This window comes from Phyllostomus discolor, chromosome 3, assembly GCF_004126475.2.
Source record: "Phyllostomus discolor isolate MPI-MPIP mPhyDis1 chromosome 3, mPhyDis1.pri.v3, whole genome shotgun sequence".
In the NCBI taxonomy this organism is placed as follows: Eukaryota; Metazoa; Chordata; class Mammalia; order Chiroptera; family Phyllostomidae; genus Phyllostomus; species Phyllostomus discolor.
Genome location: NC_040905.2, coordinates 146451375 through 146523463, shown reverse-complemented (window position 1 = coordinate 146523463; position 72089 = coordinate 146451375). Strand labels below are relative to the sequence as shown.

Genomic DNA, 72089 nt, shown 5'->3' with positions numbered 1-72089 from the left:
CTCTTGTGATCTTGACTCATATTTGATCTGTTTTCTCCATTCTTGCAGTGGTTTGTGCAATTGTGAAAGTAAGGGTGGACTGGCTTAATGTACGGGAGGTTTGAGTTTGAATAAGACAGATGGATCCAAGAGTCTGAGAGGCTATGCCAGTAGGAGATGTGGGTAGGGGTCATTCAGGGTACTTAATGTTTGTCTCGGGTAGACACTCTCAAATTCTGGTGTGTATCAGATTCACTTGGAGAGCTAATTGTAAAGTCAGAGGCAAGTGTCGCAGGTTCGATTCCCAGTCAGGGCACATGCCTGGGTTGCAGCCATGGCCCCCAGCAACTGCACATTGATGTTTCTCTCTCTCTCCCTCCCTTCCCTCTCTAAGAAATAAATAAATAAAATCTTAAAAAAATAAAATAAAAAGTCAGAGGCCCAGTATGGTAAGGCCTCTGTGTTTTTACAAAGTTCTCAAGAAGATTCTAATAGACTCTAATATTTGAGAAGCACTAATCTAAGCCATATTTTGAAATCTCTATCTCATCACCAATGACTAAAAAAAATCTCATGTTCTTTATTATAGTGCAGAAGAGTCCATGCTGATCTGAATTTTGAATTAAAAATATTTATTTACATTTTATGCAATTATCTGAGGCTAACATATTTACATGATGAGTCTTTTTAAGTTGCTCCATCTTGCTCCTTCTATAGAAGGTGAGGATGAGCATGTCTAGGACATCTCAAGACTCCCCTCTCAAATCTCCCAGTGAGAAACAGCTTGAGGGGAAGGAAATGAGTCATGACCCTCCCCAGAAGCAATCCTTACACTATTTTGGCATCAAGGGGCGACTGCCAGTTTCACCTGCAGGCAGGAAGTATACACCTATTAGCTACATGGTTTTAAAAATAACCTGTACTTGGCCAGATTATAAGGAACACTGTTGTTATGGCACCTAAAAAGGAAGCTGACTTACATTCAAGTAATTCTTATTAAAGGGGACTTGAGGAAAAGCAGGCAACTCTGAAAGAATATCACCTGCTTACCTTTGCAAAAGCCAATGATTATCCCCAAATTGGGTTGGGATTAGATAAGGCAATCAGTTGTAATAGAGTTGATATCTGGGAAGGAGTGGGGAGAGTGGGAATTTGAGTCATTTGGAGATAAACCTCTTATTATGGTTTCCTTTCCTTGATCATCTTTATCCTTCTACTCCACCCCTACCTTTGTGCTTAGTGGTAACTGGTGGGGTAAGGAAGGAATAACTTTGGAAGTGCTCCTTAACCAGGCTTTTGTTTGCATTGTCCAAGACTCTGGGCTTTCTCATCAGCAGGCTTTCCTACACTGTTATTAGTCCTCATGGCAAAAGAGCCTCATTCTCATGAACTGACCCATGCTGTGAGCAGGTCACCTCAGATAGAGGCTTGCTGCTTTATTCAGAAGCTTCTGAGATTCCCAGATGTTGAGGCAAGATGCAAACATGAGGACACACGTTCACTGCTCCTCAGTTCATTTTTTGACCATTGGAAGAAATGGTATTCTATCTGATGGCCAAATGCATGCTTTCCCATGGGCATGGTGGATTCTCACCTTTCACAGTTGCAATTGCAAAAAGACTCTCTTTGTGAGAGCAACAGTTAATTTTCTCTGAATGTTACTACTGTTTAGGGAGAATAAGTATTTTTCCCCCTCCTTTATATTTCCCCTTCACTTATGATTAAAAACAGGTAATTGGAGCAGGGCTTCCAAGTGTAATCTTGCCCAAAGGCTAAGCTTGCCACCTAATGACACACGTTGTTCTTCTTTATTGAGGCAGTCTTGCACTCATTATCCCTAAATTAGTTCCTTTTTCTCCTTTGCTTTATTATTCATCCACCTCCTCCTTTTTCATTTGGATTTTTGCAAGTGAACCATGACAAAGTCTGTCTTTGTGAAGTTGTGTGTCTGGGCAAGAGTGCATCTGTGTGAGTGAGTGCACCCCTCCTTTACATTAAATGTTTATTTAAGCCAAGGCAGTGGAAAACTGACAAAAAAAATCTTTGGCATTGATTGCCTCACAATGATGTCACATCAATCTGGGGAGGAAAATCTAGCTGAAAATGGAAAATGCTGAAATTCAGTTGAAGGGTCCCCTTGTCACAGACAGATGTAAGCAGCACAAACTCAGAGAAAAAAGGTGGACACTGGTGTTTTAACTGTTGAGAGTATTGTGTAAAAGTATAATCAATACTTTAACACCTTGTTCTGTCAAAAACATTTTCATACCACTCATGTGATGTTATGTCCAGTTGAACATATGACATGAGGTAAAGATAAAAGAATACCAATGTAGTCTTCTTTGTTCAGATTGTTCTGATGTAGGTATGAATCCCTACAAAACCCTTGGTAAACTAGTATTACTTAGTCTGTTGAGTCTCAGTTTTGCCACTTAAAATGAGAAGTTCACAAGTTTGTGGTAAGGATTAAAAGAGAATATTCAAATTGCTTAATACACTGCCTGTTAATTTATAAATGACTAGTTATAGTGAAAATTTGCCATTCTTCTTGATTCTTTTATAATAAACAGAAACACAACTTGGAAAAGTTTTGGCTTAACAGCCTACCAACCTGAGCTTGGATATTTTTTTCCCCTTCTAGGATAATTTCTTTTGTTAGCTTAAAAAGAGACCAAGAATTTCTGAGGCACACCAGGCATTCTGAGGTTACATACCAGGCACTCTGTTTGGCAGTGTAATCTTATCAAACAAACAAACAAGCAAAATATAACCAAAGACACTAAAATTGGGAACAGGCTGACAGTGACCAGAGGGGAGAAGGGAATTTCAGGGGAAAAGGGGAAGGGTTTGGCAGGAACAACTATAAAGGACACATTGATAATAACAAGGGGGGGGGTGGAAATGGGAGGGAGGTGGAGAGGGCTGGGGGTGGACTGGGATGGGGTTAAAAGGCAGAAAACTGTACTTGAACAACAATTAAAATAAAAAAATTAAAAAGCACTTGTACAAACTCTGCAAAGGCTTATTATCTTGCAAATGAGAAAATAGAGGCTCAAGGAGGTTCTGATGTATTGGGGGAAGTGAATATAAAACAAAGGTTGTCACATCCCAAAGACTCTGAATACAATTGAAAATTAGGGTATATTTCATCTGCCAGGTTTACCTTAAGAAGTTTATTTCCTCAGATATTATTAACAAAATCTAATTCAGAGGATTTGTAGAGTCTTTAGTCTATACAGAGGAGGGAATGTTAGCAACTGTGCCTGACTGCCTGATTCCTAGGGTAAATATGTGATATATTTATTCAATACATCATTTGCCTTTATTATTATTAAATAGAGAGTTTCTATAGATACACATCTCACAGTCCACAGCTTTTTCATGTCCTCTTCTTCATCCTAGCATGACATTCTAAAGACTGTCATATCTCCTTACCCTCACCCTATGTCAGCTCACATCACTTTTGTCTTCATCAGCAGACAGGACTCTAGGTGTTCTTCAGCCTCTCAGGCACCAATAACCCTGGGTTGTTGGTTGTGTTCTAATACTTCTTCTACAGATATCCTCTTTTTCATCCTGCAATGTCATTTCTTCCTTCTCTCCTTTTAATCTTCCTCCATGAAACCAGAATTAGCTGTGAGAGTTCAGTAGAGTGGTGTAGGGGAAGACATAAAGGTTCTAGTTCTAGAAAAAGCCTTAAAGGCAGAGAAGGACTCTTTCCTATACTTTACATCTTCTGGCCCTTCTAAATAGGTGAACAGTTTTTGTGTGGACATACATTTTTATTTCTCTTGGATGAATGCTCAGGAGTGTGACTGCTAGTTCATATGGAATCCCTGGAACATAATACTGAGCACTAAGACTGTATAAGACTTCAAAACTGACATAGTTGGTGGAGGAAGATGGCAGAGGACTGAATGAAATTCACACTAACTTTCTCCCAAGACCAATCTGGAATTACAACTAAATTGTGGAGAAATCACCCAGAACAAACAACTGAGCAATAGTGAGACAGAAGCATTATAATCTCTGACAGACAGAAGAATCAGCATCAGCATAACCTGTCTACACCCACGCAATGCACACAAGATATGGTTGCCCAAGTGACCCTCAATCAACCAGCTGGAGGGAAGGACCTACCATAGAAAGACCCAACAATAATCAAAACCCAATTATATCAGGAAAACCAACATAAATCGCATAAAGGGCATCCCAAGAGCATCAAGTTCAGGAGATCAAGGAGACTGTACCACTGAATCTCACAGGTCTCTTTCCATAGGAGTCCATGCCACAAAGTCAGGAAGTCAAAACAGATCAATTTAAGAAGCAAAAGTAAACAAGAAGAGTCTCACAAATAATGGGAAGACAAAGAAACACCCCCAATCAAAAGGAAAGGGGGAATCCTCAGAAAGAGTGCTAAATGAAATAGAAACAAGTAAATTATCAAATATTGAGTTCAAAAACAATGGCTATAAGAAAGCTCAAAGAACTCAGTGCGAATTACCAAAAACTAAAGAGAAACTATGAGGAAACTTACTGCAAAGTATATCAGCATGAAAAGAACATAGAAACTATCAACAAAGGCCAGAAGAGATGAAGAATACAATTCTGAACTGAAGAACACAGTAGAAGGAATCAAAAGCAGGCTAGATGAAGCAGAGGAATGAATCAGTGAACAAGGGAAAAAAACTCCCAGAAAGAGCAGGAAAAGGAAAAGAGTCTCGGAAAGAATTAAAGGTGGTAAGGGAACTGCAGGACAACATGGAACACACATAATATCCATATAATAGATACCAGAAGGAGAAGGAGAAGAACAAGGGATAGGAAAACCTGTTCGAAAAAGCAATGATGGAAAAATTCCCTAATTTGGTGAGAGAAAAAGTCACACAATCCAGGGAACACAGAGAGTCCTGATCAAGAGGAACCCAAAGAGACCTGCTTCAAGACACATCATCATTAAAATGGCAAAATTTAAAGACAAAGAGAGACTCTAAAAGGCAGCAAGGGAGAGAAAATAACATACTAGAGAGCCCCAATAATGCTAGCAGCTGACTTCCAAACAGAAAGAAATATTTCAAGTAATGAAAAGCAAGGGCCTGCAACCAAGACTACTCTACCTAGCAAGGCTCTCAATTAAAATGGAAAGTGAAATAAGGAACTTCCTAGACAAAAGCAGGCTAAAAGAATATATCTCCACAAAACCAGCACTGTAATGTATGCTAAAGGGACTGCTTTAAGAAGAGGAAGAAAAGTAAGACAGAGATGGACACAGGTACAAAGGGAGTAAAATGGCAATTGATAAGTACCTATCAATAATATCCTTAAATGTAAATGGATTGAGTGCTTCAATCAAAAGACACAGAATAGTTGAATGGATAAGAAAACATGACCCCCACATATGCTGCCTACAAGGAACCCACCCCAGAACAAAAGACCTACAGACTGATAGTGAAGCATTGGAAAAAATAATCCAAGCAAATGGACAAGAAAAAAAGCCAGGGTAGCAATGTTTATATCACACAAAACAGACTTCAAAACAAAGGCCATAAAAGAGACACAGAAAGACATTTCATAATACTCAAGGGAAGAATCCATCAAAAGACATAAATATTATAAACATATATGCACCGAATATAGAAGCACCCAAATATATAATGAGAAACTTGGAGGACTTCAAGAGAGATATAGACAGCAACACGGTTATATTAGGGGATTTAACTCTGTTTAACAATGGATAGATTTTCCAAACAAAGTATCAACAAGGATATTGTGGAATTGAGTGATGTGTTATATCAAGTGAATTTAACTGATTTATATAGCACTTTTCATCCCAAATGAAGCAAAATACACATTCTTTCAAATGTACATAGAACATTTCAAAGATAGACCGCATGATAGGTCACAAACAAGCCTCAACAAATTCAACAAAAATGAAATCATATCAAGCATTTTCTCAGACCTCAAGGGCTTGAAACTAGAAACCAACCTTAAGGAAAAAAATCAAAAATATTCAAACTTATGGAAATTGAATAGCATGGTATTAAACAATGAATGAGTTAATAATGAGATCAAGGAAAAAATCCTAAAGTTTCTGGAAACAAATGAAAATGAGCACGCAATGGTTGGACACAGTGAACAGTCCTGAGCAGGAAGTTCATAACGATACAGGCCTACCTAAAAAAGATAGAAACATTTCAAATAAACAATCTAACCCTTCATCTATAAGAACTGGAGGAACAACAATGAAGAAAGCCTAGAGCAAGTAGAAAGAAGGAAATAATCAAGAGCAGAACAGAATTAAATAGATACTAAAAGTGATGCAGACACTGGCCCACAGTGTCTGCAGTGTTATGGATGAGACAAGATAAATTCACATGGACTACCAAGTCCTGTGGAGGAAAAGGGATGGCACGGCTACTCTCTCAAGGGGAGAGCGCACTGACCCTTGCTTTCACAGGCTTTTATTGACTTTCTAATAGCATCCATCAAAGAAGGTTTTCATTCATTATACTTAGGTTTGCTTTAGGTAATTACTTTTTACAAATAGCAATGGAAGGGATATTACTGATTACTTCTTATAGATTAACAAGGAAAAAATGTTGCAAATGCAAGGGAACAATAAGTGTAATAGGTCTGGTTACACTTCAATCCTTGGCAGAATTAGCATAGACTTCAGGAAGTTACTTAAAATAATGCAGTAAACGTTTGCTGCCTGAACTCAGGGTGAGGGAGTTTTAGCAAGAGCTAGTCACAAAGCAGCCTAGTTATAATGCAGGCCTGATTTCCCAGGGGAAAACAGATCCATGGGCATGGTCCTGCATGCTGACTCACTCCCCACTGGTTTTCCATGTCGGTGCTGAGATACATTTCCACACCTTGCAAAGCAGTTCCCTATGTGCAAGAACAATTCAAAGAATCAATAAATCCAGGAGCTGGTTCTTTGAAAAGATGAACAAAATTGACAAGCTATTAAGCAGACTCATCAAGAAAAAAAGAGAGAGGGCCCAAATAAATGAAATCAGAAATTAAAGAGGACAAATTACAACTGATACCACAGGAATTCAAAAGATTGTAAGAAATTAGTATCAACAACTATATGCCAAGAAATTTGAAAACCTGGGTGAAATGAACAAATTTCTAGAAAAGTATAATCTTCCAAAACTGAATGAAGAAGAAACAGAAAGCCTGAACAGACCGATAACAGCTGGTGAAATCAAAGCAGCAATCAAAAAACTCCTGGCACACAAAAGCCCTGAACTGGATGGATTCATAGGAGAATTTTACAAAAAATTTTAGGAAGCGCTAAGCCCTATTTTCACAGACAATTCCAAAAAATCCAAGAAGATGGAAGACTCCCAAACTGTTTTTATGAAGCCAGCATCCTAATCCCAAAACCAGACAAAGGCACAACAAAGAAAGAAAACTCAGGCCAATATCGCTGATGAACATTGGCATTAAAATCCTCAACAAAACAGGGGCAAGCTGCATCCAGCAATACATCACAAAGATCATACACCATGACCAAGTGGGATTCATCACAGGGATGCAAGGATGGTACATTACTCACAAATCAGTAAATGTAATACATTACGTAAACAAAAGGAAGACAAAAATCACATGATCATATCAATAGATGTGAAAAAAGCATTTGATAAGGTACAGTACCTGTTTATGATAAAAACACTCAGCAAAGTGGGGGTAGAGGGAGCATACCTCAAGATAATAAATGACATATATGAAAAACCTACAGCCAACATCATACTTAATGGGCAAAAACTAAAAGCTTTCCCCCTAAGATCAGGAACAAGACAAGAATGTCATATAGTATTGGAGGTCCTAGCCACAGCAATCAGACAAGGAAAGGAAATAAAAGGCATCCGAATTGGAAAAGAGGAAGTAAAACTGTCATTGCAGATGACATGATAGTGTACATAGAAAACCATACAGACTCCACCAAAAACTAATTGACTTAACAAGTGAATTGGCAAAGCAGTGGGATACAAATTTAATATTTGAAATTGAACACATTTTGTGCACCAACAGTGAAATATAAGAAACAAATGAGGAAAAGAAATCATATTTGCTACAGCAACAAGAAAAATAAAGTACCCAGCAATAAACATTACCAAGGAGTAAAAGACCTATACTCAGAAAACTACACAACACTGAAGAAAGAAGTTAAGGAAAACATAAATAAATGGAAGCATATATGGTCTTCTTGGATTGGAAGAATTAATGTCATCAAAATGTCCATATACCCAAAGCAATCTATAAATTCAACACAATGCTTATTAAAATATCAATGACATATTTCACAGATACAGGACAAACATTTCAAAAATTTATATGGAACAATAAATGACCCTGAATGCCTGCAACAAATTTAAGAATGTAAAACATAGTAGGAAGGATCACCATACTGACATCAAACTATATTACAAGGCTACGGTAATCAAAAGAGTTTGGTACTGGCATAAGAATAGACACACAGACCAATGGAACAGAATAGTGAACCCAGAAATAAACCCAAGTCTCTATGGTCAATTAATATTCAATGAAGGGGGCAGAAGCATAAAATGGAGTAAAAAGAGCTGCTTCAACAAAAGGTGTTGGGAGATATGGACAGCTACATGCAAAAAAAAATGAAACTCAATCACCAACTTACACCATATATAAAAATAAATTCAAGGTGGATAAAAGATTTAAATATAAGTCATGACACTATAAAAGTCCCAGAGAAGAGCATAGGGAGAAACATCTCAGATATTCCCTGGAGCAATATTTTCACTGATATGTCACTTAGAGCAAGGGACATAAAGGAAACAAATGGGATATCATCAAAATAAAAAGCTACTCCAGAGCTAAACGGAGTAGCTCCGTTTAAAATGAAAAGGGAACTCACCATATGGGAAAATATATTTGCCAATGATATCTTGGACAAAGGTTTTATCTCCAAAATATATAAAGAACTCACACGACTCCACTCTAGGAAGACAAATAACCCAATTAAAAAATGGGCAAAGGACTTGGACAGACACTTCTCTAAGGAGAATATACAGAGGGCTCAGAGACATATGAAAGGATGCTCAGCATCACTAGCCATCAGGGAGATGCAAATTAAAACCACAATGAGATACCACTTCATATTGGTTAGCATGGCCATCATAACCAAATCAACAAACAATAAAGTGCTGATGGGGTTGTGTAGAAAAGGGAACTCTAGTACACTGTTGGGAATGCAGACTGGTGCAGCCACTGTGGAAAACAGTATGGAATTTCCTCAAAAAAACTAAAAATGAGCTGCCTTTTACTCTGCAATTTCATTGCTGGGATTATATCCTAAGAATCCTGAAACATTAATTCAAAAGAACCTAAGCACCCCAAAGTTCAGAGCAGCACAATTTATAATAGCCAAGTGCTGGAAGCAATCTAAGTGCCCATCAGTAAATGAGTGGATCAAAAACTCTGGTACATTTACACAATGGAATACTATACAGCAAAAAGAAAGAAGGAGCTCCTACCATTTGTGACAGCATGGATGTATCTGGAGAATATTATGGCAAGTGAAATGAGTCAGGCAGTGAAAGACAAATACCATATGATCTCACCTGTAAGTGGAACCTAACAAAACAAACAAGTAAGAAAAATATAACCAGAGACATTGAATAATGAACAAGCTAACAGTAACCAGAAGAAAGGGGGGAGGGAGCTAATGGGAGAAAGAAGGGAAAGTGTTGTCAAGGAGCATGTGTAAATGACTCATGTTCAAAGCCAAAGAGTGGAAGGATTGAGGGAGGAAGGTGTGGGCAGGTGGGGCAGGGGAAAGTGGTGGTAGGAAAATGTAGACAACTGTACTTGAACAACAATAAAATTTTTTTCAATTAAAAAAAAAGGTTCTAGCTCTAGTTGGGTCACATTGGTAAGTGATTTGACATCTCCCTGCCTCAATTTTGTCACCAAAATAAATATTCCAGCTGAACTGTCTTTGATTCTTCTTGACCATGGCTCCAAAGGCTGCAGATGAAGTTCTGTGCCATGGCTTCCGTTAGTGGTTCAGTCACTTACTCAAGCATGGAATTGGTAATAACATATATAGACAGTACCATGTATAAGTAAATAAATAGGTATATACAATAACAATACACAGACATCATTTTACTTGCGTCTTCCAACAAAATGACTTGGGCCAGATTACCCAGCTAATCTGTAGCGGAGCCAGGGCTTAAACATGGTCCTCTCAATCTTGAATCCCATATTCTTTGCTCTGCACCTCAGCAGAGTAAGGTAAACTGGTTGGAGGATTAGGAAAGGAAGATCAAAACTTTTTTTTGTATATATCTCTATGTGAACTGTGCTGGGGGAGTGAATGGATAGTATAGACTGAGAGTAGAAAATTAAAGAGTAGAAATTGTGGTATAAATTGTTTAAAAAGAAAAGAGATCCTCTTGACAATTATTGTTTCATGCTTTGTGGTTTCCCCCAAACATCTACAGGGTAACGTCTGAGTAAGGGAGTGTATGAGGAAATATAACTTCAATTTACAAAATCCTAAACCCAACCCTAAAGAATGTAGTATAAGCAACTACTGTGACTTCAGGGATTTTCTGCTTTCTGGAAAATTTTTTATTTTCCCTAAAATAAAAAATTCTTTATTTCTTTATTAAAATCTTTTCTATGTTTTGCTCAGATTAGTTTGTACAGTCTGGAGAGTTTGAAGGCTAAAGTCTTGTAACTTTTTTTCATGTCAAGATCAACAATTCCTTCTTAGGTTGACCCCATCCTGCTTTTGTGAGATGGATCAAATTTCAATCTGTCTATTGTGTGCTCAGTGGCCTCTTTTGTCCATGAAAGAGTTCATTCTCCATTAAAAGTCCAGTGACATATTCCAGATTCTTTGTGAAAGAATCAAACATTTCTCTCTTTGTTCAGAAGGTAATTTGTTCTTTGAGGGTGTGAAAGGGGAACAGGGAAATGATAGGTGGTTTTCGGCCTATGTTGCAGAAATCCAGTGTAATCCATTTGGGTCAACTTTCCTCATTTAAGATTTAAACCAATATTTATTTTTGAAAGGAAATTCAACCCATATGTATCTGCCTCAGTAGCCTTGTTGGCTTTTATTGATAAGAAACAGGAAGTTACTTCTTGCCAACATTACAAAAGGCCTAAAGATCAAGTGAATTTTACTCTTGGCAAATGTAGCTTCCACCCTGAAAGGTGGAACATTGGTTCCAGGTAATAACAAAAGAAAGATAAACATTATCCTTAAGTGTCTTACAAGAGAGGAAAGGCAGAGAAGGCAGAGCAAGTTCTATGAATTCCTGATAGTTTCATTTACTTCCAATGCCAATTTAAATTGTTCACAGATTCTCGTGTGCATAGGTGATGATATTGATGGTTAAATTCATCAAACAATTCCAGCTTTAGGTGCTAGAGGATTAGCATAAAAAAATTGACTGTAATAACATCTTTGACTTTGATTTATTTATCTATTCAAAACAAAAATTATGAATGCAGGCTATTTACCTCTAGGAGACTCACTATTTTGATCTGTATTTTTGATATAAAACACAAGCTTTTGTGGACAGAAGGAGATATTGTTACATCATTCTGCAAAAAAATCTGTCTTTACTACCTTATACTATCTTTTAAGTTGACTAATTAAAAAATGTTTCACAGAGCTTCTTCACTACATTTTCTGATTCACTGTAAAATTTTAACACTTTGAATTATTCTGATTTGCTGAATTTAATTCAGCCTAAGATTTGTCCATGAAAAACAGCTCTTTAGACTGACTGTCCTTTGACAAAATAAGGGTTCCTAAGGGTGGTGGGGATATTAGAAACCAAATTCCATAGACCCAGGGCCACACTGATAACTTAATGCAGAGAGACAAAATTTGGTAGCTCCCTGGAGGTGACTTGCAGCACTCAGCTGAAGCAGGAGTCCTGGCCTAGATGAGGTCAGGAGGCAAAGTTCTTGGTATCATGAGAACTGGAACACGGAGTAAATCTGATTTCTGCTTGGAACTCAGCAAGGACCTGAAAGCCCACACTTATCCCATGAAGTCCTAATTTGGCAAGGAGTCTTCAGGATAATTCCCTCCTCCAAGCAAACATCACATTGTAACAAGATTTTCTTTGGCCACTGAGGGTCCTCTAAGCAGTGTTTCTCAAAGTGTGATTCTCTAGGCCAGCAGCATCAGCATAACTTTAGAGGTTGTTAGAAATGCAAATTCTCAGGCTTTGTTCAAGAACTACTCAATCATAAACTATGGGACTTGGGCTCAAAAACTTACATTTTTAATGAGACATCCAAGTGATTACAATGCATGCTAATGTTTGCCAATCACTGCTTTCAAGTAGTCCATGCCTTTAGGCTGTTAGTGTAAAATTCTGCAATGCAATCATATTACAGCAGTTTGAAAGTATGTACAATTCTACGAATTGAAGCACTGATTCTTTGTGGGCAATTGGTTATTAGCTTCATGTTTTAAATGAATGTATAGATTGTATTTCCCTGGAAGCTTTGACCTCTCACTCCCTAGTCCACTTGGTCAGCTCAACCTTTAAACAGTGATAACCATCTATGTGTGATTAGGCTGCTTGAACCCTGCCCATCCTACCACTCTCCAAAAGAGTCAAAGTAGATTCAGGTAGCCCAGAATGGAGAGTGCCAGACAGTCTCTTTCTAGGATGTACTGAAGCAATAGGTCATGTGTTTATGCTACTTCTGCTGGACCCCTGATGGAATTTCTCATTGTCTCTGGGCCAGATGAGAAAGGACCCAGATTTCTGAAAGCCCAGAGCTCAGTTCCTTCTCCATTAACAGATTATGTTCCACCTGGTGTAATTTAAAAACTCTCATCTTTAATTTCCCTTTCAGTGAAGGGTATTTCCTTTTGTTTCTATCAAACTGAGGTAATAGCAAGTGGCTTTAATCTTCTGTTCCTGTACGTGTTCTGTGAGTACACAAAACTATTCTTTCTCCTACTCTGGCATGAAAAAGGGAGCCCTGGCTTTGATCCCTAATGAACACATATTTTTCAGAGTTTACTCCACATAAACAAATTATGTATGGTTAGCTTGCTCTTGTTTTCAAATTCTTATATGGTCATGTACCTAAGGGGCTGGGGCTTGCTACCTGTGACCCCAGGATTCCTTTGTCACTTCTAGCCTCAGCTTATCTTCTGTTCTCTGAGCCCCACCTTGGCTTCCAGTTCAACCCATAATAGGAGAGGCATCTCCTCTCAAAAATGTAATCAGAACAGTAGGTACCAAGATCACTGGTGTGAAGTAACCATCTGACAGAGGTAGGCAGCCTGTTGTAAACTTCCTGCTGGGAAAGGAGCCAAATCCTACCAGTGGCGAATTTAGGAATCTAGGCAGTGGACAAATTTGGTTGGAGATGGATATACTCAGAGAGAGAGAGACAGGTCCTTAAAGTCATTCAAATACTTAATTGGCCATTTTCCCTCTCCTCTCCTCTCCTCCCCTCCCTCTCTCCCTCTCTCTCTTTGTCTCTCTTCCTTCCTCCCTCCCTTCCTCCCTCCCTCCCTCTCTCTCTCTCTCCTTTCTTTCCCTCCTTCCCTTCCTCTCTCCTTTACTTTCTTTTTTCTTTCTCAATCTTCACCTGAGGACATTTAAATTTTTGTTGTTGTTGTTAACAGAGAGAAACATTGATGTGAGAAACAAACATTAATTGCTTGCCTCCTGAATGTGCCCAGACTGGGGATTGAAACTGCAACCTAGGCATGCACCCTGACTGTGAATTAAACCTGCAATATTTTGGTTATGGGATAACTCTCCAACCAACTGAACCATACTGGCTAGGGCTAATTGGCCATTTTCTACCATAACATATGTTCAAAGAATTGAATGCTAAAAGTGTGTCAGGCATATATATACATTACTCTAGGTAGTTAATTGAATCTTTGCATCCACCTAGTAAGATAAGGATTATTATTAGGGCTCCTAGTATGCACGATGAGCAAACCAAGGTTTACAGAGATTAGATGAATTACTGTTAAAAAGTAAGTGAATCAAGAATTACTTCCAACCTTGAGTCATTTTTTAAAATAAATTCTGTGCTATTAACCACTATACCATTGGTTCTAAGCTATCAGACCCAATCTCCTAATCTCTCTTTATAATAAATATTTAAAAGACCTCCTGTACTATACTGAAACAAAATGTATCGATAATGTAACCTGCCTACATACAAAACTTTAAAATTCATAAAATGGAATACTATTCAGCAATAAAAAGGAATAAGCTACTGGTTACACAAAGCAACATGGTTGAATCTTAAAAGCACTATGGTTGAGTAAATTTGGGCACAAAATAGTACATTCTTTGTGATTCCATTTGTATGATATTCAAGAGCAGGCAAAGCTAATTAATAAAATTAGATATCAGAACATCGGTTTCCTTTGGTGATGGAGAAGGGAGGAAATTAACAATAAAGAGGCATGAAGTGAGTAGAGTGATGGAACTGTTCTATGTCTTAATGAGGTATTCAATACATGGATTATAGATTTGTTAAACTCATTAAAATATAAATTTAAGATCTGTGTTTTTTGCTTTTTGTAATTATAAGTCAATAAAATTAAGTCAATATAAAATTCTAAGAGTAATATATAGGCAAATAAAAAGATTTTTAAATAATATATATTTCAGCATGTAAATGCTTGGGATCATCTATATTCAAAGACATAAAGAAGTAATCAGATGCGTGAATTTAATATTAATAAATTTGGATTTTCAATTTTAAATTGAATATTGTCAAAACATTTAAGCTTACATCACATTTTGAAAATATTATGTACATACATTATATACATATGTATATTCACTTAGAATGGGAAAGCTGTGAATACAGACAGTATAATGTGCTATGTTAGGTTCACCAGTATCATGAGTAGTGCTGTTTTTGATGGAATGATGAAGTAATCTTGGAAGAGTTCCAAATTTCCCCCCCAATCTCTCCTTAATTTACATGGTAGTGTTAATTCTTAAAAATTCAGTGAATAAACTATACAAAAAATTTTGTGTTTATTTATGAAACAAAATTGAGTTTAAAGTTCCAATGATTATACATTGGATTTTTTAACTTTAAGGATGTCCAAACATTAAAAAACAATATGAGTAAAAGACACTTCACTGTGCAGGAATCTCCTCTCCCAGCAAGACATTTTATATTCCTGGTCCTTGTGCATCAAACTTATGCAGGAGTGTGCCCCAACAGTGTGACAACTCGAAACTCCACATATATCTAAATCTCCTCAAGAGGAGGGACCCTGGCTGAATTGAGAGCTCCACTCTAGATAACATAGTAAACTTTAAGATCTTTCTCAAGTGATATCTCTTCTGCTAAGCCTTCTTTAACTTTTTTCCAGGTTCATCAACATGTCCTTCTTCTGTTCTCCTAGAATTCCAAGGATATTTCTATCTCAGCAATTACCTTTTTATTTTTGATAACTATTTGTATGCTTGTCTATATCACTCTTGAAATTATGTGGTCCTTGATGCTGTTTTTACCTCGAACACCCAGCAGAATTCAGGCACATGTTCCACACTGAGTATATGTTTGCTGAAAGCATGCATGACTGGATTAATGAAGTAGGGGACGCGAACATCAAATTTGCTGAGTTTAAATGATCTAAGCAATGGATGACTGATTTTATATTTTAAAAATTTGATTATTTATTACACACATATTACATTGTATGGGTGGGATTTACTAGGATTAGAACAAACTTAGATTGAGAAATAAATAATTCTTTCAATAAGATCTTTTTAAGAAAACACTCTACTGGCATTAGAAGTTAAATAAATAGATATAGTTTACATAAAGACCTCCTTCTCATTTCCTTGAACTGAAATTCAGATATGATAAGTTCTGTCAGTTTTAACCTGAATTTACCTCGCTATTGTATAATAAACAAAAAAAAAAAAAGGAAAAAGGGCAGATTGCATAATAAAATTTATATTTACTTAAACAGACAAACTGTGATTCCTACAATGCTGCTGTTTCTAATTATATAACCTAATAGGTTACAATTATGTAACCTATTATACCCACAAGGGCAGCTCTGTTACCTCTCCACTGAAAGCCTTACTGGGTTCTTACCTGATGCTGCCTATGAACAATCTCAACAGGGCCTGCATTCTTAACTACTAGGAACATGGATAGGGGGCCTTCCTAGTCATAAAGTGTGCTCCAAAATTGTGATTAGATAGACTCGTCTTATTCCCAATCCCTACCAGCTGTTAAGAATACTGGGTAACTTTTCAGATTTCTCAGCTCTATGGAAACAAAGAGGTACAGTGTAAGTATCCACCAAATCCCAGGCTAGCTACAGTGGTTTTGCTCTGCAAATATGAGAGTTGGGCTCCTTGTGTTTACTTTTCTCATAACCCAAAGAGGGTTAATAGAATTAAGATTTCCAGAAAGACCCAAGCTTGGGATGGAAAAAGGCCAGAGTTATACTTCTAAAACGTCCTTGTTGAAGATCTAGTTTTTCTTATATGTGACAGCACAGAATTAAGATTTGACTGGGGACAGCCAAAAGCAAAGGTCAGATTTTTACAATCTGTTTTATCCTTTTGTGGGGGGTGGTAGGAAATTCCTGAATATACTGCTGATGAAGTCTTGCCCGGGTGATTTTGGGGATAAGTTTAGTGGACCCTTTGGGACTTTTTTGTATCTGGCCTGAAAGCTAGGTTGTTCTAATTCATTATGTTTAGGACATTTTACTGAGAACAAACCTTTAATTGTCTTTTGACAGATTAGTTTTAAGGCCAAATGAGCATACATTATGTACATTAATATGTACTATACAATATGTACATATTGTAATGTACTTCAATATGTACATTAATATGTACTATAAAAGTCTTTTCTTTTAAAGAGTGTAAGTAGTCTTTGTTTAGGTATTTTATTTCTCTGTGCAGTTTTTCCTCACCTATAAACATTTGTAAATGTTTTTAGAAGATAAATTTGATAGTGTCTGGAAAGGATATTATTTCTTAATGAATACATATGTACAGTAAGTCCTCAGTGTTATTGATACGTTCTGTAACTTTAAGCAAAGGGAAGTATAACAAAACCAGTTTTGCCATAGGTGAATTGATATAAGCAAAAGTTAAGTTTCTAGGTGTGTAATAAAAGGATATTGAACTAAACTACATCATTTAGGTGCCTGCTGTATTCAGAATTTATATTTTGAATATATGCATTCAGAAATTAGAATGCATATATTTTGAATATATGCATTCAGAAATTAGAGAGATAGATAGATAATTAATTTCCCAGAGAGATCCCAATCCTGGTGGGATCTCAGGAGATCTATTTGGCAGCAGGGCAGTCCTGGGATGAGAAACACCTAGTGCCACCCCACCGCTGACCCCAACTCCAGTACCAGAGGCCCCTGGTTCCAGAGTCCTCCATTGGAGTCTGACTTGTGCCACTATCTAGCAAACCCCAATGCCTTATCCCAGGTGCCCCAACTCATAGTGCAGAGGCACCTTTTTCCTGGAGCCCAGTGAAGTGCAAAGACTTGCTGTGGCTCAAAGTCTGTGCAGACCTCCATAAGCCAAAATGAGGGAGTGAACTGTGTAACTTCAGTATCCAGTTTAGAGCTCTCCAGGAAACCAAGGGCAGCAACACAGACTTCTAGTGAGGAACCGGGGGCTCAACCCCATGTCTGCTAAGATCCAAGACTGAGCCAACCTGAACTAATCTACTTGGGGCTAGTTGTTTCCCCTGGCACCTGTGAGGTGTCTAGAATTCATCCCAGGGGATCATAGCTGCCTGTCTCTGGAGTTTCCACACTGAAGAACAATCGCAGGCCCATCCCAACTGCCACCAACATGCAGTGGAGGAGATGGCCCCTTCACCCAAGCCCCTTGATCAGGAAACTTCTCTTTCAAATGCAGTGGGAAATGGGAGATCTGGGGCTGAGGCCTGGGCTGGGTGGGTAGAGTGTGGGACTTTTCCAGTAGCCTGCAGGGTGTGCTGTGTGGGCTCACCCTAATAATATCTTTGTTACATAATAATTAGTAATAAAATTTTCAGGAAAAATAAAAATGATCCTATAAAATTAAATAAGACCAAGCATTGTAAATGTACAGTTATAGGTTGGAAACAAGAAAACAAAAGATATTGAAAAATAAGATTAGAAAAGATGAACCAAGACACTTCCCACATGACAAAAATAAGTGAATACAGGTTAGCTCTCCCTTTACATTATACTGCACATAGTCAAGCTTAAAAGACATAATGATACAGGGATATCTGGCCAGATCCAGGGGCAGAGGAGGGGCCAAGTGTGGCTAGGGGTCATAGGAAGCCAGAGGTGTGGAGGTGGAGCCACAATAGCATGAAGGATTTTCCTACCCCTGGGCTGAGATGCCACCAAAGGGAGATGTCACCTTGTGGAGAGTCTGCCAGGCTGACAAGCATGATGGTCAAGGGAAAAGCCCTCCTAGGTGGGCAGATGCAGACCTTCCAGTCTAGCCTGGGAAAAAAATGGGATTGACTGGGAAGGCAGGACCTTTCCAGAGAACATGGAATTTTGGGCCAGGAGATTTAAATGGAGGGTAGGGAGTTACATGGCTCTTCTTTCCCTAGCTGGCCTGACTGTTGGAGGGGGTGGAGTGCTAATGGACCAGTGGGCACTGAGCCATGTGGCCAGATAGCAGTCCCCTCTCCCCCAAGGGGGAAGTTCCTAGCATGCGTGACTGGTGCCCTGAAATACTAGAGGGACAGGTCACAGTCCTTGGGCAGGCAGGCAGGCAGCAAAAGAAGGTACTTGTGCAGAAAATAGGACTTGGGTCACATGCAGGCCCCCAAAAGGAAACTGAGGCCTGGCAGTAATGAGGAAAGAAGAAGAGTGTCTTGGAGGATGACTCCGTGGCTGCCTGCAGGTCGGTAATTTTAAGTGGGAGAAGGAACTCTGGGCATACCCTTGGACTGGTCTGGCAGAGGGAGGCAGAGTTATTTTTCTCTGGGTATTCTAAACGACCCCTTTCCTTTTACACTAAACCTCTGTCTCCAGAGTTTGCCCATGGGCACCAGGCAGTAGAATCCCATTTCTGTTTGGTAGCAAAAGTGGACAATTCCTAAGAGTCAGAAATAATAATTAAAAAACTCAAAGCCATAGCTCCCACAGTGAAAGTTCATATTGTGACAGACCAAGGGAGACCCATCATCTGCATAAATGATAAAGGCCATGAACTAGGGATTTCATACTAAGAAATGTGGTCCTTTCCTACAAGAGCTGCAGAATTGAAACTAAAATTCTAATGCAAAGCTGGAACCATAAAGGACTTCACACTCTTAAAAAAGTACCTAAAAAAATCTCAGTGGAATAGAAAATTAATGGTTTGGAACTGAGGATAAAGAGAAAATAATTTTGTGTAAGTAATAGAAACTCTAATAATTATCCACAAATGGAGCCCAGATTTACACTACTTGCACTGTAGGGCAGTTTCACACTGAAAATTCATGCTTCCTTGGATCAAACTCTTATGACTTATAGAATTAAATACAAAATGGGGTCATCTCCATAAACCAAATGTACAAGACTCACGGCCATTCAGTAAAAACACAAACAAAAAAATTAGCACTTGAAAGAACTTAAAAATGTAATAGTTTGAAAAGGTTTGTAAATCAAATTCAAGAGAGAAAGATAGGATGGAAATTACAAACAAGTAATAAGATATCTTTATCTCTGCATATAACTATCTCAACCTCTATCTATTTCTATCTATCTATCTATCCTGCCAGATTTGAAAAAGAACCACATATTACTTGTAGAATAGCTTTTTAAAAAATACTTTACTTATTTATTTTTGGAGAGAGGGGAAAGGAGGGAGAGAACATCAATGTATAGTTGCCTCTCACACACCCCAGCTAAGGACCTGGCCCAGCCATGTGCCCTGACTGGGAATCAAACCAGTGATCCTTTTGTTCACAGGCCTGTGCTCAATCCACTGAGCCACACCAGCCAGGGTATAGGAGTTGTTTTCAAATTTAATGTCAAAAACATCCTAAAAAATTACATTGTAACTCATACAAATTTAGTGCAAGAATTAAGAGAACTGAAAATAGGTTTGAGAATGTATAGGAGAAATACAAAAGATAGATTGAGATACAGAGGATACAAATAGATTGAGAAGATTTAATGGCAGAAAGAACATTTTTGAATAAATGCCTGAGAATTTTCCAGAATCAAAAGAAGTCATCGAATTAAAGTATACTCAGGCAAGGTTTCAAGATTTTATTTCTATATATAAAAATACACATAATATAAAATATTATATATATATATCTAAGAACAATAAGGGAATCTTAAACTGAACAGAGAGATTACCTACAAAACAATTATAATTAGTGTAGATCACTCATAAGCAGCAATAGAAGCCAAGAGAAAATGTAATATCTACAAATCTTTAAAATTCTATGCACAGCTGAACATAAGAAAAATGTAGAAAAAATGACAGTTTCAGACAGTCCAAAAGATTTGACTACTAAAATTTGGCTCACACTAAAACTAATCAAAAATCTGATTCAGGATAAATAGAATCCAGAAAAGGAGCAGGATATGAGAAGCATGTAAGTCAATATAAAGTTGAAAAAATAAACAAACCCCTGGATAGTGTGACTGAGTGGATTGAGTACCCGCCTGACAACCAAAGGGTCGCCAGTTCAATTCCCAGCCAGAGCACATGTCTGGGGTGTGGGTCTGGTCTCCAGCTGGGGGTGTGAGAGAGGCAACTGCACATCAATGTTTCTCTCCTTCTCTTTCTTCCTCCCTTCTCCTCTCCCTAAAAATAAATAAATAAAATAAAAAATAAAGATGATAAAAATAATGTAGGTGATGAGTAATTTTGTAGAATATTAAAATATGTTGAAATGAATGTAATAAGGTGTTTAGTGTTAAAGTTCTTAGGTTATTTAATTATTTTAGAGGAATTTGGATATAAAGGTTATGCTTAGATATTGTTAAATGAAGAATGTTTGTTGAAATTTGGGCTTAAACATTGTGAAGAAAAGACTAAAAGACAGTTTTTAAATAAAAGCAAAACAAATGCATACAGAAAATGTAGTCCCAAAAATAGAAGGTATAAAATGAGACAAAATCAAGCAAAGTTTGGTAAATTAAAAACAAAATATGTTATTTTAACTGAATGCATAATAGTAGTAATTATAACAAAAATTAAGTAGATTAAACTTACTCCTCATAAGATATTTTCCCACTGAAATCCTTTCTGAAACCTCCAAGCAGAGCTTGCACAAGAACCCTATTTGAAAAACATCATCCCAGTTACTCCAGGTGAGGGGTTTTACCTTATAAAAAGTCTAGTGAAAAAGAATTATTAGCTAATTTAAGTTGACAATCTCTCTTTTAAAACTACCTCTAATGGGTAGGGTTTACAGGAACAAATTTGGAGGACACATGGGCAAAAACTAGGGGTGGGGGTAATGGGGGGAAAGGGGGGAGGGTTGGGCGGGTGGGCTGGAATGGGAGTAGGGGGGAGAAAACTGTACTTGAACAATGATTAAAATAAAAAAAAAAGAACATGAAATGAAAAAAAAAACAACTATCTCTAAGTAAGATTGGGTTTTCCAAACCAAAATTTGTGTCTATTATTTATTCATAGAATCACAAGTAATTGATCTTTTCATCTGTTAAAGAAGAAATATCAGAAATAGACAAAAATCTATATTAACTGTGAAGATTTGGGGGCACAGATGAGGCAAGTAGTGCCTGTCATATAATGGGGCTGCATTAAGACTGTGTGTGTGTGTGTGTGTGTGTGTGTATGTGTGTTCAACTACTTCTAATACAACACTATCAGAATAATCAGTAGGATGAATTTACATGTTCTATTCCCATAATACACATTTACTTTTTCTTTTGTAAGATCTTTGAATATAAAACTTGAATTTAGAATTTTATAGGTTCAAGAATATCTCAGATTTTTTTTATTCAGGAAATTTCAAGTAGGCTGGTCTCATTTTCCATTTAAATGTTTTCTTCCTTCTTGGAATATTGAGATCTGTTCCTTTAACAAACTTTGTTACAAGCTTACTTCTTTTCTAATAGTACAACCTTCAACCAAGGTCAAATTACTGCAGTTTATTTAAACTATTATGCAAATGTAACCTTATTTTTCATTTGAAAAATTTTCCTTTTTCCCTCTGGAAACTAATATGACATCCTTAGATATAGACCCTATCGAGCTCTGGAGAATTAGGACTTTATCCATAGCCCTTTTCAGATTTCCATGACAATTATTCTCTTTTACTTTGAACTGAGATTTATAAATGTCTAAGAGAATTTTGCATGAAGTTTATTTTAACCTCCAGAACTAGTCTTATTTAGACTATTATGCATAATTTGCTTCTTATATATTGCAAAGAATGAGGCTTAGATTGAGAGAGTCTTATATTACACAATTTTCTATTTTGCTGCCATAAACGTTTTTTTCTGCTGTGATGCATATGTGGCTGTGTGTTCATAGTGAGACGGAGGTGGGGACTGATGTTTACTGGACATCAGCTGTTTGCCCTTCTGTAGCCTCCACATGTCCTAAACAACTTCATGTAGCATTTTCAACTCCATGAGTCACTTTTAATTTTTCACGTATTCTAGAGGAGCAGAAGGAGTGTTTACTAAATTCAAAATATTTATGTCTTCCACACTTTAATCTAAAAGGTATGATGTTGATTTCATTTATGGGATATTTTGAAGGAAAATATTTTTCGTTTACTACTGTAATAGTCTCTTTGCTGGTGCTTGACTTTAAAGACTATAGAGTTTATTTTTATAAAGCATTGGCAGTTAAGTACACTTTCTAATTTCCATATTCTCTTCTATTTTTATATTTAATTTTATACATATTTTCCATTTGACATAGTTTTCCCTGTAATGTCTTATTATAAAATCTTAGATGCAGCCCTTTAAAATAGTATTGTAAATAGTTACTACAATGTCTTATTTTAGAGAACATAAATTAGAATTCTTTTGAGATATATATATATATATATATATATATATGTATAATCTTTTATTCTCCTTAAAACTATGAGTAAGTACTCTAAGTTGATGAAATACTGGTATCTATTGGGCAATATATTCCAGGGTCCAGAATTAGTTTATTGAAAGGCATTTGAAGTGGAGGGTATTATCTCTTTTCTCTGGCTTTATTAGATCTGGTAGTACTCATTGAGGCAGGCTTCTGCCTCAGCGATCTGCATGCAAATCCTCTCCATCTGGGTCCCCTGTGGAAGTGCACCATTCTCCAGAATCTCTTCCAGAAACTGAACATGTTTATCAGGTCATGCTTGTTCTATTCTCTTCAGTTCAAGAAGTGAGAGTGCATTCACCAAGGAGGTGCATTTACCAATTTAGCTCCTTGTGGGAGCTTTGTGTTTTGACAATAATTGTCCCACAGTTAAGAAAATAAACACTTCTGTCTTTATTTGATTCAATCAATAAACTTCTACTGAGCACCTACTATGGGCTAAGTGATAAACATAGAGTGGTGAATGAGACAGATTTTCTGAAACAGATTGAAAGATGAAAAATGTCAAGAAAGTGTACTATAGTGAAAATAAAAGAAACTTAGGTGAGTGAGTGGCTGGGGAGCTTTTTAATAGCATAGTTTTGGAAGCCCTCTTTGAGAGGTGACACTGAAGTTACATGTTGAGTGATGCGGCTTAAGATGCTGCTTAATGCAGAGAAACAACTAAATATGGGGAAACATGTAAGGGAAGATCTAGAGGAAGAATGGCCCAGGTGGAGAACACAGACATTTTCAAAGGTGATGAGCTCACTGCAATGGAAGGGCAGAAAGAAGGTAAGAGTGACTAGTGAAAGGTCAGCTGAAGGAAAAAGATAAAGGACAGCACCTAAAAGAAATGATGATGCCACTGCAGACTCTTCTTTTTGTCCCCTTTTAGGATTTCATCTTAACTCATTTCCTGTTAACACTTCTTACCACTCTTTCTTTTGAGCTTAAATTTCTTCACATAATATTCTAGAAATCTCTGGTCTGATTATTTTTTCAGAATGTAACATTTTACATGAAGTCAAAATGAGTAATATTTTACTTTCCTGAAAGTTCCAAACTAGAATGTATTCATATAGATTTATGAAGTTGGTACCTCATTTGTATCCCTGAATCCAAAATTATCTCTGATATTTGAATGCAAAATAGTCTGTTTTAAATTATTTCTACAAGGAAGCTTTAAAAGACTTATTAAAAAAACTATGGGTTATTTTACAACACCCATAGTTTTATATACTTAATATAAAACTCCCTTGTATTTTCCCTTGTATTTTCTGTTTTATATACTTAATATCTGGGGCTTTCTTTCTACATTTTTTGTTTCTGTCTTTTGGTTTCAGTTTCTCTGAAGTTTACTTTGCTTTCACCAACAGTCAGTCTTCTCAGTAGTCAGTCCATTAAACAATTGCAGCAACTGACCCTTAACATACTCAAATGGTTCTTTGTCCAGTTATTTCCCAGGAGGAAATTAATCCTTGGGTGTGGAGGTGGGATTCCTGAGCTAAATGTATGTTTGGCCAGCCAGGTACCTAAACAGAAAGTTGTTCCACTACTGAAAATTGTCTGAGTGGAATGCCTAACCACTCATGGTGGTCTTAAAAGAAAGTAAGAGACATCTGTCAGGATCCTCTAAGCAGTTTAGCTTTCTAATCAGACTATCTGAATTCCTGAGTCAAAGATTAAAAAACCATGCCTATTCATAGGACACTCACTCAACAGTAATAAAGCAGATGTTTAAACAAAGTATATTAGCCATGTCTGTCATTCTGTCATTTAGTGAAGAGGTGGAGGTGCAGTGGAGAGCAGAAGAGAAACAGATGAGGGAGAGGAAGCAAAGAACAGACCTTTAGACCTGAGTGTGTGAGTAATTGATGTGCTTATATAGAAGCAATGGCTTAAAATAACAATGTGGCAGCCTAAAACACTGTTGCAAATCTGAAACAGAAGCTGATTTTGAAATATGTCCAGAGAGAAAGACTGGGTCATTGCTAAGTGAACCACAGCTGAGAGAGGGGACACATTTTATACTCCTTATCTTTCATATGCATTCTTTTGGTAAGGGCATTTGGCCCAGGTTTATGTGTGTTTTTGTGGTGCATATCTAGAGAATAATTTTCCTAAGGAGCTATTTTTGTTTGTTTGTTTGTTTGTTTGGCAGTGATATGATGGAAATGATGTGTTTGGTGTTTGGAACTGGGTGAATCGCTCAGTCTCTCTGAGGTCTGATTTCCTTATCCATAAGGTAGTAACAGAAATTCATACTCTGAAGAGCTGTTATAAGAACTGGAAGTTAGGATGGTGGAGCAGGTAAATTTGATACACACATCATTCCACAACCACATCAAAATTACAACTAAACTACAGTAAAACTATCTTTTAGAACTGCCAGAAATCTAGCTGCAGAGAAGTCCTGTAATTAAGAAAATGAGAAGAAGCCACATCGAGACTGGTTAGAGGGGCAGAAACATGAAATGGGCTGGTCTCACACCCATGTGTGGCAGTTAAGGATTGAGAAAGATACCTCAGCTGTGCAGGTCCTGCCTGAGGAGTGAAGGGTCCAGCTCCATAGCAGTCCTGCCAACCCACAGCCCAGAGTTTCAGGGCCAGTAAAGAAGTCCCCATAACTTCTAGCTACAAAAACCAGAAGGAATTGTGGCTGAGTGAGAAGGAGAGCTTTTGTAATCCCAGACATTCCTCTTAAAGGGCCTGCACAGACTTACTTCAACTCATTATATCCGAGCTCCAGCACTGGGGCAGCAGCTCAAGGCTCTAGGGATATATGGAGAAGAACTGAATTGTCTGAAACCAGGGCAAGGGCTGGAGGGGAGCTTTCTCCCAGGAAGAAGAGCCGGCAGAACCCATTGTTCCTTTGCTAAGCTTTGCCCCCACACAGACAGGTGAGTGCCATATCTGAGTCTCCATCAACCTGGCTAATGCCATAGCTTTGTCTTGTTGATTCTCTGAGACACTTCCACACCCAACTTTCAGTCCCACCAAAAGCCATTTCCAGTGACTTTTTCATATAAACAGCTTCACTTGGCTTATGCTTGGATTATTCTAAAATCTTTTCAATAAGCAGCATCTGGCCTCAGTGTGCCCCATGTTTATTGCTAGGTGGCCCCAGGTGTGACACTAGTGAAGCCAGCCGTGGTATGCAGCTTGACCTCTCCTGGACCACTCCATGCCCAGCATGAGGAGCAGCCATCTGAAGATCCTGTTGGGTGGCCCCAAGCAGAACACAGGCAGTGGTTGACTTTGGCCTGCACCTCCCAGGAGGCCTGAAGTCAGTGCAACTGGTGGATAGCTTCAGACCATGCTGAAGTACCACCTAACCACCTCCACAAATGACATTCAAGGAGCAGACTCATTGGGCACCAGAGCCCAGCTGAAGTGAGTCCTGTTCTGTTAAGTTTGCCCCTGCACAGCAGATCCTCCACAGTAATGGTTATGGCCAGTTATCATAGCTGATTGGACTGTGGGTAAATGGCCCCCATTGACATGCCAACAGAAATTAAGACTCAGCTACACAAGAGGGTGCACAAAGCCGACACCTGGGGCACAAATTAAATTCCCAGCTCAGGTGACTGGAAAAGCTTTGCCACTGGGCCTTATAGGACACTATTACATAAGTCCACTCTACCAAGACCAGGGGGCATAGCAGGCCTACCCAATACATATAAACAAATATAGGGAGGCAGACATAATAAGGAGACAAGAAACATGTTCCAAATAAAAGGACAGAACCAAATTTCAGAAAAAGAACAGAACAAAATTGAAACAACTAATCCACTAGAGGCAGAGTTGCAAACACTGTTTGTAAGGATGCTCAATGGTCTCAGTGAAACAAAAAGATAAAAATGGAACACAAAAAGGAGCTAGTCAGAAATGAAGAATACAGGATTCCTGGACAAGATGGAGGCATTAGTAGATACACTTTGCCTCCTTGCACAACCCAAAATAGGACAACAACACATTTAAAAACAAAAACAACCAGAACTGACAGGAAATCAAACTATATGGAAGTCCAACAAACAAGTAGTTAAAGAAGAAACATTCACCCAAGCAGGTAGGAGGGGCAGAGACAGTAACCAGCAGAGAAGACTCACTGCAAGGTAGCAGCTGGCAAACTGGATGGTCCCACATCTGTGTGCAGGGAAACCGGGAGGAACAACTGGGCAGCGAGACAGACCACTCAACTCAGGGTTCCACTGTGGTGAAATAAAGCCTCAAAATCTCTGACTGAAAAAATCTGTTACGGCAGTAGGAGAAACTCCTAGCCTCACAGGAGAGTTTGTTGGAGTGTACACAAACCCACCCACCTAGGAATCAGCATGAGAAGGGCCCCATTTTCTTGTGGGTAGAGGCAGAAGTGACTGAAAACCAGCAGAGAGCTGAACAAATGGCACTCTTCCCCCTCAGACTCCTCCCCCACAGACAGCACCACAACGCAGCCATGGGTTATGTGCCCTATTGAATACCGAAGGCTCCTCCCCTCAAATGTAACCTAAGTCAAGACAAAAAAAAAATGGCCCAAATGAAAGAACAGATCAAAGCTCCAGAAAAAAATACAGCTAAGCAATGAAGAGTTAGCTAACCTATCATATGCACAGTTTAAAACACTGGTAATCAGGATGCTTACAGAATTGGTTCATTATGGTAGCAAAATAAAGAAAAAATGAATGCTAAGAAGAGTGAAATAAAGGAAAATGTACAGGGAAATGACAGTGATGGGAAGGAAACTAGGACTCATATAAAAAGTTTGGACTAGAAGGAAGAAATAAACATTCAACCAGAACAGAACAAAGAATTCAAAAAGTGAGGAGAGGCTTAGGAATCTCCAGGACAACTTTAAACATTCCAACATCTGAATCATAAGGATGCCAGAAGGAGAAGAGGAAGAGCAAGAAATTGAAAATTTAGTTGAAAAAATAATAAGGGAGAATTTCCCCAAGCTGGTAAAGGAAATAGACTTCCAGAAAGTCCAGGAGACTCAGAGAGTCCCAAAGAAGTTGGACCCCAGGAAGAACACACCAAGGTACATCATAATTACATTAGCAAAGATTAAATAGAAGGAGAGAATTTTAAAAGCAGCAAGAGAAAAGGAGTTACTTACAGAGGAGTTCCCATGAGACTATCAGCTGATTTTTCCAAAGAAAGCTTACAGGAAAGAAGGGGCTGGAAAGAAGTATTTGAAGTCATAAAAGGCAAGGACCTACATCCAAGATTGTTCTATCCAACAAAGCTTTCATTTAGAATGGAAGGGCAGATAAAGTGCTTCCCAGAAAAGGTAAAGTTCAAGGGGTCCATCATCACCAAGCCCTTATTATATGAAATGTTATAGGGACTTCTGTAAGAAAAAGAAGACTATCAAAAATATGGACAGTAAATGACAACAAACTCACAACTATCAACAACTGAGCCTTAAAAACAAAAACAAAAATAAAAGCAAACACAAAGAAAACAAGTAGAACAATAACAGAATCATAGAAATGGAGACTATATGGAGGGTTATCAGCAGGAAAGGGGAGGGAGGAGAGTGGAGGGAAAGGTACATGAAATAAGAAGCATAAATGGTAGGTACAAAATAGGGGGAGGTGAAGAATAGTATGGGAAATGGAGAAGCCAAAAAACTTATAGGTATGACCCATGGACATGAACTAAGGGGAGGGGAATTCAGGTGGGAGGGGGTGTGCAGGGTGGAGGGAACTAAAGGGGTTAGGGTTAGGGTTAGTTCAAAATAACTAATTGGACAAGTGCAATAGCATAATCAATAAAATGTATTTTAAAATTAAGAATATAATAACTGAAATGAAGAATAATTTATAGGGAATCAACAGTATAGTAGATGAAGCAGAAGATCAAATCAGCAATCTGGAAGGTAAGGAAGCAGAAAATACCCAATCAGAACAGCAAAAAGAAAAATGAATAAAAAAATGAGGATAGTGTAGGAACCTCTGGAATGACTTCAAGTGTATCAGTATTCACATCTTTGGAGTACAAGATGGAGAAGAGAGAGAGCAAGAAATTGAAAACCTGTTTGAAAAACTAATGATGAAAAACTTCCCTAACTTGGTGAAGGAAATAGGCATACAAGTCCAGGAAGTACAGAGAGTCCTAAACAATATGAAACAAAAGAGGCCCACACCAAGAAACATTATAATTAAAATGCCAAAAGTTAAAGATAAATAGAGAATCTTAAAAGCAGCAAGAGAAAAGCTAGTTACCTATAAGGGAGCCCCCATAAAACTGTCAGATTATTTCTTAAAAGAAACTTTGCAGGCTAGAAGGGATTGGCAAGAAATATTCAAAGTGATGAAAAAAACAATGACCTATAACCAAGATTATTCTATCCAGCAAAGCTATCATTTAGAATCAAAGGACAGATAGATAAACAGTCCTTCAGACAGGTAAAAGCTAAAGTAGTTCATCACAACCAAACAAGTATTGCAAGAAATGTTGAAGGGTCTTCTATAAGGAGAAGAAGAAAAAAATATATGAGTAATAAGATGGCAATAAATACATATCTATCAATAGTTATTCAAAATACAAATGGATTATATTCTCCAATCAAAAGACATATGGTGGCTGAATGGGTAACAAAACAAATCCCTTAAATATGCTGTCTACAAGAGACTCACTTTAGATCAAAAGACACACCCAAGCTGTAAGGGATGAGAAAAGATATTTTATGAAAATGAAATAATAAAAAGTGGCCTAGCAATATTTATACCTGACAAAATTGACTTTAAAGCAAAGCCTATAACAAGAAAGACCCAAAAATTATACTTCTGGGTATTTATCTGAAGAAACCCAAAACATGAAGTCCCAAGGACACATACATACATATATTCATTGCAACATTATTTGCAACAGCCAATATATTTGTCTATTTGTCTATCAGAAAAATGGATAAAGAAGCTATATATACAATGGAATATGACTAAGTTAAAAAGCGGAATGAAATCTTGCCACCTGAAACCACATGGATGGACCTAGAGAGTATTGTGCTGAGTGAAGTGTGTCATACAGAGAGAAACAAATGCCGTATAATTTTAGCTATATGTGCAATCTGAAAAAAAAACCCAAAATAAACAAATAAGGAGAACAGAAACAGATTCATAGATACAGAGAGCAATTTCACAGTTGCCAAATGGTTGGGGAAATGAGGGGGTTGATGAAAAATTTGAAGGGATTAAGAAATACAGATTGGTAGTTACAGAATGACAGTCATGGTGATGTAAAGAACATAATGGGGAACATGGTCAATAATATTGGAATAACTATAGTTTCAGATGGATAATAGAATTATTGGAGTGGTTGCTCCATATATTATATAAATATATGACAATTAGGCTTTATATTTGAAACTAATATAATATTATACAACTGTAATTGAAAAATAAAAAAATTAAAAATGATTTGGAAGTTAGGCACGTAAAAAATAGCCATCATTAATTTTGATGGTATATTTTTGTGAAAGTTGTAGATTGTTACTGATGACCTACTTTGCAGTTAGTGTGAAAGCATGGGATGCAAAGAGGGGAATTCTTCAAAGAAATATAATAGAAATGTCTGAAAATAGGGAATGGACTCAACTCAATGTGGTTGAGATAAGAGACTGTAACTACAGCACCGCTAGAGTGTCTACTCAGAGATGTTTGCAATAAGGTGTTCAAAGTAGGAAGTCTAAGGATATTTAAGCGGTGGGCTGCCTTGCAGTCCATTCAACCAGTGGCAATGCTCAGGGTGGAGTTTGCATATAGTCTTGTGTGTGTGCCCTTATAAGTTGATGAATGAGCCTGGGGAAGCAGCTATAACTGCCTACGTGTATGCATCTGTTTCATGCAAACTACTTACTTGTCTGTGGGAAAAATGTAAATCCAAAACAAAGTAATAGGGCAACTTTCAGGTATATCATCATATTCAAAATCAAGGCTTTAAAAATCTGCTTTCAGCAAAGCCCTAGGATACATAGATGGGCTTGAGAAGTTTCTTGGAACCCATTGGCATTACATGTGAAATTTTGTATGTGTTTTTTCCTGGGTTGAATTTTCATAATTTTTATTTTCAGAAAGGTTTCTGAACATAAAAAGTTAAGTGTCTCTGTTTTATTGTGTTGAATGGGATAAGGTAAAGAAAACTGATGTTATAAGCTTTGGATACTAGATGTTTAATGGACAGGTGGTCTGTTTCAATTGGATCTATTTACATCCAATTGAATCAGCATCACCCACAAATGGGGAAAAGTAAACAGGTTGTAAAATAGTAACTTGAAATATTCCCTAGTTCCTATCTAGCATTTTTTTTTCAGACTCACTTTCTGTTTGGTTCCTTTTGAGTTTCTGAATTTTCTAAATTGAATTGTGATCAGTTTTCAGATGTTGGGAGAAACTGATGGGTATGAGTCATATAAGAGCAAACAGAGTCAAAAGATACCTTGCTAAGCTGACAAGGCCTCTAGAGACTTATGTGGAATTTATAAAAAGAAATCTGTCACATTAAGCATAAAATCATTTCAGGGCTGGTGAAATAAAGGGTGACTCACAAAAGTTCTTGCAAGGCCAATTATATGCCAGTTCATCACTCTCAAAGAATCAAAAGAAGTAATAACTATGTATCATTTGGGGGAAAATATCTCTAAGAATTCAGTCACCAAGTATAGAAACTTGCAGTTTTTTTCACTGATGGTAATAGGGAACATATATTACATTCAAGATGTTTTACATACATTATCTTATTTAATCTTCTCAAACCCCCAATGAAGAAAACACTATTTCATCCCTGTTTTAATGATGAAATAGGTAATTATATTGGGCAAATTGACAGAAGTCTCACCATAAGTGGAGTTAGGAATCAAACTTAACTTACTTATTATGATATGGACACAAAAGGGGCTCTAAATCCTCAGACTTTATAAGTAGCTAAGAGAAGTAAATAGTGTAGTTATGTTGAACATTAATATTGATAATGCCAAAATAAATATCATACTAGTTATTGGATAAAGTATTAATGCTGGAGTAGTAACACTAACTAGCAATAAGGTATTCAAAGTAGGGAGTCATTTGTGATTCTGTGCCTTTGTGCCTGTGTTTACAGTAATTCTCATAGCCCAGAGTTAATACTGTATTTATTAAACTCCTTTCATGGATTTCAATATTGTATGGTTTAATTTTAAGAAGCTCTAACACTGTTTTTGTAGGGTACATTTTAGCAATTGTACTGGCAGCATCAATACTTTGGCAAGTCATTCTAACCTTTTATTTTGTTCTAGGAGATGTGTACTCAGGAATCTACAATAGGCAATGGCAGTACAAAGCCCGAGTCATATACATAATGGAATACAAAGGTAATGAAGTGTCACATTGCTTTATTAAAGAAAAAAGAGAAATTATCTTTTGCAACTGATGTATTACTAGAGATACTGGCATTTTTTTAAAATAAACAAACACTGGTGTGTTTTTTATAAAAACTAGAGTATTTTTTATGAAACCAAACTGCTGGTTCGAGCATAATTACAAATGAGGAAAAGAAACATATCTACAGAGTGCCAGCAATAGAGCATAGTTGAATATGGTAGTAAATATTTTTTTATTTTTAATTTTTATTTAAATTATTTTATTGTTCAGTTACAGTTGTCTGTATTTTCTCCCTGTCCTCCTCCCCATCCCCTCCAAACCCACCTCCCTCCTTTTCTGGTAGTAAATTTTTTAATATTACGACATCCATTTAATTTGTTCTTTCACTCACTCATTCATTTACATAACAGACATTTATTGGGCACGTACAATGTAGTAAGATCTAAATTTTAATTACCTAAAGATGAAATACAGAAGATCCTTGAAAGAGCTTATAGTTTCTCCAAGTTATAGGAAAATGTTCCATAAGTAAGAACATTTTTCTATGTAACATGAAATTATGTGACTGCAGAATTAGAATTTAGCTACTTCTGAATTTCTGTGGAAAACATGCATTCAACAGAATGCTATGTTATCACATTGCTGAGGTCCTAATCTCAGTATCCACATCTTAGAGATGCTTCCACAGCATTCCAACAAATGAGTATTTCCCTCTCCTCTTCTTCCTTTTCTTTGATGTACTGATATAGTAACATTTATAGTCAGTACAAGTGAAAAGTAGATATGGGGTTTTGCCTATTTTATCACTGATTTTTCAAGAATGCCTTTTTTTGCTAAAATCAATAAATGTATTTTAATTTACTTCTTTAAATTTTGACACAACTATGACTTCCTTTTTCAAATAATTTTTCTTTAGCTTTAACAAACACTCAGTTCTCCTAATTATTTCATTACCTTCTGGATGGTCTACCTATTGTCCAGTGTCTGAAAACAACTGTTTTATATATTTTTGTCTACTTTATGTCAGGAGGTAGGATAAATCTTGTCTTTGTTACTCTACCAAGGAGGGAAGCAGAAGTTTGAGTAGTCTTTGAAAGTACTAAAAACAATTGTATTGGCATTGAAGGAGCACTAAGCATGAAAGTGCTTATTATTATAGCAACTTTAGCTTTATTTTCATTAGTGTTAGCATTGTATATATTTCCCCATCCCTTTAATTTCAGTCCATATATATGTCTTTATATTTAAAGTGGGTTTCTGGTAGAGAACATATAGTTGGGTCTCATTTTTAGATCCATCCTGACAATCTCTGTTTCTTTATTGGTATATTTAGACCATAGACATTTAAGGTGATTATTGGCTGGTGATTTAGACTCTGGCTGGTATGATGCAGTGGACTGAGTGCTGGCCTGTGAAACAAAAGGTCACAGGTTTGATTCCCAGTTAGTACATGCCTGGGTTGTGGGCTAGGTCCCCAGTTGAGGGTGTATGAGAGGCAAGCAATTGATGTTTCCCTCCCTGTCTTTCTCCCTCCCTTCCCCTGTCACTAAAATAGATTAAAGAATATTTAAAAAGTTATTTCTTAGAATTTCCATTTCTGATTACTGTCCCTGCTTATGTTTTCCATCTGTTCATGAATATTGCCTACTTTTCTCACTAGAATTCTTGGCATATTAATTATAATTGTTTTAGATTCTCAGTTTGAAAAATTCCAACATCCTTGTCATATCTTCATCTGGTCCTGATGCTTGCTCTGTTTTCATCCAACTGTGTTTTATCTCTTAGTATGTCTTGTGATTTTGTTGTTGTTGTTGTTGTTGTTGTTGAAAGCCAGACATGTTGTTTTAGGTAAAAGGAACTGTGATAAAGAGGTCTTCAAGAATTTGGTGGTAAGGTGCGGGAGGATGGGAAAATTCTATACTCCTATGATTAGATCTCAGTCTTATAGTGAATCTCAGAAGTGCTTCTCTCACCATCTATTTCCCTTTAAGAAGGACAGGGTGACTATGGCTAGAGTGGGATGGAATTTGAACATTTTCCTTCTCCCAAGTTGGTTAGACTCTGATATCACCCCAATAGTTTAGGTTGTGCTAAAACAGTTTCTCTTGAGGGCAGGCTTTCTTAAGAAAGGTAGAATGCTTCAGTATATTTCAAAATGCTTATTTTTCTCCACCCCTCTGCTGGAAACAGGAGGGAATTTTTCTCTGATATTCACCGAGAGAACCTGGTAGAGCCCCTGGAGGTATAATGCACAGAAGTGTTGGGATTTTCTGGCTTTTAACTCTCAGACCTGTCCATGTTGAGCCTCCAGGAATTCGTCAAGTATAGTTCAGATTTTTCTATCCTGTACTATTCTCAGGGAGGCTTCTACTCCTGGGTTTCTGCTCCATCCAGTAACTTGTGATTTCTTTGTATCTACTCATCTTTCTCCCTAATTTTGGGGATAGCAGTTTGTCCTGTGATCTCACTTCTCTAACAGATCTAAAAGGAGTTGTTGATTCTTCAATTTGTTCAGCTTTTTATTTGTTAGGACTGAATGATTACTTTCAACCTCTTTACATGCCAGAATGGAAACTAAAAGTCTCTGAAAGTATACATAATTAAATATAAATTTTTCACACTTAATACTTTTCTGTGATTCTGTTATTTCTACTTTTATCAGACTTTTGGCAAAGAATTCCTGTGTTTTGAAAAGTTTTGCAGAGGGAATAACATGACTAGCACTGTTTACATAACTAAGCCATTCATATTTTCTGAATGCCTATATGTGTAACACTTCTCTAGGTATTTTGACATATATTATTTCATTTAATATCTATGTGCACTCCTCATTTGTACATGGGAAGGACATAGGTTAAGGGAATTTATACTATTGTTTGGTATTATACTAATGGTGATTGACAGAATCAGGTTGGAACTTGGTCTTTCCAATTTACTTTATTCCCAGTTGATAATCATACTTCTTATCTGAGTTTTCTTTCTTCTTCACTTGCTAAGTCACAGTTGTCTTTGACCTTTCAGAGGTAAAGGGATTGTCCTGAAAAGCTTAAGTATGAGGGAAAATTTACGTATCACAAAATTCCTACATTTTCTCATAGTTGTTAGAATGGGAAGTTACAATGACTATTAAAAACAAGAGGTAAATGTCATTTTTCTAAAATTACACTAATGGCCTGAACACCTGGAGAGACAACCATCAATATTATTTTATATTGTATATACTAACCTTTAATTTAGTTACTCTTTCTATTTATTTTTAAACATTGAAAGGTAAATTACTGTATTTTTGTGTTTATTCATATTACTTTTTGTTATATCTACTTTGGATGTCCCAAAACTTGAGTTTTTGTGTTTTTTTGTGTGTTTTGTTTTGAGAGTTAATAAGAATTGAGAACAGTGAGCAAGAGAATGTGGTTTTCAGTCTTTCAGAAATTGTATACCAGTTTCCAAATAACATAAAATAATGTTATTGCATTAACAGATATAAATTTTTTTGATAGATGTATTTGGTACTTTGAGGAAGATATATAAATATGGGTTGATATTTATGTATCCAGGTTTCACTTGAACTTCCCCAGGTCAAATAAAAATAAATTTGAAACTAAGAGATTGTAAAATTAGAGGTTAAACTCTGGTCTACCAAATAGTAATAGTTGAAGGAGATTGCTAATACTAGTTTTATGTTGATATTACTACTATTCCTGTGGAATTTTGTAAAAATTGAATTTTGCTCCCTTTCCTCAACAGTCCCTCACGGCAGAGCCCTGCTGTTCAGTCGCTGCATCTTTGACAGGCATCAGGGAAATGGCCACAAACTTCCGAGAGCACGTGATGACCTGGTTCGACAAGTTCAAATATGATGATGCAGAAAGGAAATTCTATGAGCAGATGAACCGGCCTGCGGCTAGCTCCTCATGCCGGGAGAATGGCACATGCATGATCCTCTGGGACCTTGCGAGCGTCAGAGAGAACATCTAGAAATCCCTGGCTGGAAGCTCAGGCCATGGGGCCTCCAGTGGTCCCTGTGGAGACCACAGTGAGCTTGTCGTCAGGATCACCAGACTGGAAGTGGAGAACCAGAGCCTGAAAGGCATGGTGCGGGGCTTGCAGCAGGCCATCTTCAAGCTGGAGGCCCCACTGGGTTTGCTGGAGAAGAGCGCGCCTGCCCACCGGGCCACAAACTCCCAGACCCAGCACGTGTCTCCCATGTGCTAAGTGCAGAACCCACCAAGGAGGCAGCCCCCACCACAGAGGACGACTAGGGTTGTGACATTGACTTGTTTGGCAGTGACAAGGAGGACAAGGAGGCCGTCAAACTGCGGGAGGAGAGGCTGCAGCAGTATGCAGAGAAAAAGACCAAGAAGCTTGCACTGGTGGCCAAGCCCTCATCCTCCGGGATGTGAAGCCCTGGGATGATGAGATGGACATGGCTCAGCTGGAGGCCTGTGTGCTGCATCCAGCTGGACAGGCTGACTGGGGGCAGGATGGGGGTGCTCCAAGCTGGTGCTGGTGGGCTATGGCATCTGCACCAAGCTACAGATCCAGTGTGTGTGATGGAGGATGACAAGGTGGGGACTGACCTCCTGGAAGAGGAGATCACCAAGTTAGAGGAATATGTGCAAAGCATGGACACTGCTGTTTTCAACAAGGTCTGAGTCCTAGCACTGGGCCTGTGAAAGTCCCTGCCACTATTGAAGACTGAGATTCCTGGAAAAAAAAAAGGATTGAATTTCATTTAATTGCTGCAAAGCAAAAGATTCAGTTTGACAGCATAATTCTGCTATTTATCACACTTTGGGAAACCTGTATGAGTTCTGAGGCATTTTGTTCAAAAACTTTGGATAAGGAAGATTTTTGTTTTGATATTTGGGAATCAGATGGTCAGGAGCCAAGAGACTTGTAGTAGGAACATCTCCGTCGTCCTGGAATTTCTCCTGAGCTCTAAACTAGAAAGTGTGACTTTTCTTTAGAACACTTTTGTTTCTTGTTCACACTATTACAGTTGTCCCCATCTATCCCCCTATGCCCACCTCCACCCAGCCCTCACCCCTCCTTTTCCCAGGACATTACTACACTGTTGAATGTCTGTGTATCATGCATATATGCTCTTTGGCTAATTCCTTCACCTTCTATCATCCAGTCTCTCCCCCCTTCGCCTCTGACAGCTGTCAGTCTGTTCCATGTATTCATGCCTCTGTTTCTATTTGGTTCATTAATTTATTTTTTTGTGATGACATGGATGGATCTGGAGATTATTATGCTACATGAAATAAGCCAGTCAGTGAAAAACAAATACTGTGTGATCACACTTATAGGTGGAATCTAGTGAAAGTGTGCCTTTTTAGCATAAGTATGGTTTGATTCTGTGTGTTCTAATATGTAGGCCACCATTAATTGTCTTCCTTCTGTATCTGTTTTCTTAAAAAGCATAATAACTATCTTATAAGAATGCCAGGGGGATTAAGTGAGATGGTATAGCTGTCACTAGTATATAACTATAACCTGACCTTTTCTAAGCCTTCTCCATTCATTCTGCTAATACGTATTTATTGAATATCTATTAGGTGATCAACATATGAAAACACAGTGGGAAATAAAACAGTCCTGTTTCCCAGAGGAAATGGGCATTAAATAATTATAACCACACAAATGAACTATGACAGGCTTATATATGAAAAAAGCAAAGCAAAGGGATAAGCAGATAATTTTGAGGAGAAGCAGAGAAGTAGGATTAAAAACAGGAAATTATCATTTCATGGAAGCCAAGAAAAGAGAATTTTAAGTACATGTAACTGTATTGAGTACTGCTGAGAGGTCTAACAGGTGAAGACTGGAAAGCATCCTTTGATCTGGAAGCATGGGAATTATTGTTGACCTTCCTAAATGTTGTAGGTGTTTGATGTGACTATTAGATGAGGAAGGAAAGACAGATATGTAGACAACCCTTGTTGGGATTTGTCTGTGAAGCAGAGAGATAAGAAGGAATGCTATATTAAGAGGCTCGAATGAAAACTTTGAGAGATAACAGACATTGGAATATGTTGGTAGCTTACAACAAGGGATCAGAAAAGAGTAAGCGATTAAAGAGGTGGAAAACAGAGGGGATACTTGTTTTTTTCTATCACAATCTCTCCTCTTGTTTTCCATAACTAAATCAAATTTCAATGTCTATATCTTAGTTGAGAATCTAACTCTCTCAGAAACTATCAATACAAAGACATGTCTCTATCTGAACTGTGTGTGGAAGCCTGATAAACTCTCCATCCCACTGGAAAGCAGGCCTTTGAATAGGGCAGTCACTGTCATCGGCTAAAATGAAATTGGGCAGCTCTGGCTGATGTGACTCAGTGGATTGAGCACCAAACTGGGAACTGAAAGGTCACCAGTTCTATTCCCAGTCAGTGCACATACCTGGTTTGCAGGCCAGGTCCCCAGTGAGGGCGAGCAAGAGGCAACCAATCGCTGTTTCTCTCACACATGTTTCTCTCCATTTCTTTCTCCCTCCCTTCCCCTCTCTAAAAATAAATAAATAAAATCTTTAATAAAAACTACAAAAAGAAATTAAATATGTATTCTAAAATTCACAAGCTTACATAATTATGGGGTAAGTAGTATTTAAATGTTCACACTACTCCATTGATATTTTAATAACATTCTACAGATAGCAAAAAAAAAAAAAAAGCATTAAGAGGGAACTCCTGAGAAGCTAAGAATTTTCAAAGATGTTGGACTTTGCTTCACCTGTTTTAAAGTTTCAAATGATTGAAACCATTAATGATAATATTGTGGGCTTGACTTTAGAATTTAAGCCTTATGCTTCTGGATTCATTATTGATGCATGAAAACTTGAATGATCTTTAAAGAGTTTAACATTTGCAGTGTGGTGACTACAAAGTAGGGAAAACATATTTGTTTTGTCTTCTTAGTTGTTAAATGTTTCTCAACTCAGTGGGAATTTTGAAGATGATATAAGATGAAAACAAATTCAAGAACATGAACTATTATTATTAAACCAAATGGTTGGAAGTGTTACTATTTCAGGCTGATCTCATTCTGTTTTGGAGAATTGTTTTTGTTAAAACATGTATAGAAACTATAAATTTTAATCTAGCAATACAGAAAACTAATCAATGCTAAGGTGACTTTGAACTCTTACAATTCCATAATTCTGCACTAATTCTTCCCACAGTAGACTTTTAGGGACTTGGTCTCAGTTTTGCAGATGCTGTTTTGTGAATCAGGAAAACTTGTATTGATACCAAGATACAGGCATAAAATTTTAAACTAGAAAGGGGCTTTAGGAATTCTGTATTACTCTCAAACTAAAAGGGGACTGCAAATACTATGTAAAATTTTCAACACTTGCATGCATTCAGATACTCATAAATTTTATCAGATTCTTAAAGCAACTGACACTAAAAGAAACATCTAAAACTACACTTATAAAGGAGAAAACTAATGCCTTGAGAATAAGCATTTACCAAAATTGCACAAAATTTTAGTGGGAGCAATTTATATTATGATATATACTTCATTCTGAAGTCTATAAAATCAAAACAGACATATTATGACTTTCTTTACTGTTAAGTCATTTATCTGGCACAATCTTGCTGTTGCATAACTCTATATGACTATTTAGGTGCTTTGGCAGAACTATAATTTTTTAAGAGAGGAATTCAAAGAGTAAGAGCAGATGGACATCTTCATCTTTACTAGGAAAAATAAACAGCTATTAAAAGTTTATCAAATAGATGCTGGGAGGGGAGATACATTAGCATTTTGCACTGCACTAACCCCATGCTAATATGATCAATTCAAACCTGAGAAGAAATGGGATGTGTCCACTATTTTTCTGTTTTTCTACTTCAGGAGTGAAGTGAATAGACATCTTGATAGGGCCCAGCTGCTGTTTCCATTGACTTAATGAGTTTCTTCATGCACCCCATTGTGCCTCAGCATTAGAGAAACATATGGCACATTTAACTCTTAGCTATGGGTTTATTTGACTTTTTATTGTATATTTTCCACATGTGATTCTATAGTTTCTTTAAGAAATTATATATTATATATTATTATGTAATATATGCTAGTTGTGTTATTTATATGTATATAAGAACAAGATGGCCTTTTCTTCTTAAATGTTAATAACTCTGTTCTAAAACAAGGAAAATTAAAAATAACATAAAAACCCACCCTCGTTTTAAAGTAAATATGAATGTTAAGACTTTTTGGAAAAGTAATGTGAATATAGAAGAAGGTGCAACAAAAAAAGCTTAACATCAATAACTTAATTTACTAGGCAGAATTTCATGAAATAATTGCATAAATGTCCTAAAGATTAAACATTGGCCTTCTTATAAAGATATTAGGTCAAAAAGAGATGTCTTAAGAACAAAATGTAGTGATTCAGGGATTCAAAAAAATAGGAGGAGAACATGAATAGATAGGCTTCTTTATTTTATTTTTTTCTGGTAATGATTTTCCTGAACCTCATTTGATAATGAATATCAAGTTATAAGTCCACAACATAAATCTCACTACACCATTATAAATGACTAATTACAGTAAAGCTCAACATGAGAATTAAGTAATTCCCTGGGGCCACCTGAAAGAGCCCTATGTTAACTGCATTATCATACTGGGTTTTGATGTGCACCTATTATTTTCCAAGCTTTGACTTTGAAGACATTGATCAAAAACAACCACCTTCTACTATGCACAATAACCCTGCAAGAGGCCTGACAACACCTCATAACAACCACCTTATGCTCACAATGAAATGGATTTAAAAACCAAAAGATGTGAATGGCTAGGAGCCAGAGAGGAACTGATTTACTGAATTTACCTCTTATTTAAAATCCTTGTGAATGGAAGCCATTTTTTTTCACACAGCTATTTAATTGGGACACTTCTAATGAAATCTCCAGAAGACAGACTCTGGCACAGCACAGGACAGTAGAAGAAAAAAAAAAAAGGGAAGTATAATACCTCTTAAAGTTAATTTCATATTTTTAATAATGATAATGAACAAGAAATAGTTTTCTAGGGTCTGTGGCAATTCCCCATGAAGACTTAGGGGTTTGGATGTATTTGATGGATTTGTTTTCATATCTTGTTTGTGTTCATTCAATGGAACAGAGTAGGAACCAACACTTTAAAGTGTATAATTTTTTAAAGTTAAATCTTTTGTTTCCAAAAATGAGCATATAAAACTTTTCTTTTGTAAATTTTTACTTTGTGAATTTCTTTAAGTATGTTTCTAATGACAAACGGCAGGATCTCACCACTACCTTTAAATTAAATGTCAGGCTTTAAAAGAGGTGAAATTTAGTATCTAATCTGACTTTAGTGATGCTTTAGAGTAAAAGGAAGACATGTTTCAAGTTTCTAGTGGTGTAAATAAATAAAATTTTTAGCCTTCATTTCTGTCTTACTGTTATAGGTAAGATGTGGGGAAGAAAAGGAAAATAACAAAAACTCTGTCGTTTAACTTTACTAAATTAAAACAGGATAGACAAAATGTAGGATTTTGAATTTCTCATTATTTTCCTCATACTTTCTTTTCTTTCAATGGCACTGTTATTAACTGAAAGAAAAGATGCATTTTTTAACAATCCTCACCTGAGGTTATGTTCACTGATTTTATAGAGAGAGAAAGACAGGGGGAGTGAAGTGGGGAGAGAGATATCAATGTGAGAGAGAAACATTGATTGGTTGCCTCCCATACATGCCCAACCATAGATTGAACCCACGACCTAGATATGCGCCCTGACTGGGTATCAAACCCCTAAACTTTTGGTATGTGGGAAGATACTCCAACTAAGTGAGTCACTTGGCCAGGGCAGAATAGATGCATTTTTAAGGTTGCTAAATGATTCAGCCAACAGGCATACCTTTGGATAGCCATCTCATGAACAACTACATAACAGGTCACCCTGGGTCTGTTGTACAGTGGAGGCTAGCCTGACTGCTGGGGAGAAGCATGAGTGTCAGAAACTTGAATATTAGACTACTTGAGGGCTTATTTTTTTTAAACTTTTTTTCTTTTACAAAATCAGGATAATGTAATTGGTTTCAATAAGGTCATTATGAGGATTAAGTGACACAATATTTATATATAAAGCCCAAGCACATTGTGTGATACACAATAACCAACTCTTAAAAGGTAGCTATAATAATGAGAGAGATGTCCATATGTAGAAAATCTTTTAAGATGGTAACATTTTACAAGGATTATCTATTGATCAATGACTATTGTTTATTCTTTTTAAATAACTTATCTGGGATGCATTTTTAAATTAAATTTCTTCCAAAAATGCTTCAGTGTTTAATATGTGATGCTCATTCCATTACTATCTTTGACAGTCATGTAAAAGGCTTCCATGTACTTTCTGAGTAAAATTGTGCTGTGCCACTCAAGAATGGATTCTGAGGAAATGTTTTCACATATTTTAATTTATGAAGGTGGGTTCTATTTCTTGTAGGACAAACCACTAAAGCTTATCTCAATCTCTAAGCATGAATTACTTTAAATTTTTATGAGTTAAAAACAAAAACAGGAGTTTCACAAATTCTGAGCCCTATTACACAACAGACTCAGACCCATTAGAGTAAACTAAATAAAGAGCATAGCTGTCGAACATGCGCTTATGCAATTAACCACAATGGCACCCAGGTTTCTTGTTGTAGTCCCTAAATCAACAGCACTCCTTTATAAAGACCGGTTTAAATTAGCAAGTTCACAAAAGGCTGTGTGATTTACTCAAAGAACCATCAGAGTATGTTACAACGGTTGGAGCTTTTGCCATGTTTTGCTTCAGTTCCCCCCAATCATCCTCAATCAGAGGTATGCAAAATGGTGATTATCTTTCCATGAGCTGAAACCTTGCAGAATTATTTTCCTAATGGAGCTGTGAATTATTACTGTTATTTCAGGGGAAAGCAGTATCAATTTCCTAATAAGATAACCACTGCCATTTAAAAGAAAAAGAATACATGAGATGGTGATAAAGTGAACTATATATTAGAATTCAAATTTATACAATCTCTTTAGGAAAAAACTTGGTAACATAAGTCAAATCTTCAAAAATATCCACAGCCTTTAGCTCAGGACTGCTATTTATAGGAGTTTATTCTAAAGAGATAATTTCAAATATAGAAACCGTTTTAAGGTCACATATTCATTTTTTCTTGCTTCAAACAGGGAGAACATGAAACATTACAAATGTCCTAAACTAGAAGAATAAAGTAATTATTGTATTGCTAAATGATGGAAAATTATATAGTATTAGAGCTGTTGTTTTAAAAAAGCTGTAAAAATGAGAAATGTTTTGTATGATAATATGAAGTTTAAAGTATTATATATAGCACCATAACTTTTTTATATGCAGAACAAAGACAAGAAGTAAATACACTAACACATTAGTACATCACATTCATAGGCAACTGTGTGTGCTTAGAGCTCAATACTTTTTAAAATACCAGAATATAGGGACACTGGCATGAAAAGTGTAACTGTAGACTTCCATAAGACTATTTCTTTAAGAAAAAAATTGTCATAAAATACCTTATTTAATATTAAAAGTACAGAAAACAAAGGAAGCAGTAAACCATACTTAAAAAGAAATCACACTCCAGCTTATGTAAACATTAGGGAGGTAAAACAGGAAAGGATTAATTTTTAGTGCACTGGAAAGTACTTCACAAAAATTTCAGAATACAAAGGAAAAGTAATGTGATATTAGTGCCTATTCAGCCAACGTACATGTAAGTCCTGTGGCATTCTTTATTTATTTTCAAAGATGTGTTGAATATTTATTATGTGCAAAAAATTATTTACTATGTGCTAGGCATTTAGAAATGACTATAGGAAACAATAGGTACTTCTCTCCCTAACTTTGTTAGTTTCTTATGATTCCAGCTAAGCATCCTCAAGTGGTATGAAAAGAGCTATAAGGCAACAAAAGAAAACACATTCTGCTCTCTACTGCAATCCGTGTCCCCTCGATGGTGGGGGAATACTGTGTATGGTCTACAGCTGGCTTGTTGCCTCCCAGAGTGAGGGATCAGAGATTGTGTCCTGCAAGGAAGCCCTCTTTCTTAAGATGTACATGCTGTTGTTAGTTGCAGATCTGGCATAATGAATTCTCTCTTCCCAGCGTTGGGGTGTTATTCTCAGGAATACTGGTTTTGGTGGAACCAGTATTCTCAGGAATACTGGTTCTTGGCCAATAATATATATCACCAAGCAGGCCCATCCTTCCCCAACAATACTGCAAGAAAGGCTATGTCCAGGAGGAGACTTGTTTCTTCCCAGACTTGGGGTGCCTAGCCATTGGATGAGACACAGTCCAAGGGTTGAAATTTATGTTACTCTGCAGACTGTAGACTCTCAACCAGGATGACATCAGTGCATTTTGAAGAACCCCAGAGAAATAGAGTGCAGTTCAAACTTTCCCCTCAAAACTGACAAAATATGACATTAGCAAACATAGTGGGGCTCCGGGAAGCCCTGGAATAAATGGACTATGAAAAGTCTGCTCGAATATATTCTCAAGCCATGGAGAGAATTGTGTATGTTTATGCATGAATGAATGGGCAATTTAGAGCTTTTCCTTACAAACTCTTGTCAAAACCTTCCAGACAACCCACATACAAACACTTTAACTTTACCAGCAAAATAGCCTAGGTTGTTCTGTCAGCAAGCAGGAGAGGTGCTTTAACTGAGGCTTTAGTGGAAGTAGTAATGAGGTTCTTTAGAGATTGAAACATTAATGAAAATAACTTCAGACTAGACTTGGTAGAAGAAATGGTGCACAATCTTGGAATTATCCTTGGAGACAACTTAATGTTTTCATTTGCCAGTGGGAAAAGTGAAGCTGATAGGATAAATGTTTTGCCTAAGATCTAACAGTGTAGTTCCCATCAGAGCCAGGTCTACATTTATGATTGCTGATTCACACGACTACTCCTTTATGCTTAGTGGTTGGTGTAGTGAATCAACAAAAAATGACAGTTGACTATAAGAGTTTAGGGTGGGCAAGTGACTGAAGTAGACATAATTAATAAAAAGGAGGTGCATAGATGTTTTTGAGCTTCAAAGAAATTATATTTATTAACTTCCTTTCCTGCCTTCTGATTGCTTCTGCATTTCCCTTTTATCATACCAGGTTTTTTAAAACTTTAGTTAGGATGAATTTTTAAATGGCATACTTGTGATACTTGCACACAGCTTAAAAACATATTTCATCTTTCTCATCACTTTTTCATTAGATGAAACTTTTGCCACTGCTAGATTGCAGCTGTTCACGTTTTCTCAGTAACTTATAGGAATAGTCATAATGCTCACTTGCTGCGAGATGGTGTAAATGGAGGGAAAAAAGTACATAGAATTTGAGTAAAAGAGAACATGAAGTACTGTTATGAGAAGAGAATAGGTTCAGGCTTTTTGGTATATTTGAAAAAAAATACACATGTTTAGAATCATTGCTCCAGTTTTGGATACTCAGATTAGGATCATCTTTGCCCAAAATGTTTTCAGGTTATTCTATGAGGGGGGACTCAAAAAATCCCATAATTTATTTATAAAAAATATGTATTGATTCTTACATGTTTAAACTTCAGTCATCTTCAAAGAACTCTCCATTTGATACAATACACCTATCAAGACTTTTTTCCACTTGTCAGAACAGTTTTTGAAGTAGTCAATTTTGATGCCTTTTAGTGCTTCTGCCATATTTTCTTTCACCTCTTCCACATCAGCAAAATGTTTCCCTTTGAGGACATTTTTTTTCATCTGGGGAAACAAAAAAAGTCACTCAACATGAGATCAGGTGAATAGGGAGGGTGGGGCATGAGGTTCATGCTGTTTTTGGTCTAAAATTGCTGAACTTGAAAAGTGGTGTGGGCAGGTGTGGGCAGGTGTGATCATAAATCACCCATCAAGAAATGGGGCAAACTCATTGAAAGAGTCTTCAAAAAAAATTCACTGAAGCTGAATGTAGCCTTTCACAACAATGCCAGCTGGTACACTGATACAGATGGCTTCCTAGAACACTCACATAGCAGGGGAAACCAGTATTATGAGGGGTCTGCCCTCCAGAAGAGAATTCCACTTTTTTCCAGGGTGACAAGAGGTGTTATTTTTATAACAGCTCTATAAGAGTATAATTGACAGACAATAATCTGTACATATTTAATGTACACAATTTGATAAATGTTTACACATATACAAGTAAAATCATTATCAAAATTTAAATAATTAATGTATTCATCATCTCCCCAAAAGCTTTTTTTTTTGATCCTTTGTAATCTTTCCTGCCTGTCTTTCACTCTCCCCCTAAAAAGGGTGTCCAACCATTTGGCATCTCTGGACCACACCAGAAGAAGAAGAGCTGCTTTGGGCTACACATTAAATACATTGTGATACGTAATCACAAAAGATCTCATAATGTTTTAAGTAAATTTATGATTTTGTGTTGGGCTGAATTCATAGCCCTCCGAAGCAGCATGTGGCCCATGGGCCGCAGGTTGGACACCGCTGGTTACATTTTTGTCTTTGCACCTTTGTCTAAAATTGGTTGTCTATTTTTTGAACTCTCTATTCTGTCACATTGGATGATTTTTCTATCTTTTCACAAATATCTCACCACTATTATTTCTGTAACCTTGTAATAACTTTCAAAATAAGCTCTAGTTAGCCTTGCAACTTTATCCCTTTTCAAAGTTGTTTTGGCTATTCTAGGTCTTTCCTTTGCATTCCACATGAATTTTAGAATGAGTTTGACATTTTTTAAAAAACATTTTATGTATTTATTTTTAGAGAGGGAAGAGAGAGAGAGAGAGAGAGAGAGAGAGAGAGAGAGAGAGAGAGATCAATGTGTAGTTGCTGGGGATTATGGCCTGCAACCCAGGCATGTGCTCTGACTGGGAATCGAACCTGTGATGCCTGGTTCGCAGCCAGCGCTCAATCCACTGAGCTATGCCAGCCAGGGTGAGTTTGACATTTTATACCAAAAAGTTCTGCTAGAATTTTGATTGAGTTGAATTGATTTACATATCAATTTAGGTAGAACTATGTTTTTAGCAATGTTGAGTCTTCTGGCCATGAACACAATATATCTCTTCATTCATAATAAAGCAAAGTTTATTAGCTTTCAGTCTTTCACACATTTTATCATTTTTTATTTAAATAGACATATTTTATTTAAATACATTTACTTAAAATTATCTTCACTTCTTCACATGAAAATTAATATCACTTGCCGTAACTGGAAAGTAACTTTGATAATCAATAAGAACAAAAAGAAATAGTGTTAAATTCCAGGAAAATACTGTTACTTGCTGAGTCTCTTTTAAATTTCCTTTTTTTTAAAAGCAAGTCTTTAAAAATTCTAAAAGAATAGTTAAACCAAGCTGCACATTTTTCTTTTTGTAACCAGGTCTTAAGAGAAATAGGGAACTGTTTTCTCACTAGGTAATAAATACACTGCATTTTAATGACACATATAGCACTAAAACCTCATTTCTCATACTTTGGATGTGAGTGCCACAGTTAGGGAATAACTACATTTTAGGCAGGAGTTGCCCAAGCAAGGATACAGAAGTGTAAGAAAGTTTGGGTATTGTAGAATTTGCTTAGGTTAGGAATTTCTAGAGTGGTATTCTAAACCTTGCTGGTATATAACATCCCCTTCAGAGTTCAAAAACCTTAGGCTATAAGAATCAGCATATTTGTATTGGAGTATTTGTATCTTTTAAAATTCCCTAGATAGTTCCAATGTGTAGGAAGGGTAGAAAACCTCAATGATAGGATGTCGCAGTGTGGATATGGGAAGATGGTAAAAGTAGTGATCATGTAAAGCAGGAAGGCAGGAGAAAGCCCAGATTGACTAGCAGTAGGCAATCCTATTGGCATCCATCTTCCCCAGACATTGGATGCCAATAGGTGGAATGGTAAAAAACGTCAGTATTACTTTCCATCTAGAGCTAGAATATGAATTGTCTGTCAAGGCAGTTATCCTGAAGAATGACAAGGCCCCGACTCTCTTTCCATTAAGAACAAATACTCATGGATTTTCTGCCTCAAATGCTCTATTGGTTTAAAGTTTTTTCTAAAACTAAAGGCATTAAGTGCATATTTCAAGAATGTATTTTATGATAGCATATTTGAAGAATGATCTGAACGACCTTCCCCCATGGTTTACAACAGATATGTGAAGTATTTTTGAAACAGCTTTAACAAAACTGTTAATAAATAATTACAGATAAATTAATAAAGTCTTCTTTGGGAGGTAGCATTTCAGAATTTAATAATACATAGAATCCAAATGTGCATGTGTAAATAAACATATATACTAGAAGAGTCTGAATCTGAATTAATTTCCTTATTTTCTTATCCATGGGTTTTACACAGCCCTAAGATCCATTTAAAATAGAGCATCTTTCAGTTGGGTAACATTTGCAGTCTGTCAAGCTGTGCTTTTTCATTCACACTGACCATGCCACCATCTTGAAGACTTCATCTGGGAGAAGGAAAGAAAAGGACAACTCCAAATCCAAATCTTCAAATTTGCTTAGAAGCGCAGAACTAAAAGGAAAACGTAAAATTGCTTAATTTAAGAAGGGCAGTAAGATGTATGGGAGAGGCCTTGAAGATTATTTAACAAAACTAAACTGCGAGGAGGAATTCGTGAGGAAACAAGAGGAGAAAAGGGCTTCTTCGGGAAAGGGAGATTGGCAGCCCATCAGCCCGGTTTCTCGGGTCTCCCGTCGCCCCTCCTCCCAGACGGCCCCCCTCCCCGCCCCTGGCGCTCGGGCTCTGGGGCTGCAGAGCTAGCCGGGGAGACCGGGTGGGCGGGGTAGCGTTTCTAGGCTTCCATTCCCTCGGGAGCACCCGGGCGTTAACTTAGCGCCCCGGGACTCTGAGCAGCTCACGGAGTTTCTGCACCTCTCAGAGTCTCCAGCTGCGGGAGGTGGGGGTCCCCAACTCTCTGAAGACATTGTGTCAAATTCCGTCCGCCTGTGGGTGGGAAGCAGCGGGACCACGGGCAGTCCCACTGGACCCCGAGCCCCGGCAGGGTTAGCTGCGGAGAGCACACCTTCCTGTGGTTACCGGTCGCCGGACACTTCTGCGGCATGGAGCAGTCTCGGTGCGGTGGCAGAGACCGCGGCGGCAGCGCCCGACCCCGCCTGGCCCTGGGATTGGTGGCACCGGCCCCTCCACCCTCCTCACCGGCGTTACCAGTACCCCCGGGGATACCGGTTCCTCCAACTTTCCTGCGGCCTCCCAACCTCTTTCTACGGGTAGCCGCGGCTGCCACCACCCCCACCGCAGGAAGCGGAGGCTGCCCGCCGTCTCCCGCGCTGGAGAGAGGGGTGGGCACGGTAGGCTGCGCCTACCCGCGCACTCCCAAGTGCGCCCGCTGCCGCAACCACGGCGTGGTGTCGGCGCTCAAGGGCCACAAGCGCTTCTGCCGCTGGCGCGACTGTGCTTGTGCCAAGTGCACCCTGATCGCGGAGCGCCAGCGCGTCATGGCCGCCCAGGTGGCGCTGCGCAGGCAGCAGGCCCAGGAGGAGAACGAGGCCCGGGGGCTGCAAAGGTTCTTGTACCCCGGACCCTCGGGGCCCGGGGTTCGGACCTCTGGAGGCAGCAGCAGAACCGAGAATTCGCAGGCGGCCAGCGACCCTGCCGGGGCGACTGCGCTGGGACCTGAAGCCCGGAGACACGCTAGTAGTCTGGCGACCCCTGCTTTCGAGGTTTTCCAGCTAGATAATACGGAGGAAAAGCAAGGTGAGTTGGTCTTTTATTTCCTCTTTGAAAAAGGAAAAAAAGATTGTTCTGGAGAAAAACTCTGAAACAAGCAGTTTCAAAACCGCCTGGAGGCGGGCGATGAAAGTTGTTAGAAGAAGCCCTTGTTTAAGTTGTGGGAAACGGCTCTGCAAGGATGACGTTAATGCGAGTGGGTCCTGCAATAGGACGTTAATGAGAGTGATTGAAACCCATCACATTCACTTTGGAAAAGCTTTCTGTTCCTTCAGGTGATAGGATACGATAATGAAAAAGTGGAAAAAGTGAAGGGTCAGTAATCAGATGAGCAAATTCCAGATGGAATTTGCACCCAAGTTTCTATGACTGTGTGAGAAAACTTCCAGTGGGCATTGAATGAAAATCTCAGCGAGAGGTGCTGCGTTTTGAGCTTGCCCTGTACTATAAAACCAGAGTTACCCTTCTTGTCTGGGGAACTCATTGATAGTTGAGAGTACAGTTCTTTACCTTTGGGGCAAATTTTTGGAGCCAGCTAGAAGTAGAGAAGAGACTGAGATCTGCCAAAACCCCTTTTCATCCAATATGCTTCAAATTTTTAAGCATTCCACCCCCAATCCCCATCGTCAGCCTCCTAAAGTGTAACATGCTCTAATATGAAGTTTCAACTCTTCCCATAGGGAAAAAAAATGTTAAGTTTTCCAGATTTGTGAAAACACTAATGAGAATTTCAAAGTCCAATATTAGGGATTTCATTTCCAATGAGTTTGAATTGTTTTCTCTTACTTATTAACCACAAGTCACTTTCATATACTGTTATTTGTGGTTGATAAATATATATTTGACTACGGTTATGCCAAATAAACTTTTCCAGCTAATGAAAATCCCACTGTATTTTAGTGAATGCCACAGTCCTCCACAGTACCCAGTAGCAGTGAAAATGTTATTTCAGTATTTTTGTATAAATCCAAGAGAGATTGTGTCACATGAGATTATCTGATAAAGACACATTAGGTTATTAATTAGAAAACATCCCTAGATTGTGAAAACTGCAGATCTTAGATCACAGGATGTACCTTTGAAAAGAGGCTATCTCTATTTAAATAAGACATACATATTTTTTACCAATGCCAATTTTTGTCCATGTTTTAGTTTATTTTAGTAGACAAAATAGACTGTAAAAATTTCTCATTAAAATTCAAAGAGGGCTGAAAAACAAAGTTATTCAACAAAACTACTATAAAAGAGAAGTGAAAGTTAAAATTCTGCAAACTAAATTGACAGTGAGATTTGGCTGACAACCCTGATTTATATATTTTTCTTGGAGGGGTACCAACATGTCCTGTTTCATAGGGTCAATTAATTTATTTTATTCTTTGCCTCAGTTGACTCCCATCCCCCACTTTCAAAGACTAGTTTCATGGATATTCTGAACCAATTGCCTCCTCTCACACTGTATCTGTAGGGAGGAATTCTATTTAAATTACACATTCATGAGACAAAGACTAACAGTAATTCAGAGGTGAATCAGATTTTCCTACATAAAAGAACCTTACAGTCAAAATGAGGAAAAGTTTATGTATCCAAAAACTGTAAGATGTAATATACAATGATAAAAGTGAAGAAGTAAAATGAGCTGTAAGAGTTGAGAGAACAGAGAGATGATATAAATGAAATCACAGTATTTTGAAGACACCTTATGTTCTAGGTAGTTTTATGCAATTGGTATTTCATTGCATTATATCGTACTCCAGAGTACAATAAAATAACAAAATATACACAAGTTGCTTTTGAGATGAAATTTTGATACTTCCCATTTTCTGGGGTCATATTTAGTGAATCATCCTTGTAAAAAAGGGAATGGCAGTCTATCCTGTGCCAATCTATCTCGACTTGGCAGATTTCATTAGAAGAGTTTTATTGTTTTATTTGAAACTGGAAATGCGAGAGAGTCTTTGTCATTTTGTGGGAGCAACATCTTTTGTTACATGTTTGCTCTAATGACATTTTAATGATCAAAGTGTTAAATTGTATACTTCTTTTAAATTTAAAATAAACTGTAGCTATTTCTTTAGAATTTAAGTCCTTTCCTTAAAAAAGCATAGGAGTTTTGCAAATTGTGGTTGCAAATCAATGTTTTAGGCAATACTTGTTTTGTTGCACTCATAAACTTTGTAGAAGAAAGTTGGACTAAAATATTCTGAGTACACTTGACAATTTGCTCTTTTTAAATGGAAACAAAATAAATATGTCTATAAGATAAACCAAAATAAAAGTTATTTATTGATTATATGCATAATTATTTTCCTAAAGATATTCTTGTTTTATTAATATTAATACTCAACATGTTAAGGTAGAAAATCAAGTTGTTGTGTAAAATATTTTTCCTTAATATTGAAAAAAGTTGTAATTTGAAGCTAATGCCTAATATGTTATTTTTACCACACACTTTGAAGATCCAACAGATTGCAATAGTGCAATTTTCTTTTAGATGCAATTTGACTGTAACCTCTTTTCTTGATATTTTCCTAGAAATTGAAAAAGAAAGTCCATGTTTCACAGAGGATTATAAGAAATACCAACTCTGTATCATCTCTCACATAAAATGAAATATGTAGGTAGTATAATCTGAGATTGATAGAGCAGAAGTCATTATTGCTTTAGATTTAAAATGAAGTAAACAATTTTGTTATTTTTCCACATTATTCAGATAACTTAATTGGAATCTGAAATGTGAGCATTAAAAAAACAGTGGTAAAAGTGTAGAATTAGTGATTAAACAGAATATTTATTTTCATACTGATTATTCTTCTTTTGATTTCTTATCCAAACATAATTATTTTATTTAGTTCTCTTAGCATGGTGTCACTATGAAAAAAAAGACTCACTTAGGTAACAAAAAAACTTGGGTAACATTTAGGAAAACCTCAAATTGCTAAGATGGGGCAAAATATGTGAAATATTGGTGCTACATTAACAGTTTGGAGCTAACCATAGATTCTCTTTACTGATTCCTAAATAACTACTGCATTTATATGTTATATAATTTTGTGATCTTGAAATGGCATGATAAATAGCATTTGTCACTATTATAACACTGGCCTTTCCAAATGATCTTTTAAAATTCTTATTCATTAAAATTTATTACAGCAAAAAATATAAATATATGAGGGAATGAATTATTTTATCTAGCACTGTTTTTGAGTGGGCAACACTATGTTCTAGAAAGTTTTCCCTTTATTTGATTCCTTTTTTCTCTTTCCCCAGAACAAAAAGAAAGTAGATGTGACTCGTGCCGGAGTGGAAAAAATGAACCAGTCTTCAAATCTCATCAGCTTACCCTGGAGTCATCTCCAGAGTCTATTGGTGTAGTTGGAAAACAAAATGTTATGTCATCTGTTTCAGAAAACTTAGACAAGGATGATAGCATTCTGTATCCTCACCGTGGGGAGCAATCAGGAGGTGAAGAGAGTCCCAGGTCTCTGTCATCCTCTGACCTGGAATCAGGAAATGAAAGTGAGTGGGCCAAAAACCTCACTGCTGCCAGATCCAGACTTCCCACAGTGTCCACAAGACCAAGAGATCCTCTTGATATCCTTACCAAGATTTTCCCAAGTTACAGGCCCAGCCGGCTAGAAGGCATTCTACAGTTCTGCAAAGGGGATGTGGTTCAAGCTATTGAACAGGTCCTAAATGGGAAGGAACACCAACCAGACACCAGGAACCTAGCAAGCTCAGCAGAATTGGGAAATACAGCTTTCCAGAGGGCTTCAAATTTTAGTTTAGCTGGAATAGGTTTTGGAACTCTAGGAAATAAATCAGCTTTTGCTCCTCTTCAAACCACTTCTGCCTCGTATGGAGGCGATTCAAGCCTCTACAGCTTAAGTCCTAGACTAGGTATCAGTCCATTGCGGCTGGCATATTCCTCTCCAGGAAGAGGGCTATCTGGTTTCATGTCTCCCTACCTAACTCCTGGGTTGGTACCAGCATTGCCTTTTCACACAACTTTGGATTATGCCTTTTCGGGGATGATTAGGGATTCTTCCTACCTTGCTAGTAAAGACCCTGTAACTAGTAGCAGACTGTATTCCAGGCTGAATCAAGACAATCTGTAGTGCATTTGCCTATTCTCCCTTTCTGGAGTCAATCTAGAAGGAGGCATGCAACACAAACCCCACACCCACGCCTCCATCTATTACCAGGCTCACTATGTGTGTGAGTGGATTGCCCAGCCTTAAGGATGCTATTTTTTTTAAACAAGCAATCTAATAAACTTGAGATCTAAAGATTTCTTTAGCATTTATTAAGTGAAAAACAACAGCAACAACAACAAACAAAAAGAAGCATTTAAACATTAATGTGCCTTGAATAAAGCCATTTCAAGAAATACTTTTATTTCACATTAGTAAGTTTTCTCCCTAAAATATACATTGTAAAATTTCTATTTTAAAACTATACTTGCTTTTATTTTATTGAAAAGTGGAATTTATAGTTGTAAAATACATGTGTAAGTATAAAACGATCCAGCATTATATAAAAATTACCAAAAGGAAGAATTGAAAAATCGAGGTACTTCTAAATAATTATTGTTTTAAACTACTTTCATTTTGTTCCTTGTACATTGGAAGGAAAAAAGTTATTCAGAGTATTTAAAATATTTTATTCATATATAAATTATTAGTAATAAGTAAAACTTTTGAGAAATTTAAATTTATTTTTTTCTGAATGTCTTATATTTCATCATATCTGTCATTTGTGATAAGAGAGCCATTAACAAAACATTTTTCTTTTTAAGTGAACATTGTAAATTACACAAAGGCCAGTGGAATGTCTTAGGAAATGAGACTCTGCCATCTCCTGGCCACTATCATTAATTGCAACTCAGCTCTGAGAGTATAGGCATTAAAAGCCAATGGTTTCCTAATTTTCATAATTCATATAAGCTATTTTTTGAAATAGTAATTTTAGATAATGCTACACCGAAATTTTGATATTATAAAGTGAATGTCTACTGTAGATGAGAATTTTAATCTCTTAGTGCTCTATGCCCATGTTTGGGAAATATTCTTTTTTATATTTGTCACAAGAATATGGCAGTCATTCTCAAAGGTAAAAATAACATTATTCAGAAAATTTAAATATCTGTTCAGATAAGTATTGGATGACTCTAAATAGAAGATGCTTAATGCATTGAGGAGAGATTATAATATTTCCAAAGGAGAAACATTGTCGTTAAATGTTAGAGTTTTCTTGAGATTTTAAAATTACTTTTTGTCCTTTATTTGGAGCATTTAAAAGCTGTTTATTTCAGCCAGTGGAAAGTTCCTGAGAAAACTGCTTACAAAACAACTTTATGAAGTTTTTTTTTTACAAATCATTTTTAAACGACAGTAGTTTTATTGTTATTGTAGGAATAAATAGAAACCCAGCTGTGGTGTATGACAGTTGATGAATTAGAGATGGTTTAAACAGTGTGAGCATCATGACTCACTAGAGATTTCTTAAATCTTGTATGTGTCTGTGTGTACATACACACAATGGGGGAACCCAGAAAAAAGCCAGAACTTTTTATAAAAAATTGTGTATTTGTTCTTACATGTTTAAACTTCAGTCACCTTCAAAGTACTCTCCAGTTGTTGCAGTACACCCACTGGGACATTTTTTCCACTGCTCAAGACAGTCTTTGAACTTGTCGATTTTGATACCTTTTAGTGTTTCTGCCATTTTTTTTGTTTCTCCTCTTCCAAATAGGTAAAATGCTTCCCTTTGAGAACTTTTTTCATCTGGGGAAACTAAAAAAAGTCACTTGGGGTGAGATTGGGTGAATAGGGAGGGTGGGCATGGGGGTCATACTGTTTTTGGTCAAAAACTGCTGAACACTCAGTGCAGTGTGGGCAGGTGTGCTTGTAAACCACCCATCATAAAATGGGCAAATGTCTTAAAAAAACTCACTGAAGCTTAATGCAGCCTCTCACAACAACGCCAGCTGGTACACTGACACAGATGGGTTTCTAGAACACTCACCTAAAGAGGGAAGCCTGTACTACAAGGGGCCTGCCTCCAGAAGATAATTCTGTGTTGAGGGGAGTGCCCCCTCATATTATTTTCTCAAGTCCTGCCACTTTTGTCATCATGAAAGCTTTTTCATGAAGCCAAATGAGAATATATTTCTAAAGTATATATTTTCCAGCAAATATGTTAAATGACTGAATAGTATTTAGTGCTGACTTGATATGTAAATATGTTCAATAGAGGATGCAGTAATTTAAAAGGCATGAATTTGAGAAAGCAGATCCTGTAAAAATTTCATTCAATCAGTATTCATTATTTATAAAGATATTAAGCTGGAACTATGGTACAATGCTTGACAAGTAGTTGATGTTTAATTACTACACAGTGAGCGAATAAAACCATTTTGGGTAATATAACTAACTCTATGAGACTCTGATAAAACCAAAGAATTCTATGAAAGTGGCCTTCAAACACACTGTTTTGCATGTAATTTCTTGGGGTTCTTGAATCTCCTAAATGCCTTTCAGGTTAGATTCTTAACTTGAATGTTATTCTTAAGTTGTTTCAATTGCATTAATTCATTTATTGAATGCTGTGTTTTTTTGAAAAGTGCTAGATCCTATAGAAGATACGAAACATAAAATATTGCATTCTCAAGGAAGTTACATTTTACAGTAGAGATCTGGATTAAAATATAACAATGCTGCATTTGCTAAATTCTTTGTGTGCTTTATATAATGATGTGAATGTATCGACTTGAGAGACAATTACTTTTGGACTGGAAGAACTTCTAATTTGGGCAGTATTCAAATTTAAAAAATAATTTTATAATCTTAACACTTAATTTATGTGATGCTTTACATGTTTCACACCCTTTGCAATTATTTTATAACAAATAATTCTATAGAATAGGTCATTTGTCAACCATTAAATTGTATGTGAGGAAATAGTGGCTCAGCAGTAGTGTCATTCATCCCCAGTGTTACAATAATAATGTCAACAATCAGGAATGTAAGTTACTTCACTGATTTCAGTTAGACTACAACGTTTGAAGAAAGATTCGTTTATCCACCCCAGCTTTGTGCAATATCCAGTACATAATAGGAGCTCAGGTAATAGTTTTCCACTGACTGAATTAAATAAAAGATAAAAACAAAGTATTAGTTTAGGGATTTATTTATTTAACAACTATTTATTAAGCATTTACTTCATGCCAGGTACTGTATTAGATACAGGACACAAAGAGGTGACTAAGATACAAGGCCTTGTTTCAAGTTGCTCACAGTCTATATTACCATGTACATGGTCTGTCCAGAAGGTATCCAGCTATGTAATATGAAAAATAGAGACATTTATGAAGAAGATACAAGATACAAGAAACATTGTACACAGGACAATCATACTTCAGTCCTCTTTGAAGTAGGCACCTTGGGACCTCACACAGTTCTCCCAATTGCCATCTGATGCATCTGTAGTATTTTCCTAAATCTCATCATCAGTCTGAAATCTCCTTCCTTTCAAAGGTGATTTTAGTCTTGGAAAAAGCCAGAAGTTGCAGGGCCCAAATCTGGGCTGTAGGGGGCTGAGTCACCTGGGTGATTTGATGTTTCGCCAAAAACTCTACATGAGACATGAGACATGATGCATGAGTAGATGCATTATCATGATGGAGCTGCCAATCACCAGTTGGCTGTAGCGATGGCCTTCTGAATCATTCAAATAGTTTCTGTGGAGGAATATTCAAGCTTAATGCAAAATTTGATGCAGATTTGTTGTTCTACTTGCTCACTCATTTTGAACGTGACTCACAGTACGCATATCACTCAACGGCATCTACCGTCCCCACTGACTAGTACAGTGAAGTTGTCATTGTTCAGGCATGCCCATTCCAGGCCACTTTCCTTGGCTACCAGGTTATGTAGATGATGAGCAAACCATTCTTGTTATATTAACAATGATTGGACTTTTTTTCAGACAGGCCTCAGTATACAAAAACAACCAAGCATTGTTGTTACTATTTGACATTGTTGTTATTCTAGTGAGTTCTTTGTTATCTTGATGTTCATGCCCATCGATGCTACTTGAGGCCTGAACTCCTAAGTCTCTAATTAGGGATGAGAGGAAGAGAGAATGTCTGTTTCCATGTAGTGTGTTTAGGGAAGGAAGTTCATTCTGTTTGGTAAACAACTTTCAGGTCTATCATGAATGGCATGGACCAAGAGGAGGCTTATGTTCACTTTAATGAAGTCTTGTGTGGAAGTCACCCAAGCCTCCTCATGGCTGGATCAGGATTATTGCCCAATCTCAGCCTCAGGAATGGTCTTTGAAACTCATCTGATTTGGTGCAGAAGCCTCCTGATCTAAGCTCTCTTCTAGCTCTTCTGTGAAAACAGGTTAGTGTCAAATGTTTTCCCCTGCAACCTCTGAGACAAAAGGATGCTAAGGATTTTAAGACAGCCCCTCCTAGAAATTTCTAACTATGAACTTGGAACTAAGAATACTATTTGTGAGGTATCCTAGCCATTCAACTCTTTATTTTTTAAATAATTTTTAGCTGCGGGATGGGGGTAACTAAAAAGTAATAAAAATTTAAAAAGTGCAGTTTTAGACATTCTTTAATCTTTGAAATTAAAAAGCCCTCAGAATATAACATAAGCTTAAGGAAAAGCACCTTATTATATACCTCTGTAGATAGAAGATGCACAAAATGAGACACAGTGTGTCATCAGCTTCAGAACGGCACATTCGTCTTTAGGGCAGCCTGATTCTAAAGTGTCAATGCTCATCCTTTATACAGTCAAGGGTAATGGGAAAAATTCCCTGCTCAGATCCAATCCTTCTATCCCCTCCCTCACATTTCCAAATAATCCTTTTATAATGCAAATTTAGGTCCTTAGTTATTTAACATCTTCCCTTTATCATTGGAGCTGTTTTGGTGTAATACCTCAGAGCAGCTCTGCCAAACTTTAAAGTAGCTGTTTTATTTGTTTTGCCTGCTAAGTATTATTCAAATGAGAGAAATTCATTACCATTTCCCCTGCCTGAATTCAATGTCAGCAATGGGGGTATTCAGGGAAAGGGGCCACAAGTGTTGAGAACTATGAAGATGTCTCTTTCCCCCCTTGGCAAATTTGGTAATTGAAATAAAACTGACATTGTAATTTTTTTAGACTCATACATAGCCTGGAGTCAAAATGGTCATATTATGTAGTCTTATGAGGATGTTTATAATTTTAAAATGGATGCACAAATGTGGCTTTATCAAAATGCATGTTAGAAACTTGCTTTAAAATGTCAAATATTTATTAAAATCCTTTCTATAGACAACTTCATCGATAAAAGCGTACTAGGTATTGCTAAAATTTGGAGGAAATTTATAAAATATTGAACAAGAATGTCAAAGAATATTGATGAGAAAACCCATGTCAACCAGGAGATATTTTATTTTATTTTGATTCGTTTTCTAAAGTTAAATTTATTGGGGTGATATTGGTTAATAAGATTATATAAGTTTCAAGTGTATGGACCCCTATGCTCATTATAGCATTATTTACAGTGGCCAAGACAGGTGGTATTTTAGATTCCTGTCCCTGACATTTTATAAAATATTTCTAATAAAATATATAAAGAACAAAGATACAAAATTCATTGTTAGTTTAACCATGTATAATACATTTGAGAACGGGGCTAATCTCTTAGATGACAAAATCACTTTTTTCTATTATGTTCTTTTTAAAAATTATTAAATTTATTGTGGTGACATTGGTAATAAAATTGTATAGGTTTCAAGTGTATAATTTTCTAAGAATACATCATACTGCTCTAAGAAAACTCATACTGTTCGTGTATGAGTTTTTTTGTCATTCATTAATTTCTTGCTTTCAATTTTATATCCTACATATGAGTGAAATCATATGGTTCTTGACTTTTTCCATATGACTGATTTCACTTAGCATGATATTCTTAAGGTTCATCAATGTTGTCCCAAATGGCAATATTTCATCTTTTCTTATGGCTGAGTTGTATTCCATTGTATATATGTACCATATCTCTCTTATCTAATCAGCTATCAAAGGACACTCTGGTTGCCATGCCTTGGCCACCATGAATAAATACTGCAATGGACATAGGAGTACACATACCTTTAAGAATAAATGTCAAATTTTTCATACCCAGAAGAGGTGTCACGGGGTCGCATGGTAACCTCCCTACTGTTTTCCATAGTGGCTGTACCAGTTTACATTCCCACTAACAGTGAATGGGGGTTCATTTTTCTCTACCCCTCTCTGATGCTTGTTATTATTTGTCTTGTTGATAATAGCCATTCTAACAAGTGTGAAGCTGATATCTCATTGTGATTTTGACTTGTTTTTCCCCAATAGCTAAGGAAGTTGAATATCTTTTCATATTTCTGTTGGCCATTTGTATGTATTTTGGGGAAAACTGTCTGTTCAGGTCTTCTGTTCATTTTTTATTTATTTATTTTTATTGTTGAGCTGTATGCATTCTTTCTCTACTTTGGATATTAATCACTTATTGGAGGTGTTGTGGCTAATATCTTCTCCCCTTTAGTTGGCTGCCTTTTTGTTTTGTTTCTTCTGCTGTATAGAAGCTTTTTAGTTTGCCATAGTTCCATTTATTTATTTATTTAATTAATTTATGTTTTCATTCTTTATTTTTATTGCATTTTTTCCCATTACCATTTATTTTCCCTATACTCTTTTCCACCTCCACTCACCCCCTCTTAGCCTGCAATTACCACACAGTTGTCCATAAATTCTTTCTTTTTTCCCCCCTTTACTCAATCCTTATATCCTTACACCTGCAAGCTGTCAGCCTGCTCTCTTTGAGTATGTCTATTTTGCTTGTTTGCTTTTACTTCTCTTGACTTTGGGTCAACTTCATAAAATTCTAATACCAAGCTGCAGAATCAAAGTTTTTTTAAAAGATTGTATCTATTTTTAACAAGAGGGGAAAAGGGAAAGAAAGTGAGGGAGAAACATCAGTCAGTTGCCTCTTGCACATGCCCTGACCGGAGACTGAACCCACAGTGCAAGAATGTGCCCTGATGGGGAAATGAACTTGCGACATTTTACTTTATGGACCACACCCAACCAACTAAGCCACACCTGTGCTACACCAGTCGGAGCCAGAATCAAGTATTTTTTTAAAGATTTTATTTATTTAATTTTAGAGAAATGGGAAGGGAAGGAGAAAGAGAGGGAGGAAAACATCAATGTGTGGTTCCATTTCACACGCCCCTTACCTGAGGACCTGGCACACATCCCAGGCATGTGCCCTCACTGGGAATGGAACTGGTGAACATTTGGTTCACAGGCTGGCACTCAATCCACTCAGCCACACTAGCCAGGGCCAGAATCAAGTTTTATTTTATTTTATTTTATTATTTTATTTTATTTTATTTTATTTTATTTTTTAATTTCTTTGATACTATTTAAAAAATTTTAATTGTTGTTCCAGTACAGTTTTCTGTCTTTTACTCCCATCCCAGCCCATCCCCCGAGTCCTCCCCACCTCCCTCCCATTTCCACCCCACCCCTAGATTTTGTCCATGTGTCCTTTATATTTGTCAGTGTAAACCCTTCCCCTTTTCCCCTGAAATTCCCTCCCCTCTCCCCTCTGGTCACTGTTAACCTGTTCTCTACTTCAGTGTCTTTGGTTATATTTTGCTTGTTTGTTTGTTTTGTTTCTTAGGTTCCTGTAAAAGGTGAGATTGTATGGTATTTGTCTTTCACTACCCTGGCTTATTTCACTTAGCATAATGCTTTCCAGTTCCATCCATTCTGTCCCAAAGCGTAGGAGATCCTTCTTTCTTTCTGCTGCATAGATTTCCATTGGATAAATATACCATAGTTTTTTGATCCATTCATTTAATCATGGGCACCTAGGTTGCTTCCAACACTTGGCTATTATAAATTGTGCTGCTGTGAACATGAGGGTGCATAGGTTCTTTTGGATTGGTGTTTCAGGGTTCTTAGGATATAATCCTAGCAGTGGAAATGCTAAGTTAAAAGGCAGATCTATTAGTTTTCTTAGAAAATTTCATATTGTTTTCCATAGTGGTTGTACCAGTCTGCAATCCCACCAACAGCACACTAGGGCTCCTGTTTCTCCACAACCTCTCCAACACTTGTTGTTTGTTACTTTGTTTATGATGGCCATTCTGACTGGTGTGAAGTGGTATCTCATGGGGGTTTTAATTTGCATCTCTCTGATAACTAGGGATACTGAGCATCTTTTCATGTGTCTCTGGATGCTGTGTATGTGCTCCTAAGAGAAGTGCCTGTTCAAGTCCTTTGCCCATTTTTTTTTGTATTGGGTTGCTTGTCTCCTTAGAGTGGAATCATGTAAGTTCTTTATATATTTTGGAGATTAAACCCTTGTCTGAGGTATCATTGGCAAATATGTTTTCCCATACAGTTGGTTCTCTTTTTATTTTAATACTGTTTTCTTTAGCTGTGTAGAAGCTTTTTATTTTGATGAGATCCCATTTGTTTATTCTTTCCTTTATGACCCTTCCTCTAGGGGACATATCAGTGAAAATGTTGCTGTGTGAAATATCCGAGATTTTCCCGCCTATGTTCTCCTCTAGGACCTTAATGGTGACATGGCTTATATTTAAATCTTTTATCCACTTTGAATTTATTTTTGTGTATGGTGTAAGTTGGTGCTTGAGTTTCATTTTTTGCACATAGCTGTTCAGTTCGCCCAACACCATTTGCTGAAGAGGCTATTGTTACTCCATTTTATGTTGCTTCCCTCTTAGTCAAATAGTAATTGATCATAGAGACTTGGGTTTATTTCTGGGCTCTCTGTTCTGTCCCATTGGTCCATGTGTCTGTTTTCATGCCAGTATCAGGCTCTTTTGATTACAGTGGCCTTGTCATACAGTTTGGTATCAGGTATTGTGACCCCTCCTGCTTTGCTTTTCTTTCTCAAAATTGCAGCAGCTATTCGGGGTTGTTTATGGTTTCATATAAATTTTTGAAGTGTTTGTTCTATGTCTGTGAAATATGCCATTGGTACTTTAATAGGTATTGCATTGAATGTGCAAATTGCTTTGGGTAGTATGAACATTTTTATGATGTTAATTCTTCTGATCCATGAACACGGTATATGTTTCCATTTGTTTGTGTCTTCCTTGATTTCTTTCTTCAATGTTGTGTAGTTTTCTGAATACAGGTCTTTTACCTCCTTGGTTAGATTTATTCCTAGGTATTTTATTTTTCTTTTTGCTATATCGAATGGGATTTTTTTCTTGATTTCTGCTTCTGCTATTTCATTGTTGGTATACAAAAATGCCTTTGATTTCTGGATATCCCACAGTTTGACTTTGACTTTGTATCCCACAGTTTTTCCAAATTCATTTATTAGGTTTGAGCAGTTTTTTGGGTGGAGTCTATAGGATTTTCTATGTACATTATCATGTCATCTGCAAACAATGACAGTTTTGTTTCCTCTTTTCCAATTTGGATGCCTTTTATTTCCTTTTCTTGTCTGATCACTGTGGCTAAAACTTTCAATATTATGTTGATTAGAAGTGGTGAGAGTGGACAGCCTTGCTTTGTTCCTGATCTTAGTGGAAAAGATTTCAGTTTTTGCCCATTGAGTATGGTGTTGGCAGTAGGTCTCTCATATATGGCCTTTATTATATTGAGGAATGGTCCCTCTATTCCCACTTTGCAGAGTGTTTTTATCATAAATGGGTGCTGTATCTTATCAAATGCTTTTCCTGCATCTATTGACATGATCATGTGATTTTTGTCTTTGCTTTTCTTTATGTGATGTATTACATTTACTGATTTGCAAATGTACCATCCTTGCATCCCTGGGATGAATCCCACTTGGTCATGGTGTGTGATCTTTTTAATGTATTGTTGGATGCTGTTTGCCAATATTTTGCTGAGGATGTTAGCATCTGTGTTCATCAGCGATATTGGCCTGAAGTTTTCTTTCTTTGTTGTGTCTTTATCTGGTGTTGGGATTCAGATGATGCTGGCTTCATAAAAACAGTTTGGGGGTCTTCATCATTTTGGATTTTTTGGAATGGTCTGTGAAGGATAGGAGTCAGGTCTTCCTTAAATGCTTTGTAGAATCTCCTGTGAAACCGCCTGGACCTGCACTTTTGTGTGTTGGGAGTTTTTTGGTTACTGCTTCAATTTCATTTGCTGTTATTGGTCTGTTCAGGCTTTTTGCTTCTTCTTCATTGAGTTTTGGAAGATTATATTTTTCTAGAAATTTGTCCCTTTCACCTAGGTTTTCAAATTTCTTGGCATGCAGTTCTTTGTAGTAATTTCTTACAATCCTTTGTATTCCTGTGGAATCAGTTGTAAACTCCCCTCTTTCATTTCTGATTGTGTTTATTTGGGTTCTCTCTCTCTCTTTCCCTCCCTCCCTCCCTCCCTCCCTCCCTCCCTCTTTCTTCCTTCCTTTCTTTCTTTCTTCCTTCCTTCCTTCCTTCCTTCCTTCCTTCCTTCCTTCTTTCTGTCTTTCTTTCTTTCTTTCTTTCTTTCTTTCTTTCTTTCTTTCTTTCTTTCTTTCTTTCTTTCTTTCTTTCTTTCTTTCTTTTTCTTTCTTTCTTTCCTTCCTTCCTTCCTTCCTTCCTTCCTTCCTTCCTTCCTTCCTTCCTTCCTTCCTTCCTTCCTTCCTTCCTTCCTTCCTTCTTTCTTTCTTTCTTCTTTTCTCTTTGAGGAACCTGCTTAAGGTATTGTCGATTTTGTTTATCATTTCAAAGTACCACTCCTGGATTCATTGATCCTTAGAATTGTGCTTTTAGTCTCTATGTCATTTAATTCTGCTCTCGTCATGGTTATTTCCTTCCTTCTACTTGCTCTGGGCTGTCTTTGTTGTTGTTCCTCCAGTTCTTCTAGGCGTAGGGTTAGGTTGTTTGTTTGAAATGTTTCTATCTTTTTTAGGTGGGCCTGTATCGCTATGAACTTCCCTCTCAGGACTGCCTTCACTGTGCCCCATGAGTTTTGGGTTGTTGTAAGTTCATTTTTGTTTGTTTCCAGAAACTTTTGGATTTCTTCCCTAATTTTGTTCTTGACCCATTCATTGTTTAATAGCATGCTATTCAGTCTCCATGATTTTGAGTGTTTTGTTTTTTTTTTCCCCTTGGGGTTGGTTTCTAGTTTCAGTCCTTTGTGTTCAGAGCAAATGCTTGTTATGATTTCAATTTTCTTGAATTTGTTGAGGCTTGTTTTGTGTCCTATCATGTGGTCTATCTTTGAAAATGTTCCATGTGCATTTGAAAAGAATATGTATTTAGCTTCTTTGGGATGAAAGGCTGTATATATATCAGTTAAGTCCATTTCATCTAGGGCATTGTTCAATGCCATGATATCTTTGTTGATATTTTGTTTGGAATATCTGTCCATTTTTGACAGTGGGTTGTTAAAATCCCCTACTATAATTGTGTTGCTGTCAATATCTTTCTTGAAGTCCTCTCAGATTTTCTTTATGTATTTGAGTGCTCCTATGTTAGGTGCATATATATTTACAATGTTTATGTTTTCTTGGTTGAGTCTTCCCTTGAGTATTATGAAGTGACCTTCTGGATCTCTCTTTATGGCCCTTTTTGTGAAGTCTATTTTGTCTGGTATGAGTATTGCTGCCCTGACTTTTTTTCTTGTCTGTTTGCTTGGAAAATTTGTTTCCAGCCCTTCACTTTCAGTCTGTGTAGATCTTTTGTCCTGAGGTAGGTGTCCTTTAGACAGCATACGTTTGGGTCATGTTTTCTTATCCATTCAGCTATTCTATGTCTTTTGATTGGAGCATTTAATCCATTTACATTAAGGTTATTATTGATAGATACTTATTCATTGCCATTTTTGTACCTCTCTCTCTCTCTCTCTTCCTTCCTTTCCTTAAAGCAGATCCTTTGGTATCTCTTGCAGAGTTGGTTTGGTGGTGGTGTATTCTTTTAGACTTCTTTTTTCTGGTAAGCTTCTTACTTGGCCTTCTGTCTTGATTGAGAGCCTTGCTGGGTAAAGTCACCTTGGTTGCAGTCCTCTGGTTCTCATTATTTGGAATATTTCTTGCCATTCTCTTCTGGCTTGGAGTGTTTCCTTTGAGAAGTCAGCTGCTAATCTTATTGGGGCTCCCTTGTATGTTACTTCCTGTTTCTCCCTTGCTGCCTTTAAGATTCTCTCTTTGTCTTGGAATTTTGCCATTTTAAGTATTTTGTGTCTTGAGGTGGGCCTCTTTGGTTTCCTTTTAATTGGGACTCTCTGAGTTTCCTGGATTTATGTGACTTTTTCTCTCATCAAATTAGGGAAGTTTTCCATAATTACCTTCTCAAATATATTTTCTATCCCTTGCTTTTCTTCTTCTCCTTCCGGTATCCTTATTACACAGATATTATTATGTTTCATATTATCTTGCATTTCTCTTAATCCCTTTTCATTCTTTCCGAGCCTCTTTTCCTTTTCTTGCTCTTTCTGGGTGTTTTTCTCTACTTTGTCCTCTAGCTCACTGATGTGATCTTCTGCTTCATTGTTCCTGCTTTTCATTCATTCTACTCTGTTCTTCAGTTCAGAAACTATATTCTTCATTTCCTCTTGGCCCTTGTTGAGAGTTTCTATTTCATTTTTCATGTTGATATAGTTTGCAGTGAGTTCATTGTGGGTTCTCTGTAGTTTCTGGTGGCTCATTGTGAGTTCATTGAGCTTCCTTAGAACCATTGCTTTGAACTCAATATCTGATAGTTGAGTTGCCTCTATTTCATTTAGCATTCTTTCTGAGGCTTCCTCCTTTCCTTTCATTTGGGGATTGTTTCTTTGTCTTCCCAGTGTTTTTGAGACTCTTCTTGTTAGCCTCAGCTTCTTAAATTGATCTGTTCTGGCTCCCTGGGCTTATGGTGTGAACTTCTGTGGTAGAATACCTGTGAGATTCAGTGGTGTAGTCTCCTTGATCTCCTGAGCTCACTGGCCTTGGGCTGTCATTTAAATTGGCTCTGTGTTTGTCTTTGGGTTTTGATTTTTTCTCGGTCTTTCTTTGGTGGGTCCTTCTCACCAGCTGGTTCACTGAGGGTCACTCTGTTCACCTCCCTGTGTATTTTGTTGTGCTGGTGTGAGCAGGCCATGTTGAAGGTGGTTCTTCCATGTGTACAGGTTTTGATGATTCTCTCTTGCTCTTGTTCAGTTGTTTGTACTGGGTATTTTCTCCACTCTTTAGCTGTATTTCCAGATAGGTCCTGGATTGAGGTTTGTGTAGTTTCCAGTCCCTCCTTCACCTTCTTCTGTTGTTATCTGTTAGTGGTTCCTTTGTTGTTGGGTTTCCTTTTCCAGTGGGTATCCTGGTGTTCATCGCTTCCACCTACTGTTTTTTTGTGATCAGTTAGTCGGGGAAAGTAAAATGGCTTAAGACCGCAAGAGAGTATTCTATGATATTTACAGTAGCAGCTGGTAGAGAAGAGTTAAGAGATCCTTCAGCTATGAATAGTGTTAATTGTGATCTTCCACCCAAGTAGCCATTTTTTAGAAAAGATGGAAAGAAGACTCTTGCTGGGGAGGGAAGGATTTTGAGTTGGATCTAGAAAGCAATGAAGTTGTGGGAGGTCAGACTTTGAAGTAAGGTGAGAGTAAAGCATAGTAAATAGGTGTAAATAGTAAATAAGTAGTGTGTGAGAGAATAAATTTAACCTCTACTGTAGATAGAATTCAGGAAAATGTGAAGTGGGCTAAAATCTGGGAAGGGTGTTGTGTAGTATTTACAATTGTATGGAACAGCTATCATTTACAATCATATTAGAACAACAATCACATGACAGAATCTATGTGATCTGGATGATAAGAATAGGGAGTATAGGAGTAAGTAGTGTGCTAATGGGACACAAGTGAAGTGAAGGACAGTAAATTAGCAATACACTAAGAAAAAGAGAACAGAGGGAACTTGTGAAATGATACAAAGTAACCAGCCAAGCAAAGAGGATTGTACAGAAAGAGGAGGGATACAAAAATGCTATTAAAATAAAAGATGTAAGAATAGTGAAAATACTACTAATACAAATATGCAATAACTTGCAGGTTCTCTGTAAAAGCAAAGTGAAATTTGTCTCACTGTTTCAGCTGTTGGGATGCCCCCTCTTTGGGTACAACTCTGGTCTTTTCACAGTTCCTGTTGTTTTTTTTTTGTCTCACTAGTGGGTATTTTTAAAAAAGGCAGAAGAAGGAAGGAAGAAGAGACAAAATTGGAAGAAGGAATAAAACAAGAAAGAAGGAAAGAGAGGAAAAAGGAATTGAAAGATAAAACAATGATAAAAATTAAAAATAAAAGATTACTTAAAAAAGAAAAAAAAGTAAAAGAAAGAAAAAGAAAAAAAACAAACCTCTTGTTGGTTTCAAACTGGCTAAACTGGTTTTCCTGGTCTTGTTGGCTGCAGTGGACTGTGGAGCGATTAGTATGGCTTTTCTCCCTTCTGCACTCATTCAGTCTCGCTCCCACTCTCCCCAGAACTAGCGTGGTACCTTGGGTGTGGAATCCAGGTCTTCCTCAGAGCTCTCTTTCTCTAGGGTTACCACTGTAGGCTGGGGTGGGTATGCTCGGCCAGGCTGCCTCAGTCCTGCAGGCTCAGGTGTGCACCCTTTCCAATGCTATGCGGGTGCACAGGGCCTTCTGGGCAACCTTGGGATCATTGCCTGGCTGGGTGGGGAGAAGGCCAGAGCAATTGCTGAAGGAGAATTCCCCAAACAATGTTTCTCTTTTCACTTTTTCCTTTTGAGAAATTCCTCCTACTCAAGCCTGCTGCTCTGTACAGCAGCTTGGCCTCTCACATAGCCCAATTCTCCAGCCAGACCAGTGACTATTGGGGTCAGGGCCTGTCACCACGCAACTCTCAGTTCTCCCCAGCCAGCATCCATAGACTCTGCGCAACTCTCAGTTCTCCCCAGCCAGCATCCATAGACTCTGTGGGTGCTCACAGCCCCTGTGTGTTTGCCACTTAGTCCTTATTCCTTTCTCTGTGACTTCAAGCAACCAGGTCTCTCCCAGTGCTGCTCAGACCTTGTTTGGCCGGGGAGGGAGCAGTTGACCTGGTTTTCTTCCAAGGACTCTGTGGCAAACCTGGCGGCAGGCACCGGACCTGGGGCTGCAGCTGCCCTGGTCCCTAGGACCTTATTTTCCTGAAGTACTCTCCTTACCATCTGGTTTTTCAGTGTCCGCTACAATTTTTGGTCCCTTATTTTCATATATGCTGGGGTACTGTTGGCTGTTTGCTCTGTTCCTCTCTAGATTGGCTAGGTTTTTCTCCCATGTATAGGGACAAGTGGAATCTGCTCCCTTTTACCTCACCACCATCTTTTTCTCTTGTCCCAGAATCAAGATTAAAATGGTTTATTCTTACCCTCGAACCATTATGTTGTGCCTGTATAATATTCAAGAACTTAAGGTTAAAAAATCAATTGCATTCATAGACAACAGGGAGAGTGATTGCATTTACACTTTTAATGAGAAAAAAGAAGTGTTCTTTATTGATTGGTAAATTCACTATGAAATTACCTAGTAACATGGCTGTTCTAAAAGTCAATTGATATGTAGACTACATTAGTGAGATTAAAATATGTAGGATGAGGGAGGTGATAGTCCTATATGCTCTGGATTATCAAGTGGTCAGATTCTAGCTTAAGTAGTGTGATCAGTTTTGAGTGCTATGTATAAGTGATTTTAAAACCTGCAATGTTAGCAGAGAGGCAAAAAAAAATGCTAAACGGTAATTGTAGTGGCAATAGTAGTGTTCTGTCAGAGTTTTAGCAATAGGAGAAATTTAAAAACTCGCACATGACAAAGTGAATTTGGTTTATTTTTTATAATGCAGAGGGCGTAGAAGGTAAAAGTTATATGGAGACAGAATTCAGAGGAGCGTAAGAAGGGCATGTTGGCACTTAGTAATTGTCCAAGAAAGGAATGGCTGCTGCATGTAATAATGTATCATCTACTCATTGGAAACACCATGTAGAAATTACCAGTCAGAAACCTGACTGATTGGAGTTTTTATTATTGCTTTAGTTTTGGGACTGAATCATTTATAAGACAATAAGGAACATAATCACTTGTTTAATAAATGAATAAATGACGTTCAATTCTAAAACCATGAAGATAAAAACATACAACCATTATTTGTCAATAAAACATGCTGCAATTTTGTTCATCAGAACTTTTCCTATGTGACAGTTTCTTGGGAGCATATGAAAAAGGAAGAGAGAACAGAGCATTATTTACAAGGGGTTCACAGTGGCAGAGGTTAGCATGAAGTCAGTGAGTGCACAAGGCATAAGAAAGAAGAAGAGAGCTCAAAAAGGACATGGAAGGACACTGATGATAAATTTTAATATATTTTTTCATAAAGTATATGCAAATATGTCTTCCAGAGGGAGAATTGCTTTGGAGAGATTTATGATGGACTTAGCCGTACAACTTGGGCAGGGTACTTAAACTCTTGGGTGTTTGTTTTCTTTCAATAAAGCAGGAATAAGAACATCTAACTTGCAGTGTTCATGGAGATAAAAGATAACAAACAGCATAATACAGTAATGTTTATATTCTGTGTGCTAAATAAATTACTCTTACTGTGATTACTTTGTGTTAACATATTGTCTTTATGGCAGTATTTCAACAAGGACGCTGTAATGACATTTAATCTACTTCCAGTGGACTTAGAATCCAAAAGGCAGGCATCACCAGAGAAATATATAGTCCTAGTTTTAGTTTTCTTGTTTGGTTGTTCATATCATAGGTGAGCTGCATGTTGATGGCATATTATACATGTTATTTGGATTTTTTAAAGGACTTTGTGGAGTAAATGAACAGCAAAATCACAGTTTTGTGTTCATTTATATTTTTCAGTCAGCATTCCATGAGGAAAACAGTCTCTTTAAGTATATATGGAAATAAGGGAATTGCTAACAGAAATTTGACATAACACAAACAGAAGGAGCTGGGAAGTGAAAGTCTGGAAGAGTGAAATTGGGAAATCAGAGAAGAGTTACTAAGGGATCTACCTAGAGCATTGATATGGGTAGGCAAGTGGGACAAAATGAGAACTCATTGGAAACCTGTGAAGCCCAACACACCCAGTTACTCAAATGGTTCCAAGAAGGCAGTTGCGAAGGGAGCTTAGGGAAGCTAGGGCCTTTGCAGAGCTCCCAACTCTGTGGGTCGGCAAGCAGGCACCTGGTGGCGGGCCTGCCCCCACTGTTGGTCAGCAAGGTCTGCAGTCTAGTGCAGCCTGGGTCAATTTGGCAAATATACTCTTTTATATTAACTATGTTTGCTTCAAAATAAAGACAAAGAATCATTCTTTCACCCAACATTGATACATGTGTTCTTTTGTACAATAAAAACATACTACACCTCTCCCCTTAAGGGGATATACAAAGTGACTTAAGTCTTTGAGGAATGCTCATTCTTATTCTAGCTGAGGCAAATCCCCCTTTGAATGTCTTACAACTTTAATTCTCAGATATAGGTAACTACCATTAATAAATCATATGTTAGAGTATGAAAATGAGTGAGAAGGAAAATTGGTGTACATATACAAACACACAGAAGGAAGGAAGATATAAATGCTCTTATTTACTAGTGCCCTCATATTTGGAAGTGGTCATGGGATCAGAGATGGTATACATAACTTCCTTTTCCCACTCATGTATTCCATAGTCTTTTTTGCCCCAGCAAGTGTCTAAGTTAATTGTGGTTCCTTACTTTGTGGGGTGACCCAACTCTTTATTCATGAAGAGTTTGTGTCATTACAGTCCTGCCTTTTTTGGATTGTTGTAGCCTTCCATTATCTTTTACCACAACATATGGGAAGACTAGGTGGCATTCTGGAGGATCTCCTGCATACTGGCAACACTCCATCCAACCTCTTTCCTGTTAGTTCAG

General features: G+C 37.3%; 1 protein-coding gene and 1 pseudogene across 1 annotated transcript; both read left to right on the top strand.

Moving 5' to 3' along the window:
* The first annotated feature begins 36147 nt into the window (after window positions 1–36147).
* On the top strand, window positions 36148–37125 carry LOC114510673 (annotated as a pseudogene).
* Window positions 37126–48672: 11547 nt separating this feature from the next.
* Window positions 48673–54504, top strand: DMRTA1 (DMRT like family A1). The gene is made up of 2 exons (XM_028525466.2): window positions 48673–50204; window positions 53445–54504. The coding sequence occupies exons 1-2, from the start codon at window positions 49550–49552 to the stop codon at window positions 54290–54292; spliced, it is 1503 nt and encodes a 500-aa protein (XP_028381267.1). The 5' UTR covers window positions 48673–49549; the 3' UTR covers window positions 54293–54504.
* Window positions 54505–72089: the final 17585 nt, after the last annotated feature.

Coding starts and splice junctions, on each gene's coding strand:
- DMRTA1 (XM_028525466.2), top strand. CDS start 49,550: ATGGAGCAGTCTCGGTGCGGTGGCAGAGACCGCGGCGGCAGCGCCCGA. Junction 50,205..53,444: donor TAATACGGAGGAAAAGCAAG/GTGAGTTGGTCT, acceptor CTCTTTCCCCAG/AACAAAAAGAAAGTAGATGT.